This window comes from Dama dama, chromosome 18 (genome assembly GCF_033118175.1).
Source record: "Dama dama isolate Ldn47 chromosome 18, ASM3311817v1, whole genome shotgun sequence".
NCBI classification, from domain to species: domain Eukaryota; kingdom Metazoa; phylum Chordata; class Mammalia; order Artiodactyla; family Cervidae; genus Dama; species Dama dama.
In genome coordinates this window covers 101405588-101475902 of record NC_083698.1, presented here as the reverse complement: position 1 = coordinate 101475902, position 70315 = coordinate 101405588, and the positions used below count along the sequence as shown (strand labels likewise).

Below are 70315 nucleotides of genomic sequence, written 5' to 3'. Positions count from 1 at the left end.
TTTGGTAATTGAAATAAACAACAATCTTGTAAAACTGGCAAAAAAAAAGTAACATAACTGACAGTATTATTAAAGTCATAATGAGAATTTAGCCAAGAACTTCCATTAGGTGTAGCCCAGTATACCATTTTACTTCTGGGTTGCTTACTTCAAGTATACCCAGGTATACCCAGTATACCCATTTTACTTACTGTATTCTGTACCAATCTTTATTGTTTTTAGGAAAATTATATATTGGCACTGTTCATAAGACACTCAGTTTAATTTCCTAGTGTTATTAGGCTGATTATCCTTAGTATAATTTAACTGTTCCCAAGATAAAGGGAGGGTCTTAAAATTTAAACAACCACAGCCTGGTGTAAACCATATAATCCATCCCATTAGTATGAGAGTTTTCCTTTAAATAGATGAAAGGTTACAGCCTTTGACTGAGACTTTGTTCTGAGGTCATTGTTCTGATTGAGTTTGAGTGACCCTAAAAGAAAATATAAATCTATGGCCAGGGTCAGAGCAGGTATTATTAATTGGCCAGGTGGGAGGATCCCATTTAATAATATCATGAATAGACAAAACAAGACCAAACAGTCTTTCTTCTAAAATAAATTTCCTACGGGCTATCCAATAAGAGGCTGAGAGGAAAAAAGCCATCAAGGCAACCCAGAAGTACTAGACACAGGTAATTGGCCACAAACCCAACAATTGGGTTGATTTTTAAAACTAACATCAGATCCTGTCCATGATAGAAAACATTTTATTTATACGCAAAAGTCAAAAAAGTCAAGAAAGCATTGTAAATGATCATAAAAATCAAGTCTAGCATCTTGGCTAAACTGTCCTACTTCTGATGTCATCTTCTTCTCTTCCAAGTATCGTGCAGTTTCTTCTGTTTGAGTGTCATTTTAAGGTGAGTTTGAGGTCAGCAGTCCACTCTATAGACCAGTCCAGTGCAGGGGCCTTTAGAAGTCAGAATTAATCCAACAGTCAAATTCCCTTCAATTTCACTGCACATGAGCTAGTTAAGAGTATCTGATAAAAAGGTCTTTCCATCCTGGTTGGAGTCTTGGTTGCAGGTTGTGAGGCATCTGATCTTCATCCAAAGATTACTGAGATAAGCTTCAGAAACAAACTCAGAGTGTCCTTTAATAATTCAATAAAAAATTTACATTAATATACAATAACAGGGCTTCCACAGTGGCTCAGCAGTTTAAAAATCTGCCTACAATGCAGGAGACCCAGGTTGATCCCTGGGTCGGGAAGATCCTTTGGAGTAGGGCATGGCAACCCACTTCAGTATTCTTGTCTGAAGAATCCCATGGACCAGAGGAGTCTGGCTCTCTACAGCTCCTAGGGTCACAGAGTCGGATATGACTAATGTGACTGAGCACACACATACCATAAGAGCAAAGAACTATTCAGGAAATGAGTCTTAGTAGATACACACCTCCATTAACAAACTGGGATTCAACGTTCTTTGAAACATCTTTTCTCCCTAAAATTACCTTTGTTTTTAGCAAATATAACCAAATTAAGACTAGTTTGCTTGCTAAATGTCTGGTTGCAATAAACTCAACCTGATAATTTACATAACCATAATTGATCATAGACTTTTTTTTTTTTTTGCTTTGCTGAAACTTTTATAAAGAATGTCAGACTAAACTTTAAAATAAAACTCTCAGAGCTAGGAAAGTAATGCCAAGGGCTTTTGTCTAACAGATCTAGGTGAACTTCTCCCTTCTCAAGTTCTCCAAAATTCCTTGAGATCTCTGTACCTGTTAGTGAGATGGCCTTCCTAACTTATAGATCTCCTAACTTAAAGCTACTGGAAACCTAACAGTTTCCAATCTCTGGACAGATAAGATAGAGAAAAAAGATAAATGTTTCCATTTTGCTTACAAAAGTATAAGTTAACAAATTTCTGTAAGCCACAATTAAATTGAAAAGATTTTTTATTACACTTGAAAAACACAGATTCAAACTAGTAATTTTTCAGATAGAAACTATGAAAGTTATAAGCATATTCACCAGTTCATTTAGTCCTTTTGTTAATCTTTGTGAAGCTATCAAGTTTTCCATTACTTTTTTATTTCTTACCCAGTTCAGCATTATGGTCTGAAAGTCAGAAACTTGTATTTATCCAAAGGTCCTTTCTATAAATCTTCTTGAAAAGGAAGCATTTTTGCAAAAACATTGGAATAAAACCATAACTGTCAATAATGACAAAAGACTTAAAGCATGTTTTAAAAATCTGATTACAATGCAATTGACAAAGAAACTTGATTATGGCTGTGACAACACTTTAAGATAGTAACTAGAATTATGACTGATAACATTTTACCAGGATATATTAGAATTTTAGGAATTCCATATGCTTTCTAGGATATCTATATTAGTAATATTTATCATACTATATAACCTGAGGAGATTAATTACTCATTTCACAATACTTCCCATGCAATTTAACATACCAAATGAACCTAACTAGTTTAATATCTCTCTTTGGGAAGTTTCAGAGGCCCTTTGAAGCATACCAATCTTAGCTAGAGGTCAAAAGTACTTCATTAGAATTTGATTAAGGAAGTTTTGTCAATAACTATCATAAGGGTTTAGGACACTCAGATAGGAGCATGGGTCATTTTGAAACAATCGTTATTCATTTAACCAAAGTGACAATGGTGGTGGTTGAGTTCGACTCTTGTGACTCCATGTAGCCCACCAGGCTCCTCTGTCCATGGGATTCTCCAGGCAAGAATACTGGAGTGGGTTGCCATTTCCTTCTCCAGGGTTTCCCGACCCAGGAATTGAACCCAGGTCTCCTGCATTGCAGGCAGATTCTTTACCAACTGAGCTATGAGGGAAGCAAGGATTTCAAAGGCAAATACATAGCAGATTGTTTAAGAGGTAAAGAAACTTAAAAATCTGTTATCAGAGGCAATTTAAAATCTTGTCTCTTTTTTAACAGAGAGAAAAGCCAAATTGAAGTTTTGTACCAGCTTACTTTTAAAGTTCATTTACTCAATTAAACTTATTTTAAACTTATCACTTAGCTTACGTTAGCACAATTTTAACTTTCAATTTGTTGGATATCTGGTGAGATCCTAAAACGTAATTATTTCTAAAAGTTCATCTAAAGCTCCTATTTGTATTTTCTTTCCTTAAAGCTTCCTTATCTTAAAAAATTTTTTTCAATTTCATTTACATTTCTTTATCTAAAAGTTTCTTTACATTGAATTGTGCCACCACCTACTTGTCTGCTGACGTATTACAAAGAGCATATACGAAGGCTCAAGGTCTAGTGGAAGTCGACTAGTCCACCTATTTGCTTCTAATCAGCCTATGTAATGTCCTTGGGTTATGTCATTCTTACAAAGGTTGTAGCTTGCCCCGTTCCCTCCTTAAAGGCAAAGAAACTCATATAATCTGTTATCAAAAATGGCATTCCAAGAAAACTTTTCTCTGAACAGAAAGAAGAAACCAAATCTAAATCTCAGCTTACTCTCAACAAGATTCATTTACCCTTATGGAGAACAGAATGGAGGTTCCTTAAAAAACTAAAAATACAGCTACTATATGACTCTGCAATCCCACTCCTGGGCATATATCTGGAGAACAACATGATCAGAAAGCATATGTGCACCCCAATGTTCATTGCAGCAGTTTCCAATAGCCAAGACATGGCAGCAATCTAAATGTCTATCGACAGAGGAGTGGATAAAGATGTGGTACATATATGCATGTGTGTCCTCTGTCGCTTCAGTTATGTCCAACTCTTTGCACCCCTGTGGACTGTAGCCTACCTGGTTCCTCTGTCCATGGGATTCTCCAGGCAAGAATACTGCCCTTGCCAGGGCAAGGCAAGGTTGCCATGCCCTCCTCCAGGGGATCTTCCAGACCCAGGGATTGAACTTGCACCTGCTGTGGATCCTGCATTGCAGGCAGATTCTTCACCACTGAGCCACTGGGAAATCCTGTGGTACATATATAGAATGGAATATTGCTTGGCCATGAAAAAGGATGAAATAATGCCATTTGCAGCAACATGGATAGACCTAGAAAGTGTCTTACTGAGTGAAGTAAGTTAGACAGAGAAAAAGAAATATCATATGACATCCTTTATATGTGGAATCTAAAAGAAATGATACAAATGAATACAAATTACTTATAAAAGGATAGAGACTCATAATCTTAGTGAGAACCACAAACTTACGTTGCCAGGGAGAAGGGATAGTTAGTGACTTTGGGAAGGTCATGTACACACTGCTATAGGTAAAATGGATAGCCAACAAGACATATTGTATAGCACATGGAACTCTGCTGAATGTTATGTGGCAACCTGGATGGGACAGGGGGGTTGAGGGAGAATGGGTATATGTATATATACGGTTGAGTCCACTTGCTGTTCATCTGAAAGTACCACAACATTGTCAATCAGTTATACCCCAATATAAAATCAAGTTTAAGGTTTAAAAAAAAAGAAAAAAATCATATCGGGGGAAAAAAAGTTCATTTATCCAACTGAATTCAATCCAGTCTCAGGAAATCCTGATATACATAACTCTTTTCAGTATATATATATGTATATATACATATATATATATTCTTTACCCACTGGGTATATATATATATATATATATTCTTCATATCTTCTTTTACTGAAAACACATATCTTAGGTTCCTTAAAGTTTTTTCCACATTGAATTACTTTTCTTGTTGACAAATTCATAACAGATAGAATGAGGTCTTATTTGACCTCTAGGAAACTTAGGTACAACGGAAATATTATACTTAACATGGATAACTCTAGACATGTCTATATTATCAAACCAACATGCTTAAGCCACCTTCAATAGCAGATACCAATTCAGTACTGAATATTTCCCATATGATGGGTCCTAAAATTTATCTTGGCCAATTTTCTATATATTTAGATTTAATTTGGAATCACGTACTTTCAAGTCCATTAAATCTCAACCAATTTTCCACCACAGGCAGAGCCTGAGGCAATAAGGAAGCATTCTCTGATGTCACATTTGAGCTCTGTCCTGTTAGTTACCAAAGACATCTCAACTGTCAGTGTGAGTACCAACACATATATATCAAAAAGCAAACATTAATACCAAGTGTCAATTTGATACTGAATATTTCCCAGTTCACATGAACCTGAAATCCAAATTTAGCATAATTTCTCTTGCACTTAGAATTATTTGCTTTTAAGCACTGACTTTTCTTTAAGCCAGTTAAATAGAACTCATTTACGAATTAACCTCAGTAACAATATCCAAAATAAAAACACATACTGAGACATGTTGTTCAGTCCCCAAGTCACATCCAACTCTTCAAGACCCCATGGACTGTAGCACACCAGGCTTCTCTGACCCTCACCATCTCCCAGAGTTTGCCCAAGTTCATGTTCAGCAAATTGGTGATGCCATCCAACTATCTCATCCTCTGTCGCCCTCTTCTCCTTCTGCCTTCAAATTTTCCCAGCATCAGGATCTTTTCCAACAAGTCAGCTATTCACATCAGGTGGCTAAACTATTGAATCTTCAGCTGCAATATCAGTTCTTCCAGTGAATATTCAGAGTTGATTTCCTTTAAGATTGGTTTGATCTCCTTGCTTTCCAAGGGACTCTCAAGAGACTTCTCCAGCACCTTAGTTCAAAAGCATCAATTCTTTGGCACTCTGCCTTCTTTACTGTCCAGCTCTCACATCCGTACATGACTACTGGAAAGACCATAGCCTCAACTATACGGACGTTTGTCAGCAAAGTGATGTCTTTGCTTTTTAACACACTGTCTAGGTTCGTCATATCTTTCCTGCCAAGAAACAATTGTCTTCTAATTTCATGGCTGCAGTCACCATCCACAGTGATTTTAGAGCCCAAGAAGAGGAAATCTGTCACTGTTTCCATCATAACCCCTCCTATTTGCCATGAAGTGATGGGACCAGACGCCATGATCTTAGTTTTTTTAATATTGAGTTTTAAGCCAGCTTTTTCTTCACCTTCATCACCCTCACCTTCACCTTCACCCTCATCAAGGGGTTCTTTAGTTCCTCTGCACTTTCTGCCATTAGAGTGGTCTCATCAGCATATTTGAGGTTGTTGCTATTTCTCCCACCATATATATATCCAAACAGAAACAAGAGATCTCATAGCTTTGTTTTCTAAACTTAGCCATGAATTAGATATGATAATACAAAACTCACCAGTTTATAACAGTTGGAATAAGACAAATTTTTAAAGGCTTCTTTTCCTTCTTTTTCCCCCCTCAGATGTCAGGAATTAGAGATGGTCTAGATAAGTGTCCCTGAAACTCATGGTCTCAAGGCACAGGGGGGAAAAAGCATCTTCTCCTGGGGGACAGCTTCAAAAAAGTTTTAATCAATTTTCTCTGCAGCCTAAAGAATATTGTGACTACACTGTCAAAAATCATCTTTATTCTTCTGTGGTCATAGTTTCATAGCCAAAATTTTAGACCAGATAGTGCTCAATAGGCCCTGATAACAAAGGCAGACTGGTTCTAGCAGGAACTGTCCCTCTGGGGAGGCGGGAGTGTTAGTTTGATCAGCCCCAGGCTTTTGATCACAGGAGAAGAGTCCTGGACATAAGGGAACTTTAATCCATTTTCCCATCCTGTGGCAATAAAGATCTAATATTTTCAAGCCGTTTTTCTTGGTCATTGGATCATAGCTATAGGTTGATCAGTCATTTAAAAATTTTCCCAAGAGACTCCCAGGTGGGGAATAGAACCTTAGAGGAAGCGCTTCCCATTTTTAACTCACGCAGTTTGGACCAGATGTCTGTGTGCACAAACCAATCTGTGTGCCCAAATCAAAGTAACCAAACCAAACCAACCAAGCCAGATCCTCACCAGCTGGAAGTCACACTCCAAATAAAACAAATGGAAAAGAGATGCCCAGAAATGAAAAGCCAAATGGCAAAAATCCCCCAAACATGACTTCCCAGTCAGTCCTCCTAGACCTGTGACCTGGCAGAGTCAGTGCTAGCGGCCATTTTTAGCTCTGATATATTTTCAAGCAACTTCTTGTTGGTTTCCTGCAAAGAAGTTACTCTATCATTTCCTCCTTTAGGATCTTCTAGATGTCAAAGTAAGCATTCCGTTCAGTCTGATCTTAAGGCCGGCTTTTTCTAACTGTGCACGCAAAAACATCAATTTTGGAATATCAAAAGGACCCCAAATTTGGATGCTTTAGGTTGAGATCTCCTTTAGTATAATTTCCTCAGTGAAATAGGTACTTGCAAGTACTAATTTTGTACATACATAGCCCTGGCTGGAGTGTTAGTGGCTGCTTGCTAATGCCTCTTGCTTCTTGTTTGCCAGCCAAACTGAGGAAAAGCATCCAATCAGCCTCTTACCTAACTACTCAGCACAGACCACTCAGTCTCCTGCAACTGAGCAACCTTGATATCTTTCAATCAAGCCCCACTCAGTATCTAGATCATGAGTAGGTATGCCCCAGTATCTTTCAACTGGAAGGTGGCACGTAACCTGCTTCACTGCCAAATAAAACTCAGGATCATCAACTAAAACAGGAGATCTGAAAACCAGGAGACACTTACCCAAATTCACCTGGTCTCCCCGAGGAGGCAGATGGATGCAAAGGGAAGTCCACTCTGGGTCACTTCATCAGTCACCACAACGCTTGACCAAAAAATGATGTGCAATGTGCAAGTTCTGAGTTAAGTTTTATTTGGGGCAAAATGAGGACTGCAGTCTGGGAGATAGCACCTCTGACAGTTCTAAGAAACTGTTTCAAAGAGGTACTAGGGGATGGTCAATATATGTGATTTTGGGGAAGGGTCAGTTCACCCAGTCAAGCACATATCTTACAAAAGGTTTTCTACTAGTCACAAGAAGCTGATGTCACCATGAATGGATTTAGTGTATTTCTAGATATGAGGAGATGTGAAGATTGGGATTATGAAATCAGTTCCTAAAATATCTAACTATCTAAAGACCTGTTTCACCAGTTTCCCTAGAGCACAGAGGGCTTCTTTCTCCACCCTGAACTCCCTTCAGGGCTGCAGCAGCACGGGACTCAGTCTCCACAGAGGCAGACAGCAAATGTCCTTGGCAAGCACCAAGTTGTAGTTGACAATCTCTTCAAGAAAACTGGAGACACCAAGGGAACATTTCATGCAAAAGTAGGCACAATAAAGAGCAGAAATAGCAAGGACATAACAGAAGTAGAAGAGATTAAGAAGAGGTGGGAAAAATACACAGAAGAATAATACAAAGAAGATCTTAATGACCTGGATAACTGTGATGTGTGGTCGCTCACCTAGAGCCAGACATCCTGGAGTGTGATGTCAAGTGGACTTTAGGAAGCATTACTACAAACAGAGCTAGTGGAGGTATTGGAATTCCAGCTGAGTTATTTAAAACCCTAAAAGATGATGCTGTGAAAGTGTTGCACTCAATATGCCAGCAAATTTGGAAAACTCAGCCATGGCCACAGGACTGGAAAAAAATCAGTTTTCATTCCATCTCAAAGAAAGGCAGTACCAAAGAATATTCAAATAATGGTGCAACTGTGTTCATTTCACATGCTAGCAAAGTAATCCTCAAAATCCTTCAAGCTAGGCTTCAACAGTATGTGAACCAAGAACTTCCATATGTACAAGTTGGATTTAGAAAAGGTAGAGGATCCAGAGATCAAATTGACAACATTCATTGCATCACAGAAAAAATTCAAGGAAATTCCTGAAAAACATCTACTTCTGCTTCATCAACTAAGCTAAAGCCTTTGACTGTGTGGATCACAACAAACTATGGAAAATTCTTAAAGAGATGGGAATACTAGATCACCTTGCCTGTCTCCTGAGAAATCTGTATGTGGGTTAAGAAGCAACAGTTAGAACCGGACATGGAATAACAAACTGGTTCAAAATTAGGAAAGGAGTGAGTCAAGGCTGTATACTGTCACCCTGCTTATTTAACTTATATGCAGAGTACATCATGCAAAATCCTGGGCTGGATGAATCACAAGCTGGAATCAAGATCGCCAGGAAAAATATCAACAACCTCAATTATGCAGATGATACCACTCTAATGGCAGAGAGTGAAGAGAAACTAAAGAGCCTCTTAATAAAGGTGAAAGAAGAGAGAGAAAAAGCTGGCTTAAAACTCAACATTCAAAATAACTAAGATCATGACATCTGGTCCCATCACTTCAAGGAAAATAGATAGGGGAAAAGTAGAAGCAGTGACAGATTTTATTTTCTTGAATGCCAAAATCACTACAGAAGGTGACTGCAGCCACAAAATTAAAAGATGCTTGCTTCTTGAAAGAAAAGCTATGACAAACCTAGATACTGTATTAAAAAGCAGAGGTATCACTTTGCCAACATTTAGTCAAAGGTCTCTATAGTCAAAGCTATGATTTTTCCAGTAGTCATATATGGATGTGAGAGTTAAGACCATAAAGAAGGCTGAGCACTGAAGAACCGATGCTTTTAAATTATGGTGGTAGAGAAGACACTTAAGAGTCCCTTGGACAGCAAGGAGATCAAACCAGTCAATCCTAAAGGAAATCAACCCTGAATATTCATTGGAAGGACTGATGCTGAAGCTGAAGTTTCAATATTTTGGCCACCTGATGCAAGAGCTAACTCATTGGAATAGACTCTGATGCTGGGAAAGATTGAAGGCAGGAGGAGAAGGGGGAGACAGGATGAGATGGTTGGATGGCACTACCGATTCCATCCAATGGAAATGAGTTTGAGCAAACTCCAGGAGACAGTGAAGGATGGGAAAGGCTGGTGTGCTGCAGTCCACGGGGTCATAAAGAGTCAGACAGGACTTAGCGACTCTTCAACAACATAGAAGCATCTGCACTTTTCATGGCTGATAAAGACACAGTACAGCACTTCTAATACTACCATGATTTGCTGCCTACAATCCTAACAAGTGCATAGAGAGTTTCTATGACAAGTTAGTGAATATAACATCTTTTTTTTTTCCCATCCAAGGTTATGGACTGTGGATTCTGTCCATGGATCCTGGGACGAGAGGCCCCATTTTCAGCAGTACTATCTCTAAACTTGGTTTGTTCCTTCCGCCCAAGTTCTATCCACAAGAACTTAGGAGCACAAAGCAGCAACCACAGTGAAGACAGAAACATAACTTTACCTTGGGGTTGTGCCCCAAAGGGAACCAATAAGGACGTGCCAGTGCCTTACTGGGGCATTCTGCCAAAGTCTTATATTTTTAGACTTTGGAAATGGACTGATTAATATTGTAATTTCATTGAGAGTCAAACTGTAACTGATGAGTGGAATTGGACATTTGTAAAACATAGGCTTTCTTCAAGGAATCCCATAAATTATTCGGGATGGAAATCCTGACAAAAGGCAGGAGAAAAATCTGTGTGGGTGTGGGTGTGTGTGTGATTTTCAAACAAAAATTGATATACTGTCTTTACTATAGCTTGCTTTTTTATTATATCACAATAGATCTTGAGTTAATTTTCAACAAATAAAGTAATATGATATTATTAATTTCTGCATAATAGTCTATTATAAGCATTTAGCATGATTTATTTAATTCATCCCTACATTTGAACATGTGGGCTGTGTACAGTCTTTATAATTATTATGAAATTGTGCTCTGATGGGTGCTGTAAATCTTTGTCCACATGCTATTTTTATTTTCTTAGACTATTTCTATAAATGGAATTGCTGTGTCACAATTTAGTAAGAATAGTAATGCATATTTTAAAGATTTTTTTTTTATCTGCACTGTCAAATTGTCCTGCAGAAAGGTTGTTCCTGTTCATAACAGAACTAGAGTCTTTGACCTTGGCTCAGAAGATGGCAAAGAGACTGGGAGAATGTCTCTAAATGGTGAGAAGTAAGATGATTCAGTACCAGAAGAAGGAAGGAAGCGTATTAGTATTGTGCCTCTGATAGATTCCTTTTCTCTGATGCTTGAAACACCTTTAAGATAGACTATGGGATGAGACTGAATCTTCAAGACTTGGGATCCCTTGTGTCAACTTGATTTAAATCATCAATCCTGAATATTCATTGGAAGGACTGATGCTCAAGCTGAAGCTCCAATACTTTGGCCACTTGATGCAAAGAGCCAACTCATTGGAAAAGACCTTGATGCTGGGAAAGATTGAAGGCAAAAAGAGAAGGGAGTGGCAGAGGACAAGATGGTTAGATAGCATCACCAACTCAATGCACATGAGTTTGAGCAAACCCCTGGAGATAGTGAAGGACAGGGAAACCTGGCGTGCTGCAGTTCATGGGGTTGAGAAGAGTCAGACATGACTTAGTGACTGAACAACAACAGCAATCTTATGCAGTTGTGCTAAGGGCACCCAGGGAGGGGTTTGTACCCATGTTTGGACCATACTACTCATGAGACTAGCGGAACCAGAAAGCACTCCAAGGCAAGAACAGTTTCAGGGGAGAAGGCATAAGCAGAGCTGGGTCATGACTTCTGACCTGGAGAGTCAGGGCTTTCTCTGCTCAAACAAAGGGGTTTGTGAGCATTACTATAGTAAAGGAGGCTGTTTCTTCATCTTTTTTTTTTTTTTAACCATCTTTCTATTTTCTTTCCTTTGCAGCTAGACACTATACTTTAGGAGGGCAAAATCTACTTTGTCCTTCTTGTGTATAACCAACAAAAGCTGACCAGGGGGAGAAACACTTTCTAATTCCCTCCACTGCCAAACTAAGATAGCAAATCCTGCCACAAAATACACAAGGCGATTAAAATCTAAGCCTACTGACCACTGACTGTTCTGTCTTCTCTTTTGTGGTTCTACAGATGTGGATCCGGTTTATTTCTTCATGCTCAGAAACCAAAGATCAGTTCCGTCTCCATCATCCTATCTCCCAGATCTGCAGTTAAATTATTAGTATCTTTCCCCATATCTCTCATCTGGGATTCCACAGAATGTAGTGGTTATCACACTAAAGTTTAGTTTCCAATTCATGATTTAAAGCTTAAAAGATTGTACCCATGAGACTTGGTCTCCCTCCCTGTTCCAGGCCCAGACCAGAGTCCCATGGTCCACTGCCCTGCCCCCTGTTGAACCTCAGGAGACACATGAAAGCAGACGCATTTGCTTCTGACATTTGTGCTCACCGAGTTGGGCTTACATAAAAGGGTCTCTCCTTCCTTTCTCATGTGACTTTTCTGGACTCCACCTTCTCCCTGCCTTAACTACACTGCCCATTGACCTTAGTACCTACTTCACCCGACCCCACCAGCCAGACCTCAATCCTCCGGGCTCTTGACCGCCTCTGACACGGTTGTGCTCATTTGTCAGAGAAGACCATGGCTCAGAAAAGTTACATTGGATATAAAACTGTCTTCTAGCTAGCCTCGGGTCCTGACATTTTTATTTCCCTGGAGATGGGACTGAAGGATCTTCTATTTCCCCCTTCCCAATCAGACCTGGAGTTAGGTCATCTGCACCGTCCCCGCATGCCCGACTTTCCCGCGAGCGCCGAGCCCTGGGAAGTCTAACACACGATCCGCTTGCAAAGACTTCGCGATCTGTTCGGGCGCAGAAAACAGCCAACAGGAAGCTCCAACCGCGTCTAACCACGCTCCCGTTTGTCCCCGAGGCCACCCCGGGAAGAAAACAAGTGTTTGCGGAATTTGGCGGCCAAGGCCCAATAAATCCAGGCTTTATTCTCTTTCTACTTTCTCTCTAGACATCCCCAAGCTCGACCCTCAAAATCAATCCCCCAGATCCGAAGGGTGGGCCCGGCGCTCTCCGCCCGGCTCGTGAGACCCCAGGAGGGCGTCCTCCGGGTTTGCATCAGCCTCCCCCCCCCAACCCCGCCTCCAGCCCAGCGGGGACCGGGCGAGCAGACCCCGCGTGGGGCTGGAGAAGGGCGAGGGAGGGAAGCGGCGGCTAGGCTCCCCCAGGGAGCGCAGCGGGGAGCGCAGCAGCGGGGTCGGGGGAAGGGCCGGGAGGCGCCGGCGCAGCCAATCCCCGGGCCGCCCCCTCCCCGCCGCCGCGAGCCGAGCCGGGGCGGGGGAGCCAGGCGGCGGCGGCGGCGGCGGCGGCGGCGGCGGCGGCGACGGAGGCTGCCGCGGGGAGGGATGGAGAGGGGAGGGGGGAGCGGAGCCGAGCGGAGACGGCCGCGGCGCTGCAGAGCGGCTGGGGCGGCGGCGCGGCTCCCGGTGCTCCCCCCGGCGCCCGCCCCGCGTCGGTGAGGGCCCGGCCTGGAGGCCCGGAGCCATGGGCTGCATCGGCTCCCGGACCGTGGGTGGGTACCGCGGCGGCGCGCGGAGGCAGGGCTCGGCCGGGTCCGGTCCTCCGGCCCCCTCCCCCACCGCGCCCCGCGCCCCTCCCCGGGATCCCTCTCTCCGCACCCGCCCGGTCCGGCCTCGCTTCCTCACTTTGCCTCCGAGACCTCGCGGTCCCTGCCTTCACCTCTCCCCGCTGTCCTCGCGCGCGCCTCCTGGGCTTGCATCCCTCCGGGCTCTTTGCATCCTTCTCCCTCTAGCTTCCTTCCGTCGCCCTCCCCCAGGCGCGGTCCCTCTCCATCATACCCCCACCGGCATCCTCTCCGTGGCTCTCCCCTACTCTCCCGTCCCCGCACCCTCCACCTCCAGGCCCTGCCTTCCCCAGCCTCCTCGCCCTACTCCATGTCCGGAACAGCCCCCCCTTCGAAGGACCCCCCAGCCTCAGTCCCGAGACTCCTTCGCACGCGCCCCCCCACCCACGCACCCACCGCACCCCGCTTCCATCCGGCTTGGATGTTTTGCCCCCATCTCTTTCCTTCTCCGTTGCCTTTTTCTGTCGTCCCTGCCTCCCCCTATTTGCTTTGTTCACGTGCATTTTCCCTCCGGGGCGGGGGCGGAATGAGCCTGGTGCCTCCGCGAGGGCAATGGGTTCCACGCCCGGAGGGAATGGGGCCGGGCCGGGCTGGGGTGGAGGGGACGAGCCGGGGACTTCGGAGGAGGCGGGGGGCGGTTTGAGGGCTGGAGAGGGGTCGGCAGCCGGCTTCCCGGAGGGTGGGGCCGGCGGCGAAGAGAACCCGGGACCCGACTGCACCTGTCGGCGGGGCTGGCGGGGCGGGGCCGGCTCTTTATTTACCTTTGGCTGGAGGAAGGAAGCGAGGCGCCTCCTAAGTCTTCTCCCCTCTGCCTTGCTACCACCCCTTCTCCCCCACCCCGTGCACCCACTCCGCTCTCACAGCTCAACAGATTGATCCAACAACCCTCTCCCCAACCCCCCAATTTTTCCAACTCCCAATTTCTCCCGCCTGCATGCCCTAGTGACCTCAGGCCGAGAGAATAATTCGTATTATTATTGCAAACGAACTCACTCTCCAAAAGCCTGATTTCTCTGAGACCCGATTTATTCCCACGGATTCCCACCGCACCCCCCCCCCCCCGCCACTTTCACCTCTGCTCGGGGTTCTTTCCCTCCCCCTCCCTGCCCCCCGCGGCTCTGACTCAGCTCTCCCTCTCTTGCAAAGGCCACCTCCCCCCGCCCCTCTCTCCCACTCTGCCCTCCCCATCTCCCTTCCCCTCAGAGGTGGTTCCCCGCCTGCCCCATTCCCGCTCGTTTCGCCCAGACGTCCGTCTTTCCCGTTCCCTCCCAGCCACCTCCTCTGCTCTGACCCATGGCACCATTTGCCTGTAGCCCCAGGGAGAAAGCGCCCGCTTTGTAGGGATCCTTCCTTTCTCAGACCTGTCAACCACAGTCCTTCTGCTTGCAGCATCTATGTTATCCTTACACGCCCAGTACCTCCTACTGCTGCCCAAGAACACACTCAATTCACCCCTTCTCAAGAGTGGACCCCTAATCCTAAACTCCGAATCAGAAAACTTTATGCTTGAATGCCAAGCATCTACCACCCAAGTGATTCTTCCCCAAGCCTTCCAGGAGGCACACCCTGCCCTGACACCAGCAGTCTCCATGTACGAGGAGCTCTGGCCTGAGCTGAACAATGACCGGCCTCCTAGGCCCTCCAGTTTCCCTGTCAGCCCTCAAACCCCGTCCACTCCCTCCCATTGTCTTTTGTCTTCTCTCTGACTTGAATTCCTGTTCTCTTAGTTTCTGTTTTTCAAAGTCCCCTGCTCTCCTCCCTCTGGCCCCCTTCTCTCCTCTTTCATTTGGCACGTGTCTCCCACAGTCAGAATGACCCCATCTCTTTGCTTCTCTGCTCTTATTGCTTCTAGGTGAACACACCCAGCTCTCACCTCTATCCCCACCAAATCTCCTTCCTCTCATACAAATCCACCCGCTCCCATGGAGGGTCCACCAGGGAAGATGCAATCCTTCCACCTCACATGTAATAAAGCCAACACGGAGGGAAGCTTGGCCCCGGAAAAGTTCTGCCCTTGTTTGTAGAGACCTAATAGAGGAAAAGTACAGAACCCAGGCACTCCCATAAAGAAACCCTCGGAGATCCCTTGGGACAGAATGGAGAACTGTTTTCCTGCTAAAACCCAGCCACTGGCCCTTCCATTTAAACAAGAGCAACAAATAAGCTCATGGGACCCTTTTCCTAAGTGTGCTGTTCTTGACTGAGCTCAGCATTGTTATCTCTCGTGCCAAAAACTGGGGGTGAGGGGAGATGTAGAAGGGAATAGGCAATCGGAAGAGAGAGTGGTTGTGGGAGGGGAGGGGGGGGCTGGCCCCCCACTTGTGGCATCAGAATTCTGGAGGAAGAGAGTAAGGAGGTGCCATTGGGGTGGGCACAGGCGGGGTGAAAGGGATGCACCTCACCATCTGGCCACCGCAGGAAATGAGGTGATCGCCGTGGACTGGAAGGGCCTGAAGGATGTGGACCAAATCAACATGGACAGCACCAGCTCGCTGCACGGGAGCAGCCTTCACCGGCCATCCACGGAGGTGAGCACCCCCCCCCCAACCCCCATGCTCAGCTGCCCTCCCGAAAGACCTCGAAAAGACCCCTGAACCACCACGCAGAAACCCAGTCCTTCAGCCATCTTCCTGAATTCCAGAATAACATCCCAGACCCGCTCTCAGACTGACACTTTCACAGAAGTTCCTCCTCCATTCCTCAAATACAAGCCCAGTGCTCCACACCGAGACCCCAAGTTCCCAGTGTGACTCTCAGAAAAGCCCTCCCTACTTCACACACTTCTGGAAAGCCCTCTGAGGAAGTGCCCTGGGTACCCACTCTCTCTCCTCTTCTCCTCACAGCAAACCCGGACAGACTTCTCCTGGGATGGCATCAACGTGAGTGCAGCTCCCCCCTCCCCGCTAACTCCTCTCCTTTGTTCTCCCCCATAGGCCTGCCATAGAACACAGTGCTCCCTGGTTCCAATGGGCCCGGAAGCCCTCACGTTCTTTACCTACCCCCAAACTTCCAAGAGTTGTTGGGAGATGGGCCTCCTGGGTATCAGGGTTTCCTATCACCGGCCCTAGCTCAGACCCTTCCTCCTGAACATACAAGCATCCCATACTCTTATCCCTCTGCCCTATCTCCCATGCCCCCCACCCAGCTCTCCATGGAGGACACCACTTCCATCCTTCCGAAGCTTAAGCGAAACTCGAACGCCTATGGCATTGGGGCCCTGGCCAAGTCATCGTTCTCAGGTGAGATTCCCCACCTGGGGATGCTTTCTGACAGGACACGGCCTGTGGGCTCCTGGTCTCAGTCTCCCTGCCGCTTCAGGCCTGGAAAACACACCATCATCCCCGTACTCCGGACCTGTTTGCCTTTTCTGTTAAGCCCCTCCAATCCTCCAGGCCGCCCCCTCATATACAGTGTCTTAGGGCATAATCTGCCCTTTTCATAAGTCAGCATCCCGTGGGGCTAGGGTGGGGATAACGGGGTTCGGAGGGAATCTGGTACGGGTATTGTGTGATGTTCTGGAGGACATGGGGAATGTCTGGCCCCTCAGGGATTTCGAGAAGCATGAAGGATCATGTGACAAAGCCCACAGCCATGGGGCAGGGCCGGGTGGCCCACATGATTGAGTGGCAGGGCTGGGGGAAGACACCAGCCATTCAGCCGCAGCACAGCCACGAGGCCGTCCGCAGGGACACAGATGCCTACTCCGACCTCAGCGACGGCGAGAAGGAGGCCCGTTTCCTTGCAGGTACTTATTCCCCAGCCCCTCGAGAGACACATTTTCAGGATGGCCAAGACCTACTCTTCAACCTGGTCCCCTGTGGTAGGACTGGCTCTGTCCATATGATGATCATCAGACTTCATTTTCCAAGTAACTCGAATTTCAAGGACTCTGAATTGTTCATTCTGATAAGTGCTCTCAGACTTTTTGTTTGTGTTTGTTTATTTGCTTGGTGGCAGATCTCAATAAGATACTTCAGAAAAAAAGAGAGATCTGGGCTCTGGTGGTGTGCGTGGCAGAAATACCAGTGGGGAAGGGAGATGAACAGGTGGGGGTAGTGCAGGGCAGCTGGCAAAGTAAGCTTCAACTTACTGTAACATGGCTTTGACTAGCATGGGAACCCCACGTCTCTGCACCATCATTACTCTATCTCTGCTCCCTTGCCGTCCCAGACCTTAAACTTTCAGCCTGATACCACTGTGGACCTACAATGCCTCCCATTTAGATTCCTCTGGCCTTGACTACCTAGCACTAGCTACCATTCCTAAAAAATTCTGAAGATAAACTTCTGGAAATCCTCAATTTTAATCCCTTATGATATCTCACCAGAACACCCCCAATTCTTTCCCCTAGGAATTCTAAGTCTGACCTGGGAAGTCACCCATGATTTTGCCTTGTTTTAGGGCATATACAAAAACTGTGCTGTCCGATACAGTAGCCACTGGCCATATGTGTCTGAGAATTTGAAATGTGGCTAGTCCAAACAGAGACGTGCAATAAGTGCAAAATCGACTGGATTTCAAAGACTTTGTGTGAATAAAAGAACGTAAAATATCTCAATAATTTGTATATGGATTATACATTGAAATGACAGTTTTATATAGATTAGGTTAAAGATGTATTATTAAAATTCATTTTACCTGTTTCTTTTTCATTTTAATATGGCTACTAGACAATTTTAAATTGCACAAATGACTCGTGTTGTATTCCTATGGAACAGCACCGCACTGATGCCCCCCTGCCCCAGGCATGGGTCTAAGGCTTCCTGGAGGTGTCTTGTGCTAACTACCTTTCTTCTCCCAGGTGTCATGGAACAGTTTGCTATCTCCGAGGCTACTCTCATGGCCTGGTCTTCCATGGATGGTGAGGACATGAGTGTTAACTCCACCCAGGAAACACTGGGCTGCAACTACAGCGACAACTACCAGGAGCTGATGGAGAGTCAGGGTGAGGAACGGTTCCAGAATCCGACCCCAGAGGCTCCCTCCATTCATCTCTAAGGCTCTGTGTTCACATCAGCTTTCCTATTGCCTCCCACATCCCACCCCCTTCTCACCCTCAATTCTCTGTGCTGCTGTCACTGCCCCTGATCATGTTCTGGGACCCCACCAACCTTCGCGATTCTCTTTCCAGATGCCCTCGCTCAAGCCCCGATGGATGGCTGGCCTCATTCCTATGTGTCCCAGGGCATGTACTGTCTGGGGTCATCGGATGCCTGGGAAGCGAGCGACCAGTCCCTCATTGCCTCTCCGGCCACGGGATCCTATCTCGGGCCTGCATTTGATGACTCACAGCCTAGCCTGCATGAAATGGGACCTTCCCAAGCTGCTTCAGGATACTCTGCTCAGGAGCCGTCTTCTTTGCTGGGGGGAGACACTGACTGGGCTCCAGGGGTGGGCGGGGTGGACCTGGCAAGAGGCCCCGTGGAGGAGGAGAAGAGGCCGCTGGCCCCCGAGGAAGAAGAGGATGCGGGATGCCGGGACCTGGAGTCCCTGTCCCCACGCGAGGACCCCGAGATGTCCACCGCTCTCAGCCGGAAGGTGTCTGACGTCACATCCTCAGGCGTGCAGTCCTTTGATGAGGAGGAAGGCGAGGCCAACAACAACTAGGTTCCTCCCCCTCCTCGCCCAGCCGTCCACTCCTGCCTGAGGAGCCTGGCTGCAACCACACCTTCCTCCTTCCCCCAGCAGCGCGCCTGAAACCTGGGCAAGAAGACCCTGATGAGCCCAGGAGGCGTCCTCGCCAGCAAAACGGAGGGCCAGGGTGGAATTTTATCCGGGCTTATGCTGTAGAGACCACAGGTCCAGAAATCGAGGCCCGGGCAACCGAGATGGCCCGGAGCTTCGCTTGCCTGCGGGCTTCTGGGTCTGCGGCAGCGGAGCTCCAGTGTCCATCCCGAGCTGGATCGCTGTTCTTTGCTCCCTGATCTCGTCTTCCAGAAGTCTCCACTGTGGCTGTCTGAAGGCCTCCTTTCTCCAAATCACTCTTGCTCTTCCTGACTTTTTTCCTCTGGCTGTGACCCAGGCTCAGCCCCACTATGAGGAGCAGACCTGGGGGGCTGTTGGATGTGATTCGATGGACCCGGGTGGGGCCAGGGGCGGGGGGAGGGGGAGCAACGTACAGACCATGTCTCCTTGGAGGGTGGAGAGTCTGCCCTCAGAGGTAACTTGGCTTCTGAGATGAGGGATCTTAGAGGAGATGGACGTGGCAGCTGGGATGCACAGGGGCCAGGTGGTCACTGGTGAGAGCCAGGACAAACACGGGCCACGTGCTTTGACATCTTGAGTATATCCAGTGGATGAACGGAGGACCCCACGGACCTGGGAAAGGACCCCCACCAGGGCTGGCTGCTCCAGCTCTTCTTCCCTTTTTCTGCCTTCTTCCATCCCCTGCTCTGGGAGCCCCGGCCCCGACCCGCCAAGGGGAGACTTGGAATGCTGGTGTCCTGGCCAGACAGGAAGCATGAAGCTGCCTCCCTCCATCCAGCCCTAATTCTCTGGAGCTGTTTACACTTTTCTCTTTGCCTTTTCTACATTTTTATAACTTCTTGGGGACTCAGGGTTGAGTGGGGGTGGAAGGAGGGGTCTGGTGCTGTCAGGCACCCCCCGGATTGGGGCGGAGGAGGGGGTTTGGTGTTGGCTGAGGAGCAGCGAGGTTGCTTGGCCCCCTTTGCCCCTCCTCGCCTCCTCCCAGGACTCCCGGGAGGACCTCACAGGTGTCCCCCCTCCTTCCCCAGACCTGAGGAGGACACGGTATTCTTCCTCCCAGGATAAGCCCCTGAAACTGCTTGCCCTCCCACACCCACTCTCCATTCTGGGAGGGGGGTTGGGGGGGGGGGACCTCTGGGCAGCCCGTGAAGCCCCAGGACTTCTGTCACAGAGCCTGATCGTAGGGGGCTGGGTTGAAAGGTAGAGTGCCGAGCCAGTACCCCCCCCCCCCTCCGCCCCCGCCTCCGCTGCAGAATGAGGAGGCTGAGCGCTGGGGTGCCCCCCCATCAAGCCCCCACTGTCATACACACGTGCCCCTGAAATGCAACCGAGGCCACGTCCCACGTCTTCTGGGGGAGGGGAGGATGGCCACCCTCAGAGGTCGGTTCTTGCAGAGGAAACGGGTGGGCAGGGTGAGCCCAGGTAGGTGAAGTCGCCTCATCCAAAGCGATTACGGGCGCTGTGTGCTCACGTGACCGGACACTGCTGGCCCCGCCCTGCACCCCTTGCTGCAGGCCTTTGGGGTTTGCTGGTCACGGTTTCCTCCTCTCAAGGGGTCCCTGTTTCCTGACCTTTTGCACCCTGACCTCTCTCTAAGGCATCATCCTTTTCTCTTTACTCTCACCCGCTTCGTGCCCCATCTTCCACCCCCAGACCGCAGGGGACATCCAGTCCAGGGAGAGGGTTCATTCATCAACAGTTCCTTTTCCGCTCAGGGCCCTGTGGAGTCAGGAAAGGTCATCTAAAGCAGCGATCTCTCCTTCCTCCTTGCCCGAGGAAGCCCAGCGTCCCTGCCAGTCCTGCCAAAAGATGGCTAAAACTCTAAAGAACTCAGCAGAGTTCAGATGTGAGCGTGAGGGTGGGGTTCAGTCTCTCCTGGGCGCTGGCATCGCTGCAGACCAGAGGTCGGGTGGGGCGGGGTCTGCACTTTGCAAGCAGCTCCCCCTCCGCTCTGAAGAGGGAGAAGACTCGAGGAGCTGGCCTGGGACCCTCTTAGGACTCTTCCAAGGGAGGGACTGCCTCTCTGGTGCTGGGGGCCAGGGTGCATGGGGTTTGCTTGTAGCCTATTTTAGGGGGAGGGGAGGGGCATGTGCCGGAAGAGGCTGCTGGGGGTGGGGGAGGGTTGCTTTTTCTTTGGGGTTAAAGGCTGTGCAGCACGTTTTAGGACAGCCCCCAGAACAGGGCTGTTTTTATATCATTGTGAATGAAACTGCTCTTGCTAAATTATTTTCTTCTGGTGGGGGGGTGCACTTTCATTTTCAATTCACCTTATTAAAGGAAAATCGCAATCTTCCATTCCTCCCCTCCCCCCATCGCCCCCCACCCAACCTCCCCCCACCCCCATACCTTCCTCTCAAGGAGGGAATCTTGGTGAATGAGTTATTACCTCTCCTCGCCCCCCACCTGTACATCCCATACTTCCTCTTCCAGGTTTGGGAAATATCCATTTTTACAGCCAGTCTTCGCATGTTTTCTTAATGTGATATTTCCACCCCAGGCCCAAGAGAGATTCTAGGACATATATTACAGAGAGAATTATATATAAATATATATATAAATATTATAGATTATATACATAGGAGCAGGGGCTCCAGGGCCCACTGCTAGGCCCCCTCCCCAGGCTGCAGCCTCTCTCTCTTGGCCCTGGGGAGGCAGAAGGGGTGTACTGTTGGGAGATGGTTCCAGGCTGTGTTCAATGGCACTAAACGCTGTGGTGGCACCTTCGGCTATGAGTGTCTTATTTGGGGGGCGGTGCAGGCTGGGCAGGAAGCGGGAAGGAGGAGGATGCCTGGGATGGGCACAAAGATTTTAAGGGGGCATCAAAGTAGGCTCCGAGAGGTGGTGATGGACAGGGAAGTCTGGCATGCTGCAATCCACGGGGTCGCAAAGAGTCGGACACGACTGAGCGGCTGAACTGAACTGAAAAGAAGGGAGGGACGAAAGCCTTGGGGGTGGGATCAAGAGCACCTGGGACCACTTGCAGAGAAGGCAGGGTAATGGCAGGCTCCCTGCCGCTGGCTTGGGGCGGATAAGGGTCTCTGACTTCCCAAGTGTGGGAGAGCTGGGCCATTTCAACACTGAACCTCTAGAAGAGGAATACAAAGGACCAGCCCCGAAGAAGCGTGGGGGTAAACCAGTGGCCCAGCTGCCCTGAGCCTCGGTTCTGGTTAGAAGCCCCGGCTAGATCAGCTCAAGGACAGAGCTGACCCTTGGGCAGGACAGATCAAAGACGACAGTGGGAAAGGGAGTGACCTGGAAACCGGAGGGTGAGGAAGCTGTAATGCGAGATGCCAGAGGGAGTAAAATAAATCCATTAGGGCCGCGTGACTGTTGAGCCACAAGGTACCACCCCTTCCACACAGAGCCTTCCCGTGACTGTCTGTCTTCTAGGCTCTGCCCCCGAATAGGCTCTGTATCCATGTCTCACTGCCTAAATGGAGGATGGAGGGGGATGTAGGAATGGCCTTTTCCAGCCCGAGGAATTGAGGCCAGACCCTGGGAGCTCAGATGGTAAAGTGTCTGCCTGCAATGTGGGAGACCCAGGTTTGATCCCCAGGTCGGGAAGATCCCCTGGAGAAGGAAATGGCAACCCACTCCAGTACTCTTGCCTGGAAAATTCCATGGACGGAGGACCCTGGTAGGTTACAGTCCATGGGGTTGCAAAGAGTTGGACACAACTGAGCGACTTCACTTTCTAGTAGGAGTCAGAATGGAGTCTGGAGGCAAATTTCAGGGACTGGCTATGGGCAAGTGGAGGGCTCTGAGAGAAGGCGCTGTGGACAGTTTGCAAGTACATTCAAGGGCCATCAGTCCATGAAGCCATGAGGCGGTCCCGTCTCCTCCTCCAACATGGCTCTGGCAGGACCACAGTCATCCTGGGTCTCCATTAACCCACCCCCAGGGGAACTGATGGGAGGATGGGCAAGGCCGCGAAGGCACTGGGATAAGAACCCTGGGGGCAGGGGGAGGGCGGGTTGTGGGGGATGCATGGGAGAGGCAGGTATTCCCCATCCACACACGGGCAAACTCAGGAAGCCCATGGAATATCAGGGGCCCTTCACACAGATCCACCACCTATCTGGGGATGGGAGGGCATGGCCCAAATGACTGACCAAGGCTACCCTCTGCCCAAATTCCAGCTCCTCCTCCAAGGATCACATTTTTTAAAACTCCCAGGAGAGGCCGTGTATTGATGTGATCCCCACCAGCTTTAGGAAGCACCCTCTCCCACACGGTACACCCTCTCTCCTGGGTCCCTCGACAACCTCCGTGAGAGGAGGTGCAGGAGGCAGTCAAAGGATCAGTTCATCCCCGTCCTCCTCGTCAGTGGAGCGCAGACTGGGGCCCTGCAGGATGTCGGCCAGCTCCTCCTCCTCGGGCCCTGGCCCCTCCACCAGCTCCAGCTCTTCCAGCTCGCTCTCTGCCTTGGCTGGAGTCTGCGAGAGGGGGTGCTCCGGGAAGGGGGGTGGCACGGGGGTCTCTGGGGAAGCAGGGGTCACGTCCCCTGCCCCAGTGGCCCCAGCTCCGTCGTCAGGCAGACTCCAGCCTTCTGCAGGAGGAAGCGGGACCCCGGTGTTCTTCCGAGTGGAAGTTGTACTCCGGAAGCTGGCAAGAGGGGGGCGGAGCTGCACCCCAGACTTGGTGTGTCCCTCAATGGCCTTCTGCAGCTGGGGAGCACAGGGAAGGGGAGAGAGGGTAGGACACGGGGAAGGAAAGAAGACAAGAAGGCAGGAGCAGCGGAGAAATGGACAATCAAAGGAAAAGGAATGGGAAAGATATGGCGTGGCAGGGATGAATCGAAGGGAGAAGACAGAAAAAGGAAAAAGGAGGCATGATGGACTAAGAGCCTCACCTGCAGAGCGGTGAAATCTCAAGAGCTCTGACCCAGGATCTCTTTTGCCCGGTCCCCAACCCTCAGGCCCCCTTCAGCCACGCCCCATTTGCCCGCTCTTTCCACGCCCCTCCACTGCAGCAACCCCATGAGACCGTGACTCAGGCCCTGTGCCCCCATTCCAAGCCTATGCCATCCTGATAAGATCAGGGGGCTGCCACCCCCGACCCCCTCCAGTCTCTGCGTGAGAAACAGGTGGGAAACCCGGAGCACCTCCTGGATGTTAGAACCACCCTCTCCCCACCTCACCCCTTCCTCCCATTGCCGCTCCAATGGGGGGACACGTCGCTCTTACCTCCTCCAGGGCCAGCACGCCCCTCAGCTTCCCCATGCTAGTCACATAAGCAAGGTGGAGGCCCAGGAGGGAGAAGAGGGTGTGGGTCTGCGAGTACAGAGCAGTGGGTAAGGTCAGCATGGCGGCCCCACCCCTTCCGGTCCTCCCGGAAGCCCTGCTGGGTGGGCGGTGGGCAAGGACTTGCCTTGTGCAGAGTCGTCTGCTCCACCAGCTGGAAGGGGGACTGGTCGATACAGCAAGAGTCAAAACACACAGGCAGGCCCAGCTGCTCCTGCTCCCAGGCCTCAATCTGCCAGAGAGGAGGGCCGTCACCCAATATTGGAGCCCCCTTAAACCCCAGATCCTTGATCCCAAACTGCCCTCCAATTCCTGGCCCAGAAATCTGAAATAGGCTGTGAAACTATCACAGCTCCTCCAGGTCGCTGGCCCGCCTCCCTTTGCCCCAATAAATTCTCCTCCCTCCTCCAGCCCCAAATCAACCTTCAGCTTCAGGTGCTCAAAACACGCCCCCTTCTTCATGGTGCCCCAAACGCTTGCTATTCCCCACCCATCTTTCCAGTCTTGTTTTCTACTACTCCTGTGATTTTCTTAGGCTCCAAAATCACTGAGGACGGTGACTGCAGCCATGAAAGTAAAAGACACTTAAATCCTTGCAAGAAAAGGTATGACAAACCTAAACAACGTATCAAAAATCAGAGACATCCCCTTGTCAACAATATCCATCTAGTCAAAGCTATGGTTTTTCCAGTAGTCACCTAGGGCTGTGAGAGCTGGACCATGGAGAAGGCTGAGCACCAAAGAACTGGTGCTTTTGAACTGTGGTGCTGGAGACGACTCTTTAGAGTCTGTTGTACTACAAGGAGATCAAACCAGTCAGTTTTAAAGGAAATCAACCCTGAATATTCACTGAAAGGACTGATGCTGAAGCTCCAATGTTTTGGCTACCTGATGCAAAGAGCCAACTCATTGGAAAAGATTCTGATGCTGCGAAAGATAGCAGGCAGGAGGAGAAGGGGGCAACAGAGGATGAGATGGTTGGATGGCATCACTGACTCAATGGACATGAGCCTGAGCAAACTCTGGGAGAACCAGAGTGGGTCTTGCTCCATCTTAGACTTGCCTTAGCTCTGGACTGAACTCCTCCAGAGCGCTGTGAGGCATCCATCATTGTGCGTCATGAAGAAACCTGCAGGCTGACCTTTTACAAAGCAGATCTTGGTGAAACTTTATTGGATTTAAAGAGCTGTTCTGGGTCACATGGCACTTTGTTGACTCAAACAAGCCACTTTCGTGTGTGTGTTTGGTTGTTTTGTTCTACATTGTATTGCTTTGTCTGTGACTAAAGCAATAAGGCAAAAGTTCAACTGTGCTTTGGATTTTAGATTTGCATGCCCAAATCCCCAAGGTTCTAAATAATCTAGTATCACTGTGGCTCTCATAAATGAATTTTAAATTTTCTGTAACCTCTTCTCAGTCCCCTCTGAAAGTGCTAGAGGAAATGTTCAGGAATCCCTTGGACAGAAAAGGGATCAAACCAGTCAATCCTAAAAGAAACCAGCCCTGAATATTCTCTGGAAGGACTGATGCTGAAGCTGAAGCTCCAGTACATTGACCACCTGATGTCAAGAGCTGTCTCATTGGAAAAGACCTTGATGCTGGGAAAGATTGAAGCCAGGAGGAGAAGGGGATGACAGAGAATGAGATGGTTGGATGGCATCACTGACTCAATGGACATGAATTTGAGCAAGCTCCGGGAGATGAAGGACAGGGAAGCCTGGCGTGCTGCAGTCCACGGGATCGCAAAGAGCTGGACACAACTGAGCAACTGAACAACAACCTCTAAATGAGGTTCTAGTGTCTTTGTTTTTCATTTTGCTCAGATCTACACGTCTCAAGCTTCAGAGGACATCACTGAACGTCATCGCCCAGTGGGTCATCCCCACTGAAGGTCATCCCCCACTGAAGGTCATCTCATGTCCAGTGTTTGGTCCACAAGGCCGTGCTCTCCCCATCTGTCCCTTCTGGCTTTTTCCTGACTACAATCACACCTCTTCCAAACTTTCACCTTCCCTGACTGAAGGTCCACCCAAAGTTGGGCAGCACTCAGCCCAGGATAGATGACCACTTAGCAGGTACATTGCAGACAAGGTTTACTTAAATGACAGGGAGCAAGACCCTTGTGGATGCTAGTTTGGTTGCTGCTGCCCTCCTGCACTGTGCTCTGATCATTTCTGGCCTCCCTGGTTCCATTTTCCCTGTCCTTGGGGAACAACAGTAGCAGAACCATTTCCTGTGCACGCGCACTAAGCACTTCTCTGTGCCAAGCATTATGCCAATTGTTTCACTCCTCGAATCCTCTGCCCTATGGTTATCTCTATTTTACAGATAAGGAAAAACAGAGGAACAGAGTGCCTAAGTGTTTGTCCTTAAATGCTTAAGATTACACAGAGGTGGGCTTCCGACCTTGACTGCCCATCATGTCCCAGGAACCCCAGTTTTCATCTGCTCTAGGTTTGATGTGATCCACGACTTTAAAAAGCTCAGCATCAGTTACAAACCGGGACTGTAATGTGTGTGTATTCCTAACAGAGTGGCGGAATTAGACAAGTCATAGCAAAGACTTCAGGTGACCTATAATTGAATTCTTTGACTATTCCCAAAGGTCTCATCTTGATATTGTCAAGGGTGTCATCTGTATCCAGCCTGAAAACGCTGTTCAAAATATCCTGAAGTTTGACTTCTATTGTATCTTATCCTTCGAAAGAGTCATGGTGGGTCCCATGGGAGTGGAGAGCTGCTTAAAGTCTTCCCTGAGACAGATATCAGCTAAAAATGTATCATCTATCTTCTTTTTATCGCTAGTTGCAACTTATTTCCTGTGGTTATTAAATAACCTCACTGATCAACTAGCTGGCTTTCTTTGGTGCATTAAAAAAAAAAAAAAAGTATTATTGGTTTCAGCAGCCTAGTAAAGCACTCCTTCATTGTAGTTATGACCCATCTGATTCCTGCTTGTGGGTAGAGGAATAGTTCAATTTTTTTTCATCTGTGATTATCCATTTGATTTTTCAGGTCATCTATCCAGAAATGTTGTGTGTTTTGAGGGGTGTCAAGGGGAGAAGGGGAAGACCTGCCTTTCTCTCCTGTCACTAACCACCCTCTCCTCCAATCTTGAGTACTTTTAATTTTTAGCACATGTATATTCTGGATGGGATTTTCCAGGTGGTACAGTGGTAAAGAATGCAGGAGATTCAGGAGACTCAGGTTGATCCCTGGGTCAGGAAGATTCCCTGGAGGAAGAAATGGCAACCCACTCCATTATTCTTGCCTTGGAAATCCAATGGAGAGAGGAGCCTGGTGGGCTACAGTCCATAGAGTTCCAAAGAGTCAGACACAAGTGAGGAAATAAGCATGCATGGATGCATATATTCTGGATATCCAGTACGTGTTTCTTTGAAGAGAATATACATTATGGTATTTTATCAGCTACATACTTTTTGTTGTTTGCTCATTTTGCATATCTAATTTTGTATTTTAATATCAAGATAAATTTCCCATGAAAATTACCATTTGAACCATTTTAAGTGTACAATTAAGTGGCTTTTAGTACATTCAAAATGTTCAACCATTGGCAACGTCAACTTTCAGAGAGAGAGAGAGGGGTGGATGGGTGAGTAGGGATCAGGGAATCGGCTTACATAGTTGTGAAGGCTAGAAAGTCTGATATTTCAGCCACGTACTTTTAAAGCTCTACCGTTCAGCCTTTGCAGCAAGCTTGCCTTCTCTTGACTAAATGGAATGGTTGCTAATGGATTTTATTGGTATCTCTCCACACCCCAGGGTAGTTCTGATCTGCACAGCTCAGCCACGTGTTCCCAATCTGTTCCCTGTGCCAAGTTCTGGTCACTCAGCACAACCTGCTCCACCCAGTGCTTGATTTTCTCTCTCATGGACTCAACAGCCCCCTCTCTGCAGAAATAGGCATTTGTCCCAAGGAGGCACCGTGGTTGGTATTTGGCCTCAGTTTGTGGCTCTTCCCAGTCTCACTTCCTGGAATCTTCCCATTGTCCCCTGTCTCAGGGCCCAGATCAACCTAGCATAGTAACCTCACCAGGCACTGATTTCCCCATTTTAGTTTTGATACTGTTCTTCCACCTCCGTTTATATGAGTTGGCTGCCCAGTGCGATCTTCCTGCAGGTAAATGTCATCCTTCCCACATAGCGTCTGCCTGGTCCAGAATGCCTCTAACGTCCCAAAGTTCTAAGGCTCATCCTAGCACCACTGGCCCATCTACACACAGCGGCTCAGAACTTCCCTCTCCTGAAATGACACTGGTCCCCAGGAGGACCCCGCCATGTTTCCCCACCTCCAAGCAATGTGCCCAGCACCACTCCATAGTCAAACCCCACGAACAACCTCTCAGAGTGCCCTTCTGCCTAGCTTCACATCTTATTCTTACAACAACACAATGAAGAAGATTGGAAAAAAAAAAAAAAAAGAGCAATGTCTTCACTTAACAAGACAGGGAATTCCCTGGTGGTTCAGTGGTTAAGACTCAATGCTTCCAATGCAGGTGGCATGAGTTCTATCCCTGGTCAAGGAACTAAGATTTCTGCATGTCACACAGTGAGGCCAACAAAACATAACCAAACAGAAAAATGATTCACCCCAGCTTCCTGTTTCCTTTACTTACCTCTTCAGGAGACATGTTATCCACTAAATCCATTGAATCCTAGAGAAGAAAGACATAGGTCCAAGTTCCTTCCCTTTTCTTCCTTGTAGAACCATAACTGCCTCTCCCTGGCCAAGCCACAGATGCCTCTTTCCATCCCATCATCCCTTCCATATGATGACGTTTCTCTTCCCTGGTGGGACCTCTTCCCTCCCACCTTAAGGATCATGGGATTCTCACTCCTCAAAGACAAGTTCCCTTTCCCAACACATCTTTTCTCACCTGGGTCACTTTCTTCTTTTTGGGGCGAGCTCTGCCTAGCAAGCAGCGAAGCAGGGACCGAAAGATGGAGGGTCTTGGACCTGAGAGGAGTGGTGAATGGATGGAAATGGAGACAAAGCACTATCCATCCTGGGAGGAAACGGTTAGGGACCCCAAGCTGTCCTGATACTTTTGTCACAACAGGTTCGCATTTCTAGGTGCCTCACCTCTATAGGACCTCCCCTCTCCCACCCTCCTAATCCAGTCCTTGCCGCCACCCCCACCCCCCACTTTGGGACAGTAACATTGGACTCAAAGAATAGAAATCCCCTCCCACCATCCCTTGGCCTCATCCCTCCTCATAATAGCAGCATGCAGAGACAACCCACAAGGTGTGAGGCAAGGGTGAGATGCATGATGGGAGAATCTTTACCTGTAGACTCCAGTGCTTCCAGCTGCTGTTTGTGGCTGGGCAGGGGCCCATTGGACTCTTCGGGGGGCAGTGGATCAGTAGGAAGGGGGTGACGAGGAGGAAGAGAAGGCATCTGTAGAGAACAGTAAAAATTCTCACTCCTAGAGAAGAGGCTACCTTGTCCTGCCTGTACCAGCTGGTGTCCTGGGAAACCTATCTAATGCTATTGTTCTTTCCAGTTCATAAGTCCTCAGAGCTCTCTGAATTCTCATGGCTCCAAAATTTGCAACCTCATCTCCTTCAGTCCCTGGATGCAGGGGCACTGATCTCTTAGACTTTGTCAGTGATCAGCATCAATCCTCTCTCTTCCTGTTTTCCCTTGGTCCCATCTGTCCCGCTCCCCTGACCCTTCCCAGCCCGCTTACCTCGGGCTTCCCGTAGAGATCCTCATCTTCACCTTCATCCACAAAGGCAAAGGACTCAGGTCGACCCTGGGGCCAGGCGCCAGAGCGCCCCACCCCAGCCGGCCGCACCTTCCCGTCGAAGGGCAGCTCAGACAGCTTCCTCGCCATGTCCCGGGCCAACCGCAGCCTCCGCTCAGGACACAGGTGACGCTGCAGGAGGGACTGAAGTTCTGACCGCTCCACGGAGCCCAGCAGGATCATTGACTCTGGGGGAGACCCAGGCTCAGCCTGAGGACAGCTCGATCACCCCCTCGCCCCTCTCTCCACAGGATGGAGTCAGGGACTCAGCCCAGCGCCCGACTCTTTTCAGCTCTTACCCTCTCTTCCTAAAAACTCATTTCCAAAGTCTTTCAGGATTGAACCTCACTCAGTTCCTTTTATTTCACCCATTTAGCACTTAGGGACTCAATTGAGAGTACATTGTTGTTATTCAGTTGCTTAGTCGTGTCCGACTCTTTGGAACCCCGTGGACTATAGCCCACCAGGCTCCTCTGTCCATGGGATTTCCCAGGCAAGCATAATGGAGTGGTTTGCCATTTCCTTCTCCATGAGAGTATATTAACTGGTGCTAATTTGTACTTATTTTGATGCAGTCCTTACATAGACAGTTTGCAAACAGGTGAACTAGGAATTAAAATAGGCTCATCAACTCTGTCTCCAAAAGAAGACACATTAAAAACCATTCACACTGATATGGGACTATATTGGGCTGGACAAAAAGTTTGTTTGGGTTTTCTGGATCATCTTACGTGCTGTGTGCTATGCTTAGTCACTCAGTCATGTCTGACTCTTTATGACCTCAGGGACTGCAGCCTGCCAGGCTCCCCTGTCCATGGGAGTCTCCAGGCAAGAATATTGGAGTGGGATGCCAGGCCCTCCTCCAGGAGATCTTCCCAATCTAGGGATTGAACCCAGGCCTCCCGCATTGCAGGCGGATTCTTTACCATCTGAGCCACTAGGGAAGCCCACATCATCTTATGGAAAAACCCAAATGAACTTTTTGGCCAACCCAATACTTTGAAAAAAGGCTACAAGGATATCTGATGTTTAATCACTAAAATACTCTGGGTCCTTCTAGGCATAGACATAATGCCTCCTTTTTCAGGAAAAATTCTTTTATATTTATTGAGTGAGTGAGTAAGTGAAATCGCTCAGTCGTGTCCGACTCTTTGCGACCCCATGGACTGTAGCCTACCAGGGTCCTCCCTCCATGGGATTCTCCAGGCAAGAATACTGAAGTGGGTTGCCATTTCCTTCTCCAAGGGATCTTCCCAACTCAGAAATCGAACCCGGATCTCCTGCACTGCAGGCAGACACTTTAACCTCTGAGCCACCAGGGAAGCCCTTTATATTTATTAGCATTCCGTTACTATCATTAACATTTTCATTGCATTCTAAGACCATAATATTGCATGCGTGCTAAGTCACTTCAGACTCTTTGCAACCCTATGGACTGTAGCCCGCCAAGATCTTCTGTCCATGGGATTTCCGAGGCAAGAATACTAGAGTGGGTTGCCATGCTCTCCTCCAGGGCATCTTCCTGACCCAGGGATCAAACCCACATCTCTCGGATTGACCCCCATGTCTCTTACATCTCCTGCATTGGCAGGCAGGTTCTTTACCACTAGCATCACCTTAGAAGTCCAAGATGAAAAAAAAGTAGACAGAAGTCCAAGATTAAGGCAGTGTAACTGAGATAAATCTTACTGTTCGGTCTTGTGCTGTGTGCTATGCTAAGTCGCTTCAGTCCTGTCTGACTGTCCGATCCTAAGGACTGTAGCCCGCCAGGCTCTTCTGTCCATGGAATTCTCCAGACAAGAATAGTGGGTTGCCATGTCCTCCTCCAGGGGTTCTTCCTGACCCAGGGATCGAACCTGCATCTCTTATGTCTCCTGCATTGGCAGGCAGATTCTTTACCTGTTAAGTCTTAGTCATTACTATTAAAACCCTGCAACCCATCCTGTGTTCCTCTGCTTTAGAGGCCACTGAAAGGTATTTGGGAAAATATTAAAACTAAAGTAATTTGGATATTCTAATCATCTGAAATTAGAGCTAATAATTTAAATGGCTTCAAATGGCCCTATGATTCCATCACACTAATTCAAACATTAGACAAATATTTATTTAATATCTGGTAAATACCTATAAGGAAGAAGTCTGAGGGAGACAGATGTTATAGTCTCAGCCCTCAAAGGATACCGAATCTAGTGAGGAAGATAAGACATGGATATAGAAACCACAATAAGAAGTAATACAAAGCAAGATTAAGTGTCAGAGGTGGGAAGAAAGGATGGTGAAGGAAGTGAAATCACTACTTATCAAACATGTTTACTCCTTCACATGGAACAGTCTCATCTGCTCCTTAAATTGGGCATTAAAGAAGAACTGTCATTTAGCCATGGAGCAAAGAGAGCCACCTCAGGGGGTGTAAGATTTACAGATGAGCCTCATTATTCACAGATTCCCTATTTGTGAAGGCTTCCCTGATGGCTCAGTCAGTAAAGGATCCACCTACAATGTAGGAGACCCAGGTTCAATCCCTGGGTCAGGAAGATCCCCTGGAGAAGGAAATGGCAACCCACTCCAGTATTCTTGCCTGGAGAATCCCAGGAACAGAGAAGTCTGGTGAGCTACAGCCCATGAGGTTGCAAGAGCCAGAAACAATTTATCGACTAAACCACTTCCATTACCTATTTGTGAATTCACCCACTGGCTCAAGTGTATTTGTAACCCAAAATCAATAATACGTGCTGTGCTTTCCCCATCATTCACAGGCACATGTAAAGCAGCAAAAGATCTGAGGTGCCCCATGCACATGTTCCTGGTTGAGTCTGAACAGAGTGATAGGCTGCCTTTTTTTTTTCTAGCTTCATATTATAAACAAGTGTTCCTCTCGTGATCCATGGAATGTCATGATTTTTGTATTTTTGTGTTTCATGATGGTGATTTTGTTGTTTACAATTGCCCGCAAGCAAGAAGGCTGTGATGTGCCTTATGTAGAAAATACATGTGTTAGATAAGCTTTAGCTAGCCATGAGCTATCGTGCTGTTGGTCGTGGTGAGTTCCAAGTTAATGAATTAACAACAGATATTAAATAAGTTGTCTTTAAGGAGAAACACAGGGCTTCCCAGGTGGCACGGGTGGTAAAGAACTCGCCTGCCAATGCAGGACACTTCAGAGACATGGGTTCGATCCCTGGGTTGGGAAGATGCCCTGGAGGAGGGCATGGCAACCCACTCCAGTGTTCTTGCCTGGAAAATCCCCATGGACAGAGAAGCCTGGCGGGCTACAGTCCACAAGGTCACAAAGAATCAGACATGACCGAAGCAATTAAGCACACACACAAGGAGAAACACATTTAAGACAAGTGTATGCTGCTTTGACTACTTGAAGAAAATGTGACCAGAGGCTTGCAGGAACTTCACCTTGAATTTCCTTTGGGAGCAATGGTTCAGTGAAGTGAAAGTCACTCAGTTGTGTCCGACTGTTTGCGACCCCATGGACTATACAGTCCATGGAATTCTCCAGGCCAGAATACTGGAGTGGGTAGCCTTTCCCTTCTCCAGGGCATCTTCCCAACCCAGGGATTGAACCCAGGGCTCCCGCATTGCAGGCAGATTCTTTACCAGCTGAGCCACTAGGTTCAGTACAGTATCCTTAACTCAGTGTTCATGGCAAGTTTTTAGAACATAACTACAAGGAATAATGAGAATCAACTGTATTTCTTTCACTGGATTTTTAACTGTCTTCCTGTGCTTGTGTTATGTTTTCCTTCCTTGAAGATAATCGATTATGTTCCCTAAAGAGCAGAGGCTGGGTGGCCCCTACAGACAAGCGCTCACCCCAGTACTGCCTGCACTTCTGTGGCGCCTTTGTCCAGGTCACTAGCCCAGGAATCTGCTTTCTTCCCTCCCACTGACCTTTTGATTCAACCAGTGGTAAAGTCTTGACTGTGGTGGTCTGGAGCAGGTTTTGCAATTCCCCGTATGTGCAGGAAGCTGAAACAAACTTCACATCCCGTACCATGATGTCCTCAACAAAGATTGTAAATTTGCTATGGAGGGAGAAAGCACCGGGGAGGTTAGCCCCACCATATATGCCTGTCCCTTGACGGTCCCTTCCACTCCTCCCATGAAGTTTTTAGCATGCATTTGATCACTCACAAAATTATTAAGTACATGGGAATATAAAAATAAATTTAAAAAAGCAGTGCATCCAGACATCGACCCTAACCTCATTCTCAATCTCAGAACCTCCCACCCCCACCCCATCAGATCTGAGCTAATTCCAGCTGGTGCCCCTGACCTGAGCTGGTTCCAACCAAGGTCAGGCAAGTAGGGTAGCTTCTTGACCTGGATGATGCTGTCATAAAGGGAGGGCTGCAGGCTCTGAGCCACCATGTTGGCCAAGATAACAGCCACCATCATGGGTAGGATGTGAGCAATCTGACCCGTTAGTTCGAAGCAAATCACGGCCGTGGAGACTGTGTGGGACACCGCACCAGTCAGCGCTGCTGCTCCTGGAATCAGACACAGACGTGCACCCTGGGTTAGGGCCGCCTTTCTTGGCATGGCGGCTATGTGGGGGGTGTGACGGGAGTGGCACGGAGGGGAGAGCTGACCCTGGACAGTGCCAGCACTCCTGAGATGACCGTATGTCACGTAGGGGCTAGAATGCTGAGCTGTTAGAAAATCATTTTGATCTCATTCTATGACCTTTGGCAACTTAAAAAACTTTGTGTGTCGAAATTTTCATTTATAAAATATGGTGATGTGCTATCTGTTCCTTGCTTTTAAACAACTGGGTCACTCTTAACTGAGCATTTTAAAAACCCATTTACAGCATTTTATTTTGGGCCTCAGGTTCTGATGCCAACAATTCATGAGCGGACTCAAAACCCAAGAATTCTGCTGTGGGCTTGGAGCAATGAGATCCTGATTCTATTTCTCAACTGTATAAGAAGAACTTAATCCTTCTGGAACCCCATGCTCTCATCTCTAAGGTGAAACGGGTCATTAGATAAGTTCTAAGGCCCTTGCAGGTCTAAAACATTATGATTCCATAAGCTCTTTGAAGATAGAATCTGTCTTACTTGTTTTTGGTTATGATTTCCCATCAGCCAAAGAGTCCCTAGTGCATTAACTTTATTTCTTATTTAAACATGGGAAGATATACTATGAGAAAAGATGCTGGGGAAGCCACACATGAAAATAGAATAAGAAAAAGTCACAAAAGATAAAGATTGGGAGGAATGGTTTTACTGGATAGTGCATGCAATATACTACAGAACATTAACACAGGAGAGAGATATATATATCCCATATATAAGCCAATGTATGTATGTGTGTGTGTGTGTGTATATATATATATATATATATATATACATAGGCTTCCTGGGTAGCTCAGTGGTAAAGAATTCGCCTGCTAATGCAGGAAGCACAGAATACATGGGTTTGATCCCTGGGTCAGAAAGACCCCTTAGAGGAGGGCATGGCAACCCACTCAACCCACTCCAGTATTCTTGCCTGGTGAATCCTATGGACAGAGGAGCCTGGTGGGCTACAGTTCATTGGATCACAGAGTCGGACATGGCTTAAGTGACTTAGCACGCATGCATGCTAAGGGAAATGTCTACCAGGGAGGTTGAAGGGATATCTGAGAGGCGTGAAGATAGGGAATAATCGCAGATGCAAGAAGTTTCTGTATAGAACTGTGATGGGGGACTAAGGTCACCTTGTGTTCTATAAAGCTGATTAGTTCTTCTATATCAAAGGAAGCATGGCCTTAGATGTCACGGGATTTTGGTAAAGAGGAGAGGGAGGGAGGAAGCATAATAATTCTAGGGAATATCCTGGTCATTTTGTTAAACATGGTTTTTGGGTGGAAGGGACTATACATGTAATGGGAAAAGATAATCTCAGACTCTCAAAATGTTAGGAGTGTAAGACATCTCAAAGTCATTTTAGAATAAAGAAACTAAGGTGCAGAAAGGCAGGTAATCTGCCCCATGGTCATCCAGTGACAAGAGGTAGGGATGAGACCAGAGCCCACATTTCTGAGCTCTTAGTCATGTGTTCCTAAGTCTCATCAACATGAGCACACCTGCAGGTAGAAGTATTCAAGCCAGTCACAAGCACTGTTGTTTCCACGATTCTTTGGAGAAAAAGAAAAAGCCCTTACCAAATACTCAGAGGCAATCCTAGATGTTCTCATCCTTATTATCTCATTTAATCCCTATAATCCCTATTCTGTGTGAAGAAATAGGGAGGCTCAAAGATGTTTAATGAGAGCTAATTAGAGTCAGAGCCAAGGGCTGATTATTTAAATAAAAGTTGAATTAAATAGCATTAAATTAAGACCATTATTGTATAGCCTGGAATGCAGATGTCATGGGAGAGCCTGAGTGTGGGTACCTGGGGTTACAGAAGGGTGGAGTGTGTCTTACCAATAACTGCGTAGCCCCCAGGTAGGATCTTGTAGATGATGTCATCAAATAAGATACCATCTGGGAAAAGCATGGCCATGATCTCTCCTACTAGCCTTCCGAATGCAGCTCCTAGGGAGAGACCAAAAGAAGGAAGGTGTTGAGAGAGTCAAGGTCTTTATCCTCCATTTTTTAAGAGCCAATGCCTCCTTGGGTGCTAAGACTGAACACAAGCCCCCAGTATTCCAGGCCTTTCCTTATTTTCACAGTACCCTAGCCTGAACCACCAGTAAGATCCCAGGCTTCCCATCAGAACTTACCAAGCACGAACACAGGCATGAAACCTCCGCAGGGTATGGGCATGGTGGTGGCCACGATGGACATCCAGAACTGGGGTAAAAAGAGGCATCAGCGCACCCTCTAGACTGTGTCCAACACACACACACACACACACACACACACTCACAACCCCCTTCCCACTACTTTCCTGCTTCTTGTTCCAAGAGTTACAGAAATCCTGGGAGAGCCAATCCTTCTGGAAGTCATCTTGTCTGTCACCTTCCCCCAGAACCAAAAAAAGCATGGAGCACTCAGGCTAAGATATCACCAAAGACAACATTATAAGAAGGTTCTTCCAGGCAGTTAACCCAAATCGCTCCTACTTGGAGTGACAATATTTGCCTTTAGGTGATCAAAACAAGGATTGGGGCTGCAGGGGACTCCTCTGTCACTGTCCCCAAAGGGCCCTAGCCCACTGTATCCTCTTAACCCCAAAAGGTCACCTCAGCAGAGCAGCCTGAAGCTCTTGAACCTCGAGGATATCTTTTCCTGGCCAGACTATGTTTCTGAAAAAGAGCCTCATTTCCAAGTGGCAGACACCTTCAAGTCATAGTGACTTACTGTGTGACTGATTTAGCTTCAGTAAGGTTATTTACAAAGCCATCTACATGGCAAACCTCACAAAGGAACCTGGAGTGAAGACAGCCCTGGCCGAGCCATTTGCTTTAACATTTTCCTTTAACATCAAATCACCTTCAACAAAGATCAGAAAATCAGATCTGTCCTGACCAACTTGCAAGAGCACATTGCAAGAGCCAGCTAAGCCAGCCAGTGTCATAGATAAGAACTCCAAGGCCAAGGTAGAATTCCAAAAGGAATTGGGATGATTTTACCAAAAGTAATATGTACAATTGCTTTATGATGTTGTGTTGGTTTCTGCCATACATTTATCATTGTCTTTTGAGGTCAGCCCTGGCTCAAGGGAATCTCTCTAAGGTTCAGAAAATGAGAAACTTTATTTCTCATTAGTTTACAATAAAGTTGGTGCAGTTTTTCAGTTGTAAATATTTTTATCCTGGTAATTTGTTTTGCAGATGGTGACTGCAGCCATGAAATTAAAAGATGCTTACTCCTTGGAAGGAAAGTTATGACCAACCTAGATAGCATATTAAAAAGCAGAGACATTACTTTGCCAACAAAGGTCTGTCTAGTCAAGGTTATGGTTTTTCCAGTGGTCATGTATGGATGTGAGAGTTGGACTGTGAAGAAAGCTGAGTGCCGAAAAATTGATGCTTTTGAATTGCGGTGTTGGAGATTATTGAGAGTCCCTTGGACTGCAAGGAGATCCAACTAGTTCATCCTAAAGAAGATCAATCCTGGGTGTTCATTGGAAGGACTGATGCTGAAGCTGAAACTCCAATACTTTGGCCACCTCATGCGAAGAGCTGACTCACTGGAAAAGACCCTGACGCTGGGAGGGATTGGGGACAGGAGGAGAAGGGGACGACAGAGGATGAGATGGCTGGATGGCATCACCGACTCCATGGACATGGGTTTGAGTAAACTCCGGGAGTTGGTGATGGACAGGGAGGCCTGGCATGCTGCGATTCATGGGGTCGCAAAGAGTCTGACACGACTGAGACTGGACTGAACTGAATTTGTTTTGACCCTTAGCTGCTGTCATCCTTCACCAAATTAGTTTGAGACCTTTTTCTAAGATTGGTTTACTTATTTTGGAAGTCATATGTAAACTGGTTGCTTAATTTATATATTATGTTGCATATTTTTGTTTCTTTTACAGATATTTCAAAAGTTCAATCACTAGTCTTTTTCCCATTCTATTTCTCAGTTCTTTTGCCTACTCTGCTGCGAATATGGGCTTTCCTTGTGGCTCAGCTGGTAAAGAATCTGCCTGCAATGTGGGAGACCTGGGTTTGATCCCTGGGTTCGGAAGATCCCCTGAAGAAGGGAAAAGCTACCCATTCCAGTATTCTGGCCTAAAGACTTTCATGAACTGTATAGCCCATGGGATCACAAAGATGAAAAACTGTACCAACTTTATTGTAAACTAATGAAAATAAAGTTTCTCACTTTCTGAACCTTAGAGAGATTCCCTTGAGCCAGGGCTGACCTCAAAAGACAGTGATAAACATACGGCAGAAACCAACACAACATTGTAAAGCAATTTGCCCGCAATTAAAAATAAATTTAGAAAAAAGACAATGATAAAGGCTCTGAGAAGCCTTTGTCCCAGAAGCTCTGAGATCAAGCTAAATACATATTTGTCAGAATGCACGTGTGCATGCTAAGTCACTTCAGTCGTGTCCAACTCTTTGCAACCCTATAGACCTTTGCCCACCAGGCTCCTCTGCCCATGGGAGTCTCCAGGCAGGAATACCTCAGTGAGTTGTCATTTCCTTCTACAATTGTCAGAATAGAACTATTTAAAACAGCAAAGTTGAGAACAGCAGAGTTAAATGTATAAATGAAGAGGGTTGCAGATTGCAAATTCCTTGTGTGTGTAACAAGCGTTTGCCTTGTCTCTGCCTTCTCTCAGTACCAGCACAGTGCTCAGTAATTGCAGGTAGGATGTAGGTAGGTAGGAGGTAGGTAGGTAGGAGGTAGGAAGGTAAGTTAAGTAGGCAGGAAGGAAGGAAAGAAAGAAGAGTTTCGTCAAACAGTATTCATACAAAGCGAAAATGCTTCTCGGAGCTAATATTTGCTTAAAACACCCACCAGTAACGCTTGCAGGGGAACTTGTTTGAACTGGGATGAGCAGACATCACGGAAGGCTACCCCACTGGACTGTCCGGAGACGGAGTTCTAGATGCTGATAGTTTAAGCTTCTTAAGGGATCCTGACTCATATAACATTTGGAAACCTCTTGAACTATTCCCTACTATCTCTTTGGAATAAGTACATGAAAGCCATAAGGGATTTTGTAGGCTCAGGTTAATCTGAAAGCTCCAGTAATACAGATAATAGGTGGCCGATGCATCTGATTTCAGAGGATGAACTTTAGATTATCTTCCAAGATACGCGTAAGAACAGGATCAGCATCACAGGAAGCTGAAAGTTATCAACTCCTGCAGCACAGAGGTGGACGCTTGACACTAGCAAACTTTTTGAGTTGTTAGCACACAAAAGGGAAAATCCAGAAGCAGGGCAAGTGATCTGGAACACAAATTACTCCCAAGATTTTAAGCCCCCAGTTCTAGAGAAGTGGGAAACTAGAGACCCCTTCTCACAGATTGTGTTTTATTTAGATGCTTCACAAGGAGGAACCAAGGGAAGATTAGGCAAGAATTCTCCAGAGCCTCGGGCTGTATTGAGAACTCAATGATACTAGCTAATAACGTTAGACTCATTAAAAAGGAAATGGAGATGTTGTAATCATATTCATACTCATTAGAGACACACCAGACTCACAACAAGATGATAACTTTCCATGTCTTAAAATTGAGAAGATGGAAGTTCCCTTCATCAGTGTTTTATAAAAGAGCTGAACTGAGAATCCAATCTGTGAACACGGATACTGCCAGAAGACCACATGGGCTAAATTTCAAATCAGACTGTGGAAAAATAGTTCTAGTCAATTCTATGTTTTAATGTGGTTAGGTATCTTTACTGTCCCCGTTTTGGAAATAAGGGTATGGTTATATGTCCAGTGATAGGAGAGTGAAGATGCTGGAAGCAGTGATAACTAGGTAATGTAGATTTATAGCAGTGGATAGCTTTACATTTAGAATATTATAGAATAGTACAGGCTGGCTGCAAACTGTTGGGCTTGAAATATAGCCCAAGAAATGTGAGCTGCTTTTCTTTAAAAAAAAAAAATTAATTTATCGGCTGTGCTGGGTCTTTGTCGCTGCCCAGGCTTTTCTCTAGCTGTGGCAAGCGAGGGCTACTCTCTAGCTGTGACAGCACTTCTCGCCTCTCACTATGGAGCACAGGTTCCAGGGCACCCAGACTTCAGTAGTTGTAGCACCTGGGCTCCAGAGCACAGGCTCAATAGTCGTGGTGCACGGGCCTATCTGCTCCATGGCATGTGGGATCTTCCCAGAGCAGGGATCAAACTCGTGTCTCCAGCATTGGCAAGTGGATTCTTTATCACTGAGCTGCCAGAAAAGCCCCAAGTTTCTTTTCTGGATTCTCTTATATGTAGACATTAATGAGGATGTAATTAAGTAAGAAATTAGTGAGTGACATACAGCTTAGTCCTTCTACATAATCCAAGTAGGTTTCTCAGAATAAACCTCATTCTGTAAAGTGGGATCCAGAGATATGCTTGGGAAATATCTGGGGAAATGAGGCGAGGCATGAAGGAGATGTTGAAAATATATACAGAATTTTGTTTCTCCAAAAATTTTCAAATGCTTAATGTTTCAAAAATATATATGATCCCAAAGAAACAGTTCAATCTAGAGGAGTATCACAAACACAGAATTATTATCATTGAACAATAAATCCTGAGATGCCATCAAAACTTGGACTTGGTTGCTGCAGATGGGTTTGTATGCTCAACAGCTAATTACAAGGAGCTGGGGTTTATAAATTAGAAAAGATAAACTCTATAATGAAAAATCAGATCCCTAGCAAGACACAGAGAAGTTTATGACTAAAAAATATCAAATCTTTTGAAGGAAGAAATGAAAATGATCTAATTAATAAAGTAGGTGTGCAAAATATGGAAGCCATAGACCTAATTAACCCATGTAGAATGGAATAAGAAACAGAATACATAAATACAGCTCCCAGAACCCCAAAGCAAATCCTGAAAACATAAGTGACAGAGCTGGAACCTGGTATGTCAAGCACTTGGTATCTCTAATCATAAGACCATTGACAATCACATTAAATGAGCAGCAAAAAACCAATTAGAAATTTTTAAATAGCTTTTTCCAACCACAAGCATTAGATATGCCAAAGATCAATAATCAAGTATCTCATATTTGGCACACAGTAGGTGCATTAGAACACTTATTGAATAAATGGATGAATGAATCCACTACAGCTATTACAATATAACTTAGTGACTCATATCCTATGGAAATAGAGTTTCACAGTAAGTATCAAGAATAAGTTGCATACCGCAATTAGACAGTAGCCCCCACTCGCTGCAACTAGAGAAACCCCACGTGCAGCAACAAAGACCCAGCGCAGCCAAAAACAATTAATTTTTAAAAAAAGATTCTCTTTAAAAAAGAATAACTTAATAAACATGAAAGTTCAATGTGGACAGAACTCTCTGACTTTGGTAAATTATATGGGAATGAAGAACAGAAGAACTGCCTTTTGCTGGTAAATTCTTAAAAGGCAAGGTATCCAGTGATAACACCAACCAGAACACTCCTTATGCATGATTCTGAACATCTAGATGCCTCCTGCTTTATTGTCTATATTTTATTTTAAACATATCAAGTTTTGTGGATTCATCTAAAGTCTGCCCAAAAGTACTGTTAAATCCACTAAAATGTATGTAAAAAATTGTGCTATAGACTAAAATAGAATCGTTACTTGGATTTGTTGAAAAGAAAATCAAATGAAAGCCCTAATATATAGAGAAAAATCATGGGCTATTCAGACAAGGTTTAGCCACTAAGTCATGTCTGACTCTTGCGATCCCATGAGCTGGAGCCCACCCGGCTCCTCTGTCCATGGGACTCTCCAGGTGAGAAAATTGGAGTGGGTTGCCATTTTCTGCTCCAAATATATACAGGAAAATCATGGGCTATTCAGACAAGACATACTATTAATAATGAGGCAATCATCAATAAGAGAGAAAAAGACAAACAGCAATTATAACAGATGTCACAACCAGGGGTGGAAATAAAAATAACCTTGTACAAGGCAGTAACTGAAAAGTCTATATCCATGTGATCCTTGATGGGAAGATATGAGAAAGAACCAATGTAAGTAAAAGAGATCAGCTTTTGTTTCCTAACTTAAGTTAGAAGAAAATGGTTTAAGAATGGCAAAATCCTCACAGCCTCACTACCTCAATAGAGAATAATAATATTGTAAAAATTATTTATAGTCACTAATAAAATGGACTTAAATATTTTATCTCTTTTGCAATTCTAGAGAAGAGATTATCCACCAGACTGGGAGAAAAATGGATATGCAAATCATCTGAAAATGGGTAATCAGATGCTGGAGATGAAGTACCTAATTATCTAATATGTGGAGAGATTTGGTTAATTTATCTGAGGTCTTCACACAGTTATTGTATTGCTTAAGCTCTGTCTTGTCCCTATTTACTCAGCGGCTGCGGTGTCTCAATAATTTAGCAAGTGGAACCTTTAGAAGGGTTATAATAATTATGACAACATCATGAAGTTGACATGAATGGAACATTAACCCAGATATTGGTTCAGTTTTCTAGATGAGCAACTTATTAATACTTAGGCTCTGATTTCCAAGTTGTGTTTTTTAGGTTGGACAAAGACCAGGCCAAGTTTTACCCTTCCCTACCTTATGGAGAAGGAAATGGCAACCCACTCCAGTACTCTTGCCTGGAAAATCCCATGGATGGAGGAGCCTGGTAGTCTACAGTCCATGGGGTTGCAAAGAGTCGGACATGACTGAGCAACTTCACTTTCACTTTCACCTTATGCGAAGGAGCTTCCCTAGTGGCTCAGACGGATTCCACGATTTCACAGGTGGCGCTGCTGCCGCTGCTAAGTCGGTTCAGTCATGTCCGACTCTGCGACCCCATAGACAGCAGCCCACCAGGCTCCCCCGTCCCTGGGATTCTCCAGGCAAGAACACTGGAGTGGGTTGCCATTTCCTTCTCCAATGCATGAAAGTGAAAAAAGTGAAGTCGCTCAGTTGTGTCCGACTCTTAGCGACCCCATGGACTGCAGCCTACCAGGCTCCTCAGTCCATGGGGTTTTCCGGGCATGAGTACTGGAGTGGGGTGCTATTTCCTTCTCCACAGGTGGCACTAGTGGTAAAGAATCTGCCTACCAATGCATGAGCTGTACGAGGAAATGGCAACCCGCTCCAGTACTCTTGCCTGGAAAATCCTGTAGACAGAGAAGCCTGGTGGGCTACAGTCCATGGGGTCGCAAAGAGTCGGATACACGGGGCGCACACACACACACACACACCCCTTATGCAAACCCTGGTTCCTAGATTGAAAACAGAAGCTCAGGGCGTCAGGGGTGTAGGGAGAGGTACCTTCATGATGAAGAAGAGGAGGAGGACGATAACAACACTGGCTTTGGGGTGGATCCACACAGCTGACCGGCCCAGGCTCTCGGGGTCCCCCATATGTTTTACCCACGTATTGTTGTCGAACAGGGTACTGATGGCTTCCCGAGGCATCAGCTGTGAGAGGAGGAAGCAAAAGGGAGCAGTTCTCCAGAGATGTTCGGTACTTCCATTTTTTTTAAAGAGAACCGATTCCCTGGTCTCATTTTTCATGGGTCCCTTTCCGCTTTTTTCTCAGGGAGCGATGCCATCCGTGGGCAAAAACATGTATGCTCAGAAGCCCGAGGGTCACCTGCGCCACTTCCTCTTTTCCACGTGGTCCCGTCCTGGTTTAGTCTCAGTGACCTGACCCCCACCCTCAAAGGTCACCCTTGGAGCTGACCTCTCCAGCCATGAACTGCCCTATTCCTGGAGGAAAGGTGAAGGAGGCGATGACAAAGGTGATGATTCCAGGATAGAGCAGGCGGCTGGAAAAGAAACAGGATTAATTACTTAGAATTAATCCTCATCCTGATTTGGCCAACCCACAGTGGATGCCACACTGGACCCTGGGAATCCGAAGTTTCCTGGCGTCCCCTGTGGTCTCAGGCCATTAAACGGAGCACTCTCTCCACCAATAAGCAATCTTTAAAGGGGGAAACCACACCGCTTGTCCCTAGTAGGGTATCCGGGCTTCTGTATTTTATCACAAGCCACCGAAAGGCATTTAACACCTTCCTCCAAGATTAAAAGGGAGGAACTCTTGGAGAAACCAGAGAGTAAACGGGTAGGGCAGTGACTCACTGCTTAGCCAGAAACTGGCTGAGGGCTTTGTGCTTTCGGACGCCGAGCATGACTTGGCGATGCAGATACACAAACACAGCTCCCAGGAACCCACAGCAAATCCTGAGGGTGGAAGCCATACAGAAATGAAACCCTCATCCCTCGGCCCTGGCCAATGCAGGGAAGCAAATACCAGGCGTCCACCTGTCCTTTCTACCCACCTCCCCCCCAGCAATTTCCACCTTACCCCTGCCCATGCCAACTTCCCAGCTTGGGTCCTTTCCAATCCAATGCTCTGCCCCAACCCTGCCCCCACCCCCCCACTCCCAGAGCAGCCAAGCCACTGACCCAATAATCGCAAAGGCTGGGAGTTCCTGCAGGTCAAAGGGGAAGTCCATTCGGAAATTGGTTCTGAAGAGGGCTGTGATGGTGACTACAGGATGGAAAGACCAAGGTCATGGTGGGAGTGTCACAGAAGCCATCGAGAAGGACCCAAGGTCATCAGCCTTCAGGATTAAAGCTTCCTCCAAGCCCACCATCCCCTCTATTTAATTTCTTTTTCCTAACACTACTGGCAGAGACAGGCTTCCCTGGTGGTTCAGTGGTTAAGAATCTGCCTGCCAAGGCAGGAGATGCAGATTCGATGCCTAGATCAGGAAGATCCCCTGGAGAAGGAAATGGCAACCCACTCCAGTATTCTTGCCTGGAAAATTCCATGCACAGAGGAGCCTGGTGGGCTACAGCCCATGGGCTTGCGGAAGAGTCAGACACGACTTAACGACTAAACAACTGGCAGAGACACTCCCCCACTCCACGACCTGTACCCTTGCCCTCTATATACCCTTGGGCCTTAGTCCCACTTCCCAGATGATGCTTCCCATGTTACCAGCATCCTTGTTCCACACGGCCAGCACTCGGAAAACAAAGGCGCTGAACGTGGCTGCAAAGAATCCTCGCCAGTAGTTCCTCACAGCGAAGTATGTAGAGGTGACCTCGATGCTAAACAGCACTCCTACAGGGCAAGGAAATCGGGTCAGGTGCAGGCCAGGGTAAGGTTGTCTCCCACACCCCCACCCCGGGCACCCCAGGAGCTTTGGCTCCTTGAGCCACGAGGGGGAGCAGTAGTGGGAATGGATGGTCTTTTGGAGTATACCATGCTCTAAACCATATACCTGCCCATGCTAGCAGTTTTTGCAGACCAGAGAGATGGTCCAACAAGATACAGAGAGGATGGAAAATGAGGGGGCTTTAACCCACAACATGTGAACGGTCGTGCCTGTTCCACCCCTTTGAAATCAGGGCTGGGTGGAATTCACAGTTGTCTGATATCCACAGGAATCTGAAATTTTTCTGCAGAAAAGTTACAAGAGGGAAAACTTCCACAGTGAGTGCTCACCAGAGTACTAAGCAGAGCTCAAGATTTATAGGGACTCCCCATAACGCCTCCCCCCACCCCCACAATCTCTCCTCCCTTCTCCCATGTGCCATGTACCATGGCAACATTTAGGGAAGAAATAAGAAAAACAAAAAGGAAGGGACTTTGTAAGAGCTGACAGTACTCAGTATTCCAAGAGAGGATTCATTAATATTTTTTGAAATCAAAATGTAAAAACCTGACTTAAAAGGACCAGATCCAGCAGGGGAAACCAAGAAGCTCAAAGAAGTTACAAACCATTATGCTCAAGAAAGGAGAGTGAGGTAGAAGGCAAGCTAATTGAGAGTCCTAAGTTGTCCTGTTTCTGAGAGTAGATGCTGGAGCAGAAATGAGAAGGTAAATAAACAGAAAAATAGCAAGAGCTGGTGGAAACAAAGGAAGGAAGCTAACAAGGGCATAAAAGACTCAAGAGATACAAAGAAAATAATCTTTACACATACCACGAATCGGAGAGAAGACTATGATTAGATGCAAAGTGGAAACTGACAACATAATTACCTAACACCTGGCTAAGCCTCATCTTTATCAGAGCTGAAGAAGGAAAACGAAACACGCATCATCGTCGCCACCAGGCCTGGCCACGCGGCCCGCCCTCATTGGACCATGCAAAACCCGCGGCCACATGCCCGCTGGGGACGTTTCTTCCCTAGCCCCGCCCCCGCGCCACCATGTGACCTATACGTCACGTCCGGTGGCTTTGTAGTCCTTAAGGTGAGGGGAAAGTGACTTCCGAAAGGGCCGAAGGCGCTTCCGTTTGAGGTGAAGTTAAGGTCAGGCGGGCGCGGGTTCCCGGAAGCGGTCTTGAGACGCCATTTTATGTCGCCCCCAGTTTGATGCTCCTGATTGCCCTTGGGCCTCTTCTGATCCACAGTCCTCAGTTGCTGTGGGAAGAGCCTAGCTTCAGAGTGAGCCTTGGGTTTGAACCCTGGGTCTGCCACTCATTGATGGGTGACCTTGTGTGACCAGGAGTGGAAAGAGCCCCAGGAAAGCCTGTGAACTAGGTCGGGTTACTGTCCCTTGCTTCTCTGTGGCTACTGGCTGGCTGAGACCCCCCACCCCACAACCCCACCACCTGCTTCCCATTTCCCGTGGCCTCTCACATCCAAGCCATTTTCTTCCCCTTGTTCTAGATTCCAAAAGTCACATCTCTTGATTTCTCAGGATTCTAGCCCTTTCTGCTGCAGGCCACAGTCAATGGTGATAGGAAGTCATTTATGCCTCGGGGAGGGTGGCCTAACGGTTGCTCCCATGTGGAACAGCTGCTGCATTTGGGCAGAGGATATATTGTGGTTCCCCTTCTCTGGGAACCAGTCCCCCTTCTCTGGGATCCCCAATCCCCCTCTGTAGGTAAAAACAGTCCCTCCCTTATCTTGTTTTCTGGGAATTTGGGGCATCAGAGCACCTGTTAGCACTTTCAGAGGTAGTTCTCTATTTACATCTCTAAGGTCCCCCTGGGACTGAAGGTTCTTTGGATTCCTAACACCTAACACGGTGATGCCTGGTACATCCTCAGGGCTCAAAGCCTTGTCCTATGGATGAGAAGGGAGGGGAGGGGAGGGGAGGGTAAAGGAGGGGAAATGGGGGACAGGGGAAGGAAGAAAAAGAGCAAGGGATCATAGCTGAGTGGAATTTCAGAAAATGGGGAATCTGAGGGACAGCACTTTGCCAACCACCCCTCACCGGCCCCTGCTCCCCAAATCTCATCAGGTTCAGCAGCTGCTTCCTTGGCCTAGAAGGAGGATTTGGGGAGTCAGGGCTGGGGGGTGTCAGGCAGAACAAACGGCTCCTTTTCTTCAGCAGTAACAAAGAGTCAGACACGACTGAGTGACTGAACTGAACAAAACCAAAGTTGGCCCTGATCTGTCGAAATGTAAACTATCCAACTTACGAATATTTGACGACCAGATTTTGAAATCCTAGGCTAGATTTCCCATCTCGAGTTCTGGGACACGTTCTCTAACAGTCTGTCACTGTGTACTTCGGAACGAGAGTGAATTTTCGTATTTGCCTGAGCCAAACAGAAAATGTGCCGCTAAAAGGAAACAAAGCATTAACAAACACAAACAGCATTTGGAAACTCTCTGGTCTCCTAGGTTCCATAACATCGCTCTCTTTCCCACCCTGGAGGCTCCTCTCTGTCTCCTCCTCTGGCGCCACGGGCCTTGATCTCTGACTCTTGCGACTCATAGATCCACTTTTTCAACTTCATTTATGCATTTATGCCGATGGCTTTAACTACCACCCCCATGCTAACCGAGGGGTTGACAAAGCCATGCTTTCAGCTCAGTTCCTGGACTCCAGACTCAGCAAGCCAGCTGCCTATTTGATGTCACTTGGAGATGTCGCAGGAAGTTCAAATTCAATGTATTCAAAGTGAAATTTGTCAACTCTCTTAGACCTGTTTCACTTCCTATATTTCCTATCTTGCTTGCAACACCACTATCCACCGCATGTTCCTCCTTGTAAAACTGAAAGTTAGCCTAGATGCCTCCTCCTTTCTTATCTTTCATAACCTTGCATAAATCAGCCACCAGGTCCCACTCATTTTCTTTTCTATCACCCTTATATATCATCCTGTTCTCTGTCGCCTCCGCCTCCGCCCAGTTCAGTCTCTCACCGTCTAGCATCATCAGGACTTTGACAATAGTCTTCTTGTTAATCCTGGATAAATCCTGTTAATCCACAGGCCAGTTCTATCGGCCAAAGCTGGCCTTGTTTGAAACTCTTCCCCGACTCCCCTTCACCCACGACAGCATTTTCCAAAGTCGGGTCCATGAGATACTACGAGTTCCATAAAGAGGGTCCTTGCAAAAAGGTTTCTGCGGGAAATACTGTCTTTGAGCCACACGTGGGATATTCACAGGGCATGTCAGCATATTGAATGTTCTGAGACCTCTTCCCATTTAAAAAACTATCTATTCAACACAGTATTTTCCAACATATCTGATCTTGGAACACTGTTTACATGTTATGTTTGTTAACACCATGAACTGTGTTCTGTACAACACATTCGGGCAAACTCTAGCCTAGAGAATGAAACTGACATTCTTGTGCATTTCCTATGATGACCTTCATGAGTCACCCTCCAGGTACCTGTCCAGACTCATTTCCTGTCATTTCTTCCCCTGTGTCCTCTAGTAATACTCATGTATTGACATTCTATTCCTGTATGTCTTGACTTTGCAATGCTGTCTCTTCTCTCCAGAATATTCTTTGCACTTTGCCCAGGCTGCCACTGGGATGCTTCTCTGAGTGGGCTGTGACGGTCTGCTGGCCTTCCTGTCTACCCTTTCTGCTGTGGGTACCTGCGAGCATAGTAACTAGCACAGTGAGAGAGGTGCTGCCTCTGCTCACCGCAGAGGGCATATATGGAAACAAAAACATGCTTGTCGTTTTAGCCAAAGGTTGGAGTAGATTTCATCACTGTAAGGCATTCAGAGTTGGCTACAGAGTGAATAAATTAATACTAATTTTTTTCTTCTAGAATTAATCCATATTTGTAAAATAAAGCTATCAAATAAGGTTATCTGCAAGTTCATTTAATATTTGCCACTTACTACAAACATCCTAAAAATAAACATTTTAACTTTTCAATGCTTAACATTTTCTTATGTCAACCTATGTCAAGAGCCATGTTTTATCTGTAACTTAACTATTTGCCTCTCCCAGTCTCTAGACAAGATCCTGAACCTTCCTCATTCATCTCAGAAGTTCTAGTTTTATGCAAAATATATATATACATACATACATAATATTCTCTTCACTTTAAAAGAATCTGGATTAAAAACAAAACAACAAAAAAATGCTACCCTTCTAAAAGTGTTCTTCAGACCTTCTGGATTTGTAAGGCAGAAGACTCAATAAAGGTGAGAGTGGGTATAAATGCAAGTGTGAACATTTAAACTTGTGCAGAAATTCCAACAGGCTAGCCTTCACTGCTGGGGACATTGACTTTAATGACAAGAGCTGACAACAGTACAAGCAGGATGCCAGCTAACTCATTTGCCAACCTATCTCCCTTACGATGTGTGCATTGCTTTAGCGTCAGTTCAAGTGACCTTGGTACATTTTCATTAACTGTTAATGTTTGTCCATGTATCATTCCTGAGCCAAGTCATCTTGGTTTCCTGAAAACTCTTCAATGAAAGGACTGATTACATTTTCATAATTGAAAGATACCTCTAACAGCTGGTGCATTTATGAAGCAGATGCCTTTCCTGCAATTCTGCTTCTCCAGTGGTTAACATGGTACCATTTTTTTATCACCAATGAATCCAACCAGTGATCTATATAATCCTTGCTCTGTTAATCTGGTTACAACTGTTATCAGTGAGTAAATAAACAGATACAGCAGCTGTCTCTGACCATGCACACTTGTTAGTCATCCAGGACAAGGAAAAAGTCTGAAAAGTTGTCCTTTGTCTAACATTAGTAGAGAGAGCTAAACTCTACATTGCGATCAAGAAAAAATGAGCCTTTAATTCTCATCTGTAGTCCTCATCTAAAGCTGACCATTGGCACTTCCTTGGTGGTTCAGTGGTTAAGACTCTGAGTTTCCAATGCAGGGGGCCAGGTTCAATCCCTGGTCTGAGAACTAAGATCCCACATGCTGTGAAGTGTGGCCAAAATAAAAACAAAGCTGACTATTCATCTAAATGTCTTTCCAGGTGACGCTAGTGGTAAAGAAACTGCCTGCCAATGCAAGAAATGCAGGAGATATAGGTTCCATCCCTGGGTCAGGAAGATCCTCTGGAGGAGGAAATGGCAACCCATTCCAGTATTCTTGCTGGAAAAGCGTATGGACAAAGGAGGCTGGCAGGCCACAGTCCATGGGGTTGCAAAGAGTTGGACACAACTGAGCACAATGCAGATGGTGACTGCAGCTGTGAAATTAAAAGACGCTTACTCCTTGGAAGGAAAGTTATGATCAACCTGGATAGCACATTAAAAAGCAGAGACATTACTTTGCCAACAAAGGTCCGTCTAGTCAAGGTTATGGTTTTTCCAGTGGTCATGCATGGATGTGAGAGTTGGACTGTGAAGAAAGCTGAGCGCTGAAAAATTGATGCTTTTGAACTATGGTGTTGGAGAAGACTCTTGAGAGTCCCTTGGACTGCAAGGAGATCCAACCAGTCCATCCTAAAGGAGATCAGTCCTGGGTGTTCATTGGAAGGACTGATGTTGAAGCTGAAACCGCAATACTTTGGACACCTCATGCGAAGAGCTGACTCATTGGAAAAGACCCTGATGCTAGGAGGGATCGGGGGCAGGAGTAGAAGGGGATGACAGATGAGATGGCTGGATGGCATCACCGATTTGATGGATATGAGTTTGAGTAAACTCCGGGAGTTGATGATGGACAGGGAGGCCTGGTGTGCTGCGATTCATGGGGTTGCAAAGAGTCGGACACGACTGAGTGACTGAACTGAACGGAGCACACACACACACATTAATCTAAATAAGGTCGACTTAAACTCCCAAGAAAAGCAATGCCAAAGAATGCTCAAACTCCAAAGAAAGGCAATGCCAAAGAATGCTCAAACTACCACACAATTGCACTCATCTCACACACTAGCAAAGTGATGCTCAAAATTCTCCAAGCCAGGCTTCAACAGTACTTGAACTTCCAGATGTTCAAGCTGGATTCAGGAAAGGCAGAGGAACCAGAGATCAAATTGCCAACATCCGTTAGATCATAGAAAAATCAATAGAGTTCCAGAAAAACATTTACTTCTGCTTCATTGACTACGCCAAAGCGTTTAACTGTGTGGATCACAACAAACTGTGGAAAATTCTTCAAGAGATGGGAATACCAGACCACCTGACCTGCCTCCTGAGAAATCTGTATGCAGGTCAAGACACAACAGTTAGAACTGGACATGGAAAACAGACTGGTTCCAAACCAGGAAAGGAGTATGTCAAATCAAGGCTGTATATTGTCACCTTGCTTATTTAACTTATATGCGGAGTACATCAAGAGAAACTCTGGACTGGAGGAAGCACAAGCTGGAACCAAGATTGCCAGGAGAAATATCAATAACCTCAGATATGTAGATGACACCACCCTTATGGCAGAAAGTGAAGAAGTAAAGAGCCTCTTGATGAAGGTGAAAGAGGAGAGTGAAAAAGTTGGTTTAAAACTCAACATTCAGAAAACTAAGATCATGGTATCTGGTCCCATTACTTCATGGCAAATAGATGGGAAAACAACGGAAACAGTGGCAGACTTTATTTTTGGGGGCTCCAAAATCACTGCAGATGGGGATTGCAGCCATGAAATGAAAAGACACTCCTTGGAAGAAAAGCTATGACCAACCTAGACAGCATATTAAAAAACAGAGACATTACTTTGCCAACAAAGGTCCATCTATTCAAAGCTATGGTTTTTCCAGTAGTCATGTATGAATGTGAGAGTTGGACTATAAAGAAAGCTGAGCGCCAAAAAATTGATACTTTTGAACTGTGGTGTTGCAGAAGACTCGAGAGTCCCATGGACAGCAAGATCCAACCAGTTCATCCTAAAGGAAATCAGTCCTGAATATTCATTGGAAGGACTGATGCTGAAGCTGAAACTCCAGTACTTTGGCCACCTGATGTGACGAGTTGACTCATTGGAGAAGACCCTGATGCTGGGAAAGATTGAAGGCGGGAGGAGAAGAGGATGACAGAGGATGAGATGGCTGGATGACATCACCAACTCGACGGACACGAGTTTGAGTAAGCTCCAGGAACTGGTGATGGACAGGGAGGCCTGGAGTGCTGCAGTCCAATGTTGCAAAGAGTCAGACACGACTAAGTGATTTAAATGAACTGAAACTCCCATGCCCTTAACAACATACAAGCAAAGGCCAGTCTTCCTTTGGAGAAGAAAATACATACAGATGTCAAGTATATAGAGATGTCAATTATACTTCAATTAAAACAACAACAAAAAATGAATGATTAAAGAGCAATATATATATATATACAGAAGCCCCCTGTTAGAAGATGTAATAAGTGAAGGGCAAAAATATCCAACAGTACAAAGGGCTGTCTAGCTTCCTGGGTGGCACAGTGGTAAGGAATCCGTCTGCCCACGCTGGAGACGCAAGAGACATGGATTCAGTCCCTGGGTCCAGGAGAGCCCCTGGAGGAGGAAATGGCAATGGCAACCCATGCCAATTTTCCTGCCTGGGAAATCCCATGGATAGAGGAGCCTGGAGGGCTACAGTCCATGGGGTCGCAAAGAGTCAGACACAACTGAGCACTCACAAACACAATATAAGTAGGGGTCCCACAGAGGCCACCTCGGTTTTCCTTCCTGGTTCTCCCACTTACTCAGAGCAAGTCACTTACTCTCTCTCTTCTTTAATATCAACCTCATACAGCTCTGGGCAGGAAGGGATGTAAGTCTTTAGAACACTGTCTGCACATAGTAAATGCTCACTAAAAGCTATCTTGCTTTACCCTTGTTTAAACTGGTAATACTTAAACTTGGGGACGTGGGCAGTAACCATTTTGGGAGCAAGAACAGGCAAGTGCACTGATGCAGGAGCGGGTACGTCACTTGCCTCCAAGAGGTGTCCCAAAACAGCAGCCGACTCCCACGGCACAGCCCACCGTCAGCATGTCAGTGTAATAGTATGGCTGCTACTAGGGGACAGACAGACAGAGGGCGAGAGGCAGGGAGGAGAAGGAGAACAGGCAAGGAGGGAGGACAGAGAAGGAGAGACTTGAGTCACAGGGAATCCATCACAGGGGCCCCCATCTCCCCAGGGCTATCCCACGCCAGCAGAAACTCAGTTAGTTTGGCAAACAGGAAGTGATCTCATAGCGCAAAGCCAGACATAGAAAATGAACCAGTTAGGCAAATTTACGGAAGGCAGGTAAGCCTAAAGGGTCACCAGAGAGGGGGGCTGGGGACAATCGGGCCCAGAAGTGTTAACAGGAAAGGGCTTTGGACAAATGGCATGGAAGAGCCAGCAGCTGCTAAAAGAACACACAACTCTCTGGTTTACGAAAGTGAGTGATTCGGGATGTGATTCGGGGTCACTCCCTGAAAGGCCCACCCCCATCCCCCTTCCGCGAGCAGCCCCCACCCCCACCCCATCCCAAAGCTTATGAGAGCACCACCCCCCCCACACACACACAACCCCTCAGGCCAACTGGGATAGGGAGGAAGTGAAACTTGCCTCCGACAGGGGCTGCGAAGCAGCAGCCCACGCCCACAGCGCAGGCCGACACCAGGAGGTCAAGCTGCCCAGGCACGGTCTGCAACAGAGGAGCGCGCGGACCAGGCGGTGGAGGGCTGCGGCGCGGCCGGAGCGCACGAGACGCGGGGTGGAGGACCAGGAACGGCAAAGGGACGGGGCTAGCCCCCGAGGGAAACGCGGAGGGGAACTGACACGGAGGCCGGCGGAGGAGCGGACCACGTGCGACACCCACCCCCCGCCCCCCCCCGGAGGGAGGGCGTCAGGGGACCAGCAAGGGCTTAAACAGCGGCATGGCATCGTGTGGCTGGAGGAGGCGGGCCGGGGGCACGTGGATGCAGGCTGCAGGAGGCGGGGTTAGCGCAGTGCCCGGCTCAGCATCGCGGCCAAGGCAGCCCATCGTGCCGCCAGCGCGCACAGCCCCGCCTCCTTCGCCCTTCTCAGGCTTACCTCATACACCCCACAGAACACGGACATGAACTTGCTGAGGATGGCCGCGCAGATGCTGGCAATGTGAACAAAAGGGCCCTGGAAGAGAGGAGGTGGTCGAGGGGTCAGGGGTAGGGGTCGGGTAGAGGGGCTTGATGGCATTCTTGGACAGACATCGGTTTCTCCGGACACTGTACCAGGGGCTAGAAATACAGCTAATATAGAGGTTGTGCCTTCGCAGAGGTTCATCCCAGGGAGGAAGGGAGGTGATGCCCAGCACATTATCATTTCAGAAAATTCTAGGGGCTGTGAAGAAACTGACTAGTCAAAACTATGGTTTTTCCAGTAGTCATGTAGGAATGTGAGAGTTGAACATAAAGAAGGCTGAGCGCCTGAAGAACTGATGCTTTCGAACTGTGGTGTTGGAGAAGACTCTTGAGAGTCCCTTGGACTGCAAGGAGATCCAACCAGTCCATCCTGAAGGAAATCAGTCCTGAATATTCATTGGAAGGACTGAGGCTGAAGCTGAAGCTCCAGTACATTGTTGACCACCTGATGAGAAGAGCTGACTCATTGGAAAAGACCCTGAAGCTGGGAAAGATTGAAGACAGAAGGAGAAGGGGATGACAGAGGATGAGATGGTTGGATGGCATCACCAACTCAATGGACATGAGTTGTAGCAAACTCTGGGAGATGGTGAAGGACAGGGAAGCCTGGTGTGCCACAGTCCATGGGGTTGCAAAGAGTCAGACACGACTGAGCAACTGAACAACAGAAGAGAGACAGGAAAGACACGGGTGGGGTGGGGAAGGTCACAACTGAGTAGGGCCTTGATGGACATGAAAACAGGAGCCATGGGGGTCTCGGAAGAAGAAAGTTCCAGGCTGAGGGCACAGCAAATGCAGGAACCTGGAGAGGGGGGCAGACTTGGTGGCTGAGCGGCAGAAAGTGCCTTATCACTCAGCAGCAGGAAGGAGGAGTAGCCTGGGAGGACAGAAGCCAGGACAGAGAAGAGCCTAATCACCACAGGCTCCGGGAAAGAAGTTTGGACTTCATTTTGAAAGGAATGGAGGGACTTCTTGGGGGCGGTGGGGGGTGGGGGTGGGAGTCCAGTGGTTAAGACCCTGCCCTTCCACCACAGGGGGTGTAGGATCGATCCCTGGTCGGGGAACTAAGATCCCATATGTCAAATGGCCAAAAGAAAAAAAAAAAGGAATGAAAAGTCATTTGAAGTTCCTAACCAAAGGGCAGTTATTCCTGATACCATTTTGAAAGATAACTCTGGTTGCAGCAGGGCAAGAAGTTACATGTAACTTCTGACAAGGTTACAAGTAACCTTGAAAAAAAGCACAGCCTCCTTTAGGTCTCAGTTTTCACAGGGTTTGTCTGGATTGTCTCTAAGGCAGTGGTTCTCAGCTGGGGGAGACTCTGCCTCCAGGGGTTTGTCACAACGCAGGGCTGCTGCTAGGAGGGACAGGCCGTCCTACAAATGCACAGGACGGCCCCCTAGCACCAAGAATTACTCAGCCCCAGATGCCAGCAGTAAGTGCCCCCAAGGTGAGACTCTGCTCTAAGCTACTCCCAGCTCTGATGTTTTTTGTCCTTGTGCCCCAGGGTGCGGACCTTCCCTGGTAGCCTAGGAATCCCCATGGTGCCAACCTCCCCATTCTCCCCCGCTCCCTCTAGACTCTGTGGTGCCCTCTGCTGGAAGGCCTGCCCCGCTCACCCCGCAGGAACTGGAGTCTTACCTCTTTCCCCACAGGAATGCCACTGCCCAGTCCTGCGGTCAGGGCCACTACCTTGGCCACGAAGGCCTTGAGGGTGAGATACTCCTTCAGGACCACCCCGCGAAGAATTGTCTTCATTTCAGGGATTCCAGAGCCTAAAAGCGTGTTGTTTTGTTGTTGTGCAACTTTAAGCTGGAGGTTAAAGGTAGATGGACATCCAGACAGTGGACATGGGGGTGGAGCGAGAGGTCTGAGGGGGGAGGGGGGAGGTGAGCGGGAAAGGGGGACAGTGGCAAAGCCGAGAACAGACTTGGGAGGGAGCGGAGGAGGGGCGTGCGAGGTCTACAGGCCCCTGAGATGCTGTGGGTTACGGTGATGGCGCGCCGCGGTGGGATCTGGGAAATTCTCACCGACAGCCTGGGGAGAGATGAGCTGGCAGAAGAGGGCGCTGAAGAGGATGAGGATTAGGGGGAAGCCGACCCAGACCAGAAACTGCAGAGGCAGGCTGGGCTGCATCTGGTAGTAGCACCACTTGTAGGCTGCGGAGACAGGAGTCCAGGCTCAGTCTTACAAGGATGGACCACGTGTCAGCGCTGCCCCGACGCCGGCAGCGAGGAGAGCCGGGCTAAGAGCGTGCTCGAGTGGCCCACTGCCCCGGTTCGACCTCAGAACTGGCGCTATTCTCATTTGACTCGTGGAGGGATCTGAGCTGGGGGAGGTGACATGGCCCATTCTAGTTCCCACCGCCTGTGGGAGGTGGAGGGGACGGCAGTGCAGCGAACCACAGTGTGGGTGCTTCCTTACAGGCTGTGGGCACCCAGGCACCTGTTACCCTCGCAGGAGGGGCTCCTGGGACCACCCCGCATGTTTCCAGTTGCCCGAACTGCAAAGCCCTCGGAAAACTAGCACAAGCTGGTCACCCTACGAGAGTGGCGCCCACAGCCCAGCTGATAGAAAGGGACAGGGAAAATGGATCTGGGTCTGGTGTTCCTGGACTAGAGTCACACCTGTTCCTCTCTGAGCACCATCCCGAAGCTCCCCCAGCTTACCCTAGGTGGAAACTCTAGAACAACCACAGTATGGGGAAGGCTGGCGGGGGGGCGGGGGGGGGGGGGGGGCAAAGGACCATGTTACACCTACCCTGAAGCGTTTTGGCGCTGACATAATCCATGCACCAGCTAACCAGAGCCATCAGGAGCCCCAGAAGCACCAGAAAGATCCAGTCTTCCCCTAACTTTCTTCTCACCACGAGTCCCAGGCGGTGCATACAATCTAGGAAAGGAACGGACAGAGGGGAAGGTAACCAGTCACTGCTCTGGGTGTGCGGCTTAGGGCTGCGAGCGCAGGGCCCCTAGCGGTCTGGTCTGTATGTCTCATTCCCTGAGTTCCTCCTCACCTCTCTGCCCTTCAGAAGGCACCAGAGTCCAATTCCCCTCTGGCTACTTGATTCCCTTCTAAACTCCGGTTTCTTGGGGCTGTGTGGGAGGGACGGTGGGAAGGTAGGGTGAGAAGGACATGGGAGCCGTGTCTTTTCCTTGGAGGAGGGCTTTGGTGTGCAGATGGGGACCTTGAGTCAGAAATACGCAACAAGTCTTCAGAGTTACTGCCCTAATCCCCGTACCTCTTTCCTCTCCAGATACCTCCATTCCCCCGTCCCCGTCACCTTGACATTTAGAATAGTGATCCTCGTCCTTGCTGTCCATGGAAACACTGGAGCCCATCGTCTGGGGGATCTCGGTGTCCTGTTCCTTGCCTGAGAACTGCCCTTTGTGATGGCCATAGATCTGGATAGAGGGAGATTGGAAAGGTCTGTCTCACTGAAGAGTCAAAAGAAATAGAAGGAAGTATATAGAAGGCAATGGCATCCCACTCCAGTACTCTTGCCTGGAAAATCCCATGGATGGAGGAGCCTGGTAGGCTACAGGCCATGGGGTTGCAAAGAGTTGGACACGACTGAGTGACTTCACTTCACTTCACTTCATATAGACCCACGGATAAATCGCACAAACAGCTTTTTAAAATCCTAGGTGTTTGGTGCTCTGTGACAACCTAGAGGGGTGGGATGGGGTGGGAGGTGGAAGGAGGTTCAAGACAGAGGGGACATATGTCTACCTATGACTGATTCATGTTGATGTACGGTAGAAGCCAGCACAACATTGTAAAGCAGTGATCCTCCAATCAGAAATGAATAAATTTTTAAAATCCTGGGTGTTGACGGCCTCATGCAGGATCACTTGGGTCATCAGCGCTCTCCACTCCCCACCATCCGTCTACACAGTTCCCACTCCTCACTCTTGTCCATCCATCCACACCCCTGCCCATCTGTACTCATCTCTCTCAACAGCAGCCTTCATCAAGGGAACCAATTTCTACTCTGAAGCAGGGATACGAGAACTGTGCTAAGACTGGGCATCTGTGTCAATGACATGTTTTGTGCGTCACTGCTTCCTGCTTCTTGGCCCCCCTGTCGTCTCCCCGGACCCCCTCACACCGACATGGACGGGGTGAGGACAGGCTAGCAGGTGACTCCTGGTGGCTCCTGGCCTTGGTGTGTCTAGCTCTAATGAGGCTCCTCAGATGCCCTGCAGGCTTAGAGAAGGCCCATCCACGTCCCCGCCCTGTGCTTGTAGGCACAAGCTGGACCCAGCCCCAAAAAGGCAGGTCAGTCCACTCCTTCCCGAAGTAGAGCATGTGTGTTTGGGGCGTTGTATGTGTGCAAGATATACTAACTCCTTTTAGCCTGCCCCACCTCCACTACACTAACTCTGTCCTCTGGGGCCAGGGTCAGGCCAGGGCACATTGCTGGTTCTCAGAGAGCCTGAGTGGAAGAGATCTGATTTCACAATACGAGCAGTCAAGTTTATGCCTGAATCCTGAGCAGGAGGCACTAATACCCTGCTCTGGTATGAGGTTAGTGACCGAAGGGAGCCGTGTTTTCCTCCATATCCTCCCCAGACCCAAGAGAAGACACTTCCCACGGGGGCCAGCACATGGGCTACCTCAACCCACCTTAGGTCTGAGGCCAGAGGAGAGGAGACATGGGTGCTATATACCAAACCTGGTCTGGGAAACACTAAAAGAGCCCGATCTGGGGACTTCCCTGGTGATCCAGTGGTGAAGAAGCCACCCTGCAATGCAGGGGACTCGGGTTCAATCCCTGGTCACGAACCAAGATCCCACCTGCTAAGCCACAACTACTGAGCTTGCAGGCCCTCTGGAGCCCAAGCCACAACTAGAGAGTCTGTGTGCCACAACGAAAATCCCGTGTGCCACAGCTAAGACCCAATGAAGTCAAATAAACAAGTAAATTTATAAAATAAAAATAAAAGAGCTAAATCTGTGCTGGCTGGACTAGGGCTCACCGTCTGAGCAGGGGTGGGAGGGGAAAGAGAAGTCAAGCCTGAAAGGGGCGTATTGTCCAGATTTGTGAGTGTAGGGCCAGGGATGGGAGGATGGATGCAAAGGTGCTGAAAATTGATAATTAATCATTGGGCAAGGGGTACTTGGGGATTCATTACACCACTCTTTCTATTTTTGTATAAGCGTGAAATTTCCACAATAAGATTTAGGCAGAGAAAAGCGGAAGTCCAAGCTCCCCCTCTTTGCACCTGCCCAACCTGACTTCCCGAGTGCCTTCAGCTGCATGCTAGTGTGCTGGCTTTGCTCGCCATCACCAGAAGGCGCCGACACTGCACCTTTTACTAAGCTGACATCCCACTCAGACCACGTACCCCGCGACAGAGAGCCCCGGGCCACGAGGAGGGGTCCTCTGTCCAACCCCGCAGTGTTCCAGGCTACCTTCTCCAGGAAGCCTGCTCTGACTCACCACCGGAGCCTCCCCTGGCTTTTGTGCCCTCGCCCCTCCAACTGATTCTTCAGGAACCGCCCCCACCCACCATCCTCGGAACAGGTCAGGATTGAGACCTGGATTCTCTGGACTCCCAGCACAGAGATCCCCAGCCTGGCTCTCAGCTTCCCTGCCCTGCCTAGACCCCCAGGCTAAAGGAAACACAGTCAACATCTCATCAGCCAAAACATTTTTAAATCCTGATTTCCTGGTCCCCCACTGACAGGTTCCATCCTGTCTCTCCACAGGCACGTTCACTCGCTGACCTTAACTCAGGTATTTATCTGCGACAAGCTCCCAATCTGCCCTTCAGGGATGCCCCCACCATCACTGCCCTTCCCTTGATGTCTGGAACACCTGGAGGATATTTACCCTGGACTCAGTGGAAAAGACCCTGATGCTGGGAAAGATTGAAGGCAGCGGGAGAAGACAGCAACAGAGGATGAGATGGTTGGAGGGCATCATCGACTCAATGAACGAGTCTGAGCAAACTCCAGGAGGCAGTGAAGGACAGGGAAGCCCGGCTTGCTGCCATCCATGGGGTCGCCCAGAGTCGGACACAACTGAGTGACTGAACAACAACAAACCCCGAGTCAGTTCACCAGGCGCCCCCTCACCGAGATCAGAGCTCTGTGTCTCTCCAGGTGCCACCACCTCATGGGACCTCACTTGATGAATCCTCCCACCTGCAAGTCTGATTACATTTCTCCTGCTCATTTGACACTGGTCTGTCTTGGATCACTGACCATGCTCTTCAGTCCATTTTCTCCCCTTCTCCCCACCTTTCTGCCTTCTGCAGAAGTGAGGATGTGTGTGTGTTCTGCCGAGGGTGGGAAGGGAGAATCTGGTGGTGTCTGTGTGCAGGGTGAGGGTGTGAGGATGTCTCGGGCACGCAGAGGTGTGGGCTTCTCTGCCAGTCCCCTCGTGTAGGTTATGTAAGCATGGGCTCAGCACCCATGTGTGGCTCTGCCTTCTCCCCCCCAGATTCGGGGGGTTCTGTTAGTAAAGCTTGTGTTCAGGTACACGTGTATCTCTATAGAAGGTGCCCACTGGGCTGAACCCAGACCTTTAAAGAATGTTCATATTTGGAACACACGACCATGTACTTTCTTAACTTAGAAAGATCACACTGCCCCCTCTTGCCACCTGCCTCTTCATTTCCCCCCATCCATGGCTCCTCTGGCTCCTGGAGTCCACCGCCCCCTCCTCTGACAAGTTTACCTGTGTGGGGTGGGCGTTGGCACGGGGGCCCGCGTCCCTCCGGAGCCTGTGCTGCAGACCCCCGTTCTCGGAGGGCAGTCCGTAGCTGGTGAAGTGCTCAAAGGGCATGTACTGGTATTGGGGGGCGCTGCCCCACCAGCTGAGCTCACCCCCACGCCGCTGGGACCCCGATGGCTCCATGCTCCCGCCCCTGGCCAAGTCTTGGCCTGCCGGCCCCCACCCTCCCCCTAGAACAGCTCCTTAAGCCTGTCCTCCTGCCTGTCCCCAAGGCGTCTGGGGCAGCATGCCCACCCCCAGCTATTTATAGCCATCTCTCCGTCACCTGACCCCCCCCACTGCCACATCTGATCTGCTTGGGGTCGAAGCAGGTGTGAGAGCCGTGTGGGGGAGGAGTGGGTACAAGAACCTGGGGGGCAGCCCCACAGGGAACTCCCCCAGCATGACAGGCACCGTCCCCCTCCTGAGTCACGAAGAGGATTCCAGTCCCAGGCCACTGGTCTGGCTATAAATACCGTCCAGATCAGGGTGGAAGACTGCTCTGCGCGCTCTCGGACCTGTGTGCTCCCCGAGTCTGCACCCTCTAAGCAGCCCACCGCTTTTCTTCCATCAGTTCATCCTCCGGTGGGGAGGCAGCGGTTGGGAGCTAGGTGGAGTGATTCTAGGGTCTGGAAACACTGGGGAGCGGCTCACCTGGGCGAGTAAGCGGCGCCTCTCTGCCGTCCTCCCCTGCGGGCTTGTCCCCAGCTCTGGGTCCCCCCCAGGTTTAGTCCTCATCTGTCAGACCAGCTCTCCAAACCCAACCGATGTTCAGCTTTCTCCTCCAGCTCTGCTTTTTCTTGTCTGCCAGAGGCCGCTAGTGATGCTTTGAGGTCATACCCTTGACCCCACCTTTATCACTGCTGGGCGTGGGGCACAGGGGTAATAGCCTTGGGTTCTGGCATTTCTCCTACTTCCCGGGTTGATCCATGACAGCCACACCAGCGGCCTGGGTGTTCAGGGAGGGACTGAGCTTCCATTTAGAGCTCGGAGCATCCCTGAGAGGGCTGTCAGGGCAGGTGAGATAACGGGGAGAAGGGGAAGTGGGGCAAGGGAACGGGGAGCCCGAGGAGAGACGGGAGTGGGCATTTCTCATGATGAGCCCGACAGACATAAGAGATGACAGGGAAGTACCCTGCTATTCTTCCCTTTTCGGGTCAATAAATAATTTTTGGCCAAGGCCAAACTACTCTATCTGGCATTATGCTTTTTTTTTTTAAGACCAATTTTCCTAGTACAGTCCTTCCCTTGTAAACTATTCACTAGTGAAGGAAAGCTATAAACATGACCCAGTGCGTGGTTTGGGATCCATCACCAAGCGAGTTCTGTCCCAGGGACTGCAGGGTAGGGACACCGAACATCTGGTCTACAACTGAAATTTGTTCCAGGCTAAATGGGACTGTCCAAAGCAGGTGGGAAGATGAATACCATTAAGAGCACCTTTTCTAACATAAATCTGAAGACCTGTAATCTACCCACAAAGATGACAAATATGTGATTTGAGGCCCTGGACGTTCTATAACATCTCCTTTCTCCTCAGGCAGAAAATAAAAGAGATCTAATGGGTTGGTGTGAGATGAAAGAAACACTTTCTTTTAAGCTTTTTTTTTTTTTTTTTTTAATATTTGTCTATTTATTTGGCATTGTCGGGTGTTGGTTGCAGCATGTGGGATCTTGATTGCGACATGCAGGATCTTCTGTTGTGGCACACAGCTTCTCTAGTTGTGGTGAATGGGCTTGACGGCCCTGTGGCATGTGGAATCCTAGTTCCCCGACCAGGGATCAAACCCACATCCCCAGCATTGCAAGGCGATTCTCAATCACTGGACCATTAGGACAGTCCTCAAAGAAAAACTTTAATTAGGAAAATAGATCGCCAAGAAAAAAGAAAATAGATTGCCAAAGTGAAATTACTTTCTTGTGGGGGGGGGTCTCAGAAACAGAAAAGATTTCCACCCCTTTGTGGAGATGGCTCCCCTGAAAGTAGTCAGTTTCTGCAGGAACTTGATAATCCCAAGAAACAAGTATCTAACACAATTGTTATTTCTCCAGTGTTCCTGAGAAAATCAGGTCCTGGTTGTGGATCCCAAAATTTGAAGGCAAGATCATGGCCATTAAGAAAACCCTCCCAGGCCACCAAGCCACCTGGAAGCACCAGCTGCAATTCTAAAAACCAGACTCTGAAATCAGGAGGGTCAAGGAGCTCTCCAGCTGCTAGCTCTGAAGGGTAAGGATTTGAGAGTAAGGATCTTGAGTCTTAGCTCAAAGATTAAAATCTGGGTTATCATCCTGCAAGAGAACAAGAAAATAAAATATAAACTGTGCTCATCCTACCCCAACACCCCATGGGTTCAGTGATTTTATCTGGAAGGCCAGTGATGGGTTTCTGGGGAGTCCTTTGAAAAGCTCCTAAATTTGGAAACAAATTCACAACCATGCATTTACCTATGATATGTATACTGAGTAAGATATGTATTCTTTGGGGGTTTTAATAGATTTTCTTGAGGTCCAAGGTTAAAACCTATAAACCTATAGGCTTATGGAATTGCTATTTGAAGGAAGGTTGCTGAAATGACTGTCCACCACACAGGTGTGTGGGAGTGTGTTGGGGTACAGAAGGTCATGAGCGAGCCCACTTCTTGGGATCCCTGTATTAATTTAAGCAGGAACTTTCTCCCTGGGTGACACCCTTGTTTTCAGATTCCCACCTCTTGAAGTCTGGGCTCTCAAACTGTTGGACAATACACTGTGATATTATTCTTAAGGAGCTTTTAGTCATGACTTGCCCGCTCCACATCAAGCCTGGCACGGGACCCATGACCACCAACTTTCTGAAATTTCCCCCAGGCAACTGTAACTTGAACACACCTCTTTGTAGTTGTCGTCACTGGCAGTCATTTCTCCTCTATGCCTACTGAACCTTGCCTTCCAGATCTTTCAAAAAGGCCTGGTCCCTTCCCTCCTCTGCATATGACGCCTTCCTAACATTGGACAGGGCTCTTTCTCCCTCTTCTGGATTTTTGAACATGGTACACTTTTTTCCCTGGTCTCTGCCCAACAAGGGCTAAGATGGAATAGTCTTTCTTTTGGTCTCAGGCTCCTTCTCACAACTCAGTGGGGAAAATCTACAGCCCCAAAAAGTAAGGAGGGAGGGGAAAAAAAAGCCTTTTGCTAAGAAAAAAGTCACAGAAGCACAGTTGTTGAATTCAAGCTGACAGATTGTTACCCATCCTGGCCTCTGTTTCCTTAGAAAGTCAGTTAACTTGAGGGTTATGGAGAGAAAAGAATGGACGTTAAAAGTCAGTGTCTGCCCCAAAGTGAGCGCCGAACATTAACTTGTGTCGTTAAACTGAAGTTCATGCTCAGAGATGGCTAACCCCATCTGTAAGGCGTTAACCCCAAGTGATCCACCATGCATCCTCCTGCTTCATCCTCACAGGGTAGCATCCTTCCTCCTTTTAAGGGAGCAACGATTTACCCGTGTTTAAAGAAGGGCGAGGTTAGGTACCTTAGCCAAGGTCTCTGATACCTTAAAAGGACAAGCCAGTATTCAAAGTCTATTTAATTCTGGAGTCTGTGTCCTTAAAGCTACATCTTTTCCTGTATAAATTGAAGTTTCTGAGCCTCATTTTCCTCTTCTGAAGAAGTGGGGCGATGACGCCCTTCTGGCTTGTGGGAGGATGGTGTAAAGCTGCAAGCACAGGGCCTGGGAGGCGCGCTGAGCACTCAGGCAGCTGGAGCTGTTATTAACATCTTCGCCTCAGACCACTTTGCCCTTCTGCCGGAATACCCCACTTGCTCCATCTCTTCCCTATCAGTGGAGATGGGATGGGGGAGGGCAGCGAAGAACCACCCCTAGCTCCAGGAGGGGGATAATTTTAGAAGAGAATCCCCTGGCAGAGGACCCGGAGCTGTGAAATTCAACCTGACGCCCTTACCCAAGGGCGGGGCGGGGAGGACAGGGAGTCCAGCTCAGCAGATGCTGCTCTGAGCCCTGAGCACACCCACCTCCCACAGGCTGTCCTCCCACTCACTGCTCCAGGGCCCTCCCTCCGGAGGCACCCGGGGCCAGCCTGCTCCTACGGCCTTGGCCCCCAGTGTTCTTCAGCCAGTTCCTTTCCTTCCACCCGGTGATGCTTCAGCTCAACTTCATCCCTTTTCTCTCTTCCTCCTCTAGGTTCACAGACAAGCTTCCCTCCCCCAGGGTCCTCATCAGCTTTCCTTTCCGTCTCTAACCCTCTGTAGCCCACCTGCACGTGTACACCTGCCTCTCGAGGTGTAGACATATTGCACCCGAGAATTCCCCAGGTTACACAGTCCACTCCCCGAGAATTCTCTTACCACCTACACCCAGTCTGGCAAACCTTAAATCCAGACTGGACCACGCGAGATAGGGAATTCTACGAGCCTTGGCATCTCTTCCTATTACAACTCAATCTGTTTCTCCAGCCTCCATCTCATCTAAATAATCCAGGACCAACGCTCCTTGACTCTTCGACCTCTTGGGACCACGAGGAGCCCCAGCGCCGGTAGCTGTGTCTGGGGCAGCTGCCTGTGGCCATGATGATGGTGGTGGGCTGTCCGCAGTGTGGAACTGGCAGTATTAAAAGGCCCTGCAGCCAAACAAGACGTATCCCACTCTGGGGGTGCCCTGTGAAGCGGCGGGGAACCCTGTAAGGAGCCGAGGAAATAAGTGGGCTTCTCAGCATGGATTTACCTAGACATCAGGCACACACTGGTAATAAATATGAGCATTTATTTGGCACCAGATGGCAATACAAAATCCTGGCAGTGGGAACTGGAAAGGTTCTATCACCTAAGTACTTCCAGATGATGCCGAGCCAAGGGCAAGACTTGGCAACAAGTCTCCGAGCCCCCGGCTCACAGAGCGAGTGTTGACTGAGCACCTGAACTACCAGAGGCTGGGCACTGCGCCCGGCGCTGCGGGAGACACAGAGAAGTCGCCCTGCCTGTGACTTCCGTCCTCGGGAGCTACCAATACCAGTGGATGAAACCAACACATGGGAGGATGTGGAGTACAAACACTAAACTGGGTATTTTGCCAAAAGGGAAATTTCGTCAAAGAGCAGGATTCCAGCTAGGGTTGCTTCCTTTCTTCAGCAAACATTGGAGACCTATAATGTGCCAGGCACTGGGTGCGTATTAGTGAACGAGAGAGACAAAGTTTCCGCCCTCATGGAGTTTAAAGGGGAGATGCGAACAAACACGTGAAGCACGCACGCATGTGATGAGTGATTATACAGTGTGATAAGTGCAATAAGAGGATTAAACAGAACACAGAAATAAAGTTAAAAACAACACTCGATTTTTAAGAGACAGAATGGCTTGGGAAGCCCTCCACGGAAGGTCGGCATTTGAGCTCTGACCTGAAGGATCAAGAAGCCACCAGGGCCAGGAGTGGCGAGGGGTGGGGCTCAACAGACCCAGGAAGCCTGTCTGACGGTCCAGCCCAGGAAGGACCTCAGAATGTTTGAGAAAGCCAGGACACCACTGAGCTGTCGCTTACAGGGAAATCAGCACTTATGAGGCCCTTGCAGGCCAAGGGAAGGAGTCTGGATTTGATTTGAGGTATGACAGGAAACAAAAGGGTTCCAAGCAGGGGAGTAAGAGGATCAGATTTATACTTAAAAACCAAAATCAAAATCTGTCATACAGAGATTAGATTGTCACATGGCAAAAAAGAAGGCCTTTAAGAATAGAAGGCTTCATGTAAGTGCATGTAAAGGTGGCTTCTTGGGTAAATAACTAACATATATAGAGCACTGACCTCCCTGAAATGGACAGTCATAATGGGAAGGGGAAATAGAACACATAAAATCCAGAGGGGATTTAACATGGAAGCAGAAAGCCGGAACAAAGTACTATATTACATCTTCGAGCAGCCAAACGATCCAATTAAGCTGTATTTTAGACGATTTGGGGGCTGCAGTAAACAGAATCAAACAAAGGTAAAGAGGGGAGAAACAGGAAGCTGAGAGATAACAGCCAGGAAGCTTTTCTAGGAGGGGCACTTCACGGGAAGAAAAGCGAGGATAAGGTGGCAGACTGCCAAGCATGAGCAAGCACAGCACCCTTATCTCCTCCGCTGACACTCCCCGAAAGGCTCACTTCAGGTACAAAGCTCAGAGCACCCACCACCCGTGGAAGGTCTTGGAAGCTTCCATGGGCAAAGATCAACAAGGTAACAGACAAAAGGCAGCCGAATTCCGACCTCCACTGAAAGGCTGAATTCCCGAGCCCCATGGAGCCAAGAGCAGAGCTGAGAAGACGGTCGTTCCCGGGGGAGACCTTCCGTAACCGAAAGGGACAAACGCACAGGTCTGGGCCCACCCACAGTAGCAGAGGGTGCTTGGCCTTTTAAAACCAAATGAAAACTGTCTGTGTTGAACTGGAACACCTTTCAAACTCCCACTTTGGGACAAATGGGGCTGGGACATGAAAGAAGAGATGGGAGGTGTGACCTCTGGGACATCTCAGCTCCTGGAACAAAGGCGATTACCAGAGTGCTTCCTCCAAGAGCGCTGGGGGCAGGAGCTGAACACAAACATCAAGGAGAGCCACACGCCCTCTCCCCGTCAAGATAGTGTGTGCAGTGTTGCTCGCCAGGTCCCGCAGCGCAGGCCACACACTCTTGACAACAAGCCCAGCCAGAGCCGGCTCTACGGGAGAGCTGCACGTGGGAGGAGCTGGCGGTCCGAGGTCACCGGCGGAGACGGTGGGCCTGAGAAAGGAGCCTGGGGGAGTCCCGATCCCTGAGGGGAGGCAATGAAGCCACGCATCCTGGAGAGAAAGGCTCTACCTCGCCTCCTGAGGCCCAGCGGCCTCCACGTGGCCCGGTGACGGGGTGGGATGCGGGGGGCTGGGGTTGGCATCATGTGGGGGGGTGGCCAGGGAAGAGATAGAGGTGGCGGCACAGGGTGCTACAGTACTCGGACATCTCCTTGCAGCGGTGGAACTCCGTGCCTGGGGCGTAGCCTTCTCGCTCCTTGATGAGTGCGTTCACCTGCCAAGGCAGAAACCCAGGGGTCTGAGAATCGGGTGTTTTCAGGATCCCAGCACAAGAGGAAGGGTGAGGAAGACTGTGAAGACCAGCTCGAGGGAGAAGCAGGGTGGAACACTCACCTTCACCAGCATGTCGGCCACGTGCATGTCACAGGCCCTCTCGGAGAACACCTGCGTGAGGGCCTCCACGTACCAGGAGCCTCGCTTGGTGTTGCGCATGGCAGCGGTCCCTGCAACCAGAGCAGCAGTGGGCACTGACTGAGGGCCACAGGCACCCTCCCCAGCGGACGGACCTCCCCCGCACCCTCCCTGGTCAGAGCCCTGCATGACAGAGCCTGTGTCTAAGAGGCTGCCACCTTTGGGACCACTCCTTGGGACACACAATACCTCTGAGGCAGGCGTAGCCACAGATCATGTCCGAGCGGGTGGGCAGCCGCGTCTTCAGCAGCTCCTCTCCACTGGCATCACTCACCTCGCAATCGGGGGATCGGTTGTGGTTCTTCCCGTCTTGCTGGTCGACCCCCCGATCCGTTTCATCTGTACAAAGGCAGACAAGAATGGACAGAGAAAGATGTTATTTCCTCCCACCTCTCTCGGGCCTGTCACAGGCAAGCCCAAGCTCCCTACAACCGGGATGGGGGAAGAGCCATTTCCAGCTGTTGTCTCCAACCTATGGCTGATGAATTAAAAAAAAAAGAAAAACAAACACCACTACTCCCGCTCCTCTGCCACCGTGCACCGATCACGCAGAGGGTGCCCACGCACATGCACGCATCTGCGGTCTGAGCTTTGTCCACTCTGTGTAAGACAGGGCAAGTGCTCAATCAAATACCCCTTGTAAACAGAACGAAAAGCCATCTGCGTCCACGATTCACTTGTCCAATTATCAGTGTACCTGGAAGTCAAAGTGCTGCTTATTGCAATACATGACAAAACACTGATACAGTTTTACTACATAAAAAAGAAAAACAAGTTAATAAACCAAAAATATACTTACTACAAGTATGCTGTATGAAAACCACAACCATAATTTTTATGTTTTTGATAAATTCTAAAATTAAGCATGATCAGCTGTTTCCAGGATGTTTTTGATATTTTTAAGTCACTTACCATTTATTAATTTCATAAGTCAAATTGTAGCTGGCATGCAAAATTTAAGAGAAACTTACAATTGGGATAATCAACTGTTTTCTCTAAAACAATGTAAAAAGAACACTATTATTCAATTATCAGCAGCAGATCCTCAACATACCCTGAGCACATGCCCAACCTTCTGACCCAGGCCTTATCCACCCCCAGACATGTTCTTTCTCTGACGCTATTGTTTGGGAGTGGTAGGAAAAAGGCAGGAGGACATACAGCTTGTCAGGCCAAAGGTAATAGAGTATGTAAGCTTTCTCTTCTTTACATCTCCTGCTCCATGTAACACCCAAGAGAGCCTTAAAGAGGAGCGAAGCTTGAAGGTCTGTGCAGAAAATGACCAAGATTCACTGATCCAACAAAAATTTACTGCGCAACTGCCATGTGCCAGGCGCTGTTTTTAAGCCTGAGGGATACAGTGAAGACAAAGTCCCCATCCTCATGGAGCTTACACTCCAGTTTAGGAGCCAGTCAACCAGGGCAGGGTCCTTTTTAGAGGCATCAGTTATGTTAACTAAGTAGAGCAGAAGACAGGTGAGCTCAGACTTTTAAAGGAA

General features: G+C 48.1%; 3 protein-coding genes across 7 annotated transcripts in view; 1 reads left to right on the top strand and 2 right to left on the bottom strand.

Annotated features, from left to right (window-relative positions):
• Window positions 1-13166: 13166 nt before the first annotated feature.
• On the top strand, window positions 13167-21367 carry FAM131B (family with sequence similarity 131 member B). Its single transcript, XM_061165980.1, has 7 exons — window positions 13167-13256; window positions 15747-15856; window positions 16172-16207; window positions 16474-16567; window positions 16876-17073; window positions 18130-18273; window positions 18460-21367. The coding sequence occupies exons 1-7, from the start codon at window positions 13229-13231 to the stop codon at window positions 18933-18935; spliced, it is 1086 nt and encodes a 361-aa protein (XP_061021963.1). The 5' UTR covers window positions 13167-13228; the 3' UTR covers window positions 18936-21367.
• A 236-nt stretch (window positions 21368-21603) lies between these two features.
• CLCN1 (chloride voltage-gated channel 1) lies at window positions 21604-62389 on the bottom strand. Of its 4 annotated transcripts, XM_061165975.1 has the most exons (23): window positions 62250-62389; window positions 58155-58275; window positions 57632-57763; window positions 56902-57030; window positions 56513-56646; window positions 54786-54863; window positions 54318-54396; window positions 45598-45723; window positions 45060-45144; window positions 44733-44834; window positions 44332-44416; window positions 43917-44066; window positions 36776-36845; window positions 36477-36587; window positions 34337-34550; window positions 33952-34085; window positions 29992-30236; window positions 29588-29699; window positions 29176-29255; window positions 28915-28953; window positions 24405-24509; window positions 24221-24307; window positions 21604-23701 (listed from the first exon to the last, which is right to left on the bottom strand). In XM_061165975.1, the coding sequence occupies exons 1-23, from the start codon at window positions 62331-62333 to the stop codon at window positions 23327-23329; spliced, it is 2877 nt and encodes a 958-aa protein (XP_061021958.1). In that variant the 5' UTR covers window positions 62334-62389; the 3' UTR covers window positions 21604-23326. The 4 variants fall into 4 exon arrangements, with proteins under 4 accessions (XP_061021958.1, XP_061021959.1, XP_061021961.1 ...); XM_061165976.1 differs by lacking the exons at window positions 33952-34085; window positions 34337-34550; XM_061165978.1 differs by lacking the exons at window positions 57632-57763; window positions 58155-58275; window positions 62250-62389 and having other exon boundaries at window positions 56513-56683; window positions 56902-57006.
• Window positions 62390-66337: 3948 nt separating this feature from the next.
• Window positions 66338-70315, bottom strand: part of CASP2 (caspase 2) — an 18643-nt gene continuing 14665 nt past the window's right edge. The window contains exons 9-11 of one of the 2 annotated variants that reach the window (XM_061165970.1): window positions 69006-69155; window positions 68739-68848; window positions 66338-68619 (exon numbers count right to left, since the gene is read on the bottom strand). In XM_061165970.1, the coding sequence (XP_061021953.1) occupies window positions 68488-68619; window positions 68739-68848; window positions 69006-69155 (392 nt within the window). In that variant the 3' untranslated portion in view covers window positions 66338-68487. The remainder of the gene's footprint in view (window positions 68620-68738; window positions 68849-69005; window positions 69156-70315) is intronic. The other variant, XM_061165971.1, reaches the window with a different exon arrangement.

Excerpts from the sequence above, each read along its gene's own strand:
- FAM131B (XM_061165980.1), top strand. The coding sequence starts at position 13,229 with ATGGGCTGCATCGGCTCCCGGACCGTGG. Across the intron at positions 15,857-16,171 it reads TTCACCGGCCATCCACGGAG|CAAACCCGGACAGACTTCTC; the intron begins GTGAGCACCCCC and ends TTCTCCTCACAG. Across the intron at positions 17,074-18,129 it reads GGAGGCCCGTTTCCTTGCAG|GTGTCATGGAACAGTTTGCT; the intron begins GTACTTATTCCC and ends TTCTTCTCCCAG.
- CLCN1 (XM_061165975.1), bottom strand. The coding sequence starts at position 62,333 with ATGAGGACTAAACCTGGGGGGGACCCAGAGCTGGGGACAAGCCCGCAG. Across the intron at positions 29,256-29,587 it reads GGAAGCACTGGAGTCTACAG|GTCCAAGACCCTCCATCTTT; the intron begins GTAAAGATTCTC and ends CACTCCTCTCAG. Across the intron at positions 24,308-24,404 it reads AGCAGACGACTCTGCACAAG|ACCCACACCCTCTTCTCCCT; the intron begins GCAAGTCCTTGC and ends CTGTACTCGCAG.